Raw genomic sequence first — 72089 nt, 5'->3', positions numbered from 1 at the left:
GTATATGTAATTTTTCATAAATAATGTCTGACATTAAAAGAAAAATCACCAGACATAAGAGAATGAAAAGAGAATAAAAGGAAAAAAATATCCAAACTCAAGTACGGAAGACAAAAAGGTGGAAAATACATTTTAAAAAAGTGTAAGAAACATGGGACATAGCAAAATGGTCTATCACTTATAAAATTCGAGATCCAAATAAATAAAAAAAAAAAAAATAAAAAATAAAATAAAATAAAATTCGAGATCCAGACAGGGAGGAAAGAGACAATGGGACAACAGCAATATTTGAAGAAATAACACCTACAATTTTTTCCAAAACTTGTTCTCACAATGAAAAGCTGAGAAAAATCTCTTTTGGCTCTGAAAGCGGAAGGAAAGACTATTCATTGTGAGAAACACCCAGAGCATTCTCCATACCAAGAGCTACTCTCTAAGGGAAAATCTTTTTTTTTTTTTTTTTTTTTTTTTAAGACTTTATTTTTTTGAGAGAGAGAGAGCATACGGGGGTGGGGGTGGTGTGGAGGGACAAGGAGAAGCAGACTCCCTGCTAAGCAGGGAGCTTTATGGAGGACTTGATTCCAAGACTCTGAGATCATGACCCGAGGCCAGGGCAGATCCTTAACCAACTGAGCCAACCAGCACCCCTAAAGGAAAATCTTTAACAGAGCCTTATCTCAAGTGGTAGAAGAGCATTTCACTTGTAGCCTCTAACTTTTCTGTTTCATGTAAAAGAGAAAACACTGGGAAGGTGGTAGTCCAAGGTCTTAGGTCCACTAAATGACAGATTTAATCATAAGATTATAGACTGCTTCCCCTCCCCCACACCTTACCACATGCCAACAGTGCTCTAGTATAAGAGCAGTGGGTCACTGCTGAAAGGGCAGTAAGGTACAAACTCTTTCTAAGGAGGGGTACTTAGGGAAGTCTAAAGTGCACAGGGCAGAAAAAAAGAGGACATTTGAGAAACTGGAAGCATCCAGTACATACAACTACAGAGACATTAAACATAGTGGAGTTCCTTTTCGGCTTTTGCCAAATGTATTGCAAGATGAAAACAATGATGGTCTAATTAAATCTTATGAAGGTGAGCAAAACTGTTAAAAACTATCAAGGACACTCTTTGAAATATGCTTTCACATCTGCTATTATTCATTATTTAATTTATCTTAAATGTATAATGTATACTACTTATATTATGGTTTGCAATGTCTCTTTTTCAGGTAGCACAGTAATTAAAATCAAGTGTTACTATAATTGTAATTGGCTGTAAAAACAGTGAAAAAATGTGAATGGTGACTGGATATATGATACTATTAAGTTCTTTTTTTTGGTTTTCCTTTGTTAATACTGTTGCATTTTATTTAAAAATATCTTCAAGAAATACATATTGAAATATTTACAGATGAATTGTTTGCTATCTGGAATTTTTTTCAAAAATAATCTAAGGTAGTGGTCAGGGTGAATATACATACACCAAGATTCCTATGAACTGATGATGACAGAAATGAATGAAGAATATAGAGGAGTTTATGTTAGTATTCATGCTACTTTTTGTATTAAAAATTTCCGGGGTGCCTGGGTGGCTCAGTGGGTTAAAGCCTCTGCCTTCGGCTCAGGTCATGATCCCAGGGTCCTGGGATCGAGCCCCACGTCAGGCTCTCTGCTCAGCAGGGAGCCTGCTTCCTCCTCTCTCTCTGCCTCTCTCTCTGCCTGTCTCTCTGCCTGTCTCTCTGCCTCCTTATCTCTGTCTGTCAAATAAATAAAATCTTAAAAAAAAAAAATTCCTTATTTAAAAGGTAAAAAAACAGTTAATTTAGAACTTCATCTTTAATTTGTTGTATCACATAATAACGACACAATACTTTCAAATAATAAAGCATATTTAAGAGCATTGTACTCACTAAGTTATTAAAACTGATATGTATTTGATAAAAGTAGAACATTGTGCCATTAATTTAAAAGTTTACATTGTTTTAAAATTTGAATTATTTAATAGTATGCTTTATTTTATCTAAAGTTTTATTTAAAATTCATCGTTTTCTAATTTCTATTCTAATGACCTTAATATTTAATGTAGTATAAGCATATGATTTGGTTTGCAAGTAAATGAATATATGTATTTGGGGGCATATACTCCCAAATCATTTTCTTTTTTTTTTTTTTTTAATATTTTATTTATTTTTTTGACAGAGAGAGAAATCACAAGTACAGAGAGGCAAGCAGACAAAGAGGGGGAAGCAGGCTCCCCGCTGAACAGAGAGCCCGATGCGGGGCTTGATCCCAGGATCCTGAGATCTTGACCTGAGCCAAAGGCAGAGGCTTAACCCACTGAGCCACCCAGGTGCCCCCCAAATCATTTTCTAATGATGTGCTGTATTATAAATATTTACAATTTTCTGTATATTACGATGTTTTAATATCTTAAAAACAAAAAAAGCCAAACTTGTCTGCCTGGGGAGAGAGTGCCCTTCCAGGAGCTAGTCAATTCTTAGCAGTAGCAGAGGGCCTAATCAGAAACATGTCTTTGATACGCAAACCAACCAATCCGGAACCAGATCTTCTCTATCTGGTTCATTATACCCTGGAGGCAATATGTTTTTCTACCTTAATAATTCCATGGCCAGGTGCCAGGCAACTAGACATCCCTCCTGTAGGCCCAAATCTGCCAAAATTATTCAAATTAACCAAATATGATCTGCGCACACAATGTCCTCCTTGTCTTCCCCCTGGAAACCCCAATAAAGACTGTGGCCCAAACCTTCCGGTCACTCCTGCTCCTCCCTCCTGACCACCCCAGTGGTGGCTTTCCCACGTGGTCTGTGTGACATGCTGCACCTCCTGTCAGCAGAGCCTGTGAGTATAATAAACTTTGCTGTTTCCTCAGCCTGTCCTCTGTGTCTTCCTATAGTGCACCTGTCTGACCATCTCAAAAAAATTCAAAATTGGTGCACATACAGAAAAAAAATTTGAAGATCACTACCCTAGAAGTCATCACATTCAAGCACAATGTAAGACTTTGAAATATTACAGTATGAATTTAAACTCGTCACCCCCCAAAGAAGCTGACTACATTGTTGGTTTATGCTGTTTGTGATAAACAAAGAATCTAAATTGGTACTTCAAATGTCAGGGAAGATTAGATAGAGGTAGTAGGGTCACTGCCTTCACCTTGGGGTATGATGCAGAAGTGCTAAAAAGTGAATTAATCACTCCCTTAGAAGCACTGAAATGCTCTTGCCTACCTCCCTCAGCACACCAGAGTGGCTTTGGCAAAAACACTTCAGGACCTTTTAGGCAAAAGCACCCTTTCTTCACTCCGCCTTTCAAATTCACTTTTCCCAATGCAGTAAATAGTCTAGTGATTGCCATTGTCATTTAATTCAAGGAATTGAGCAAGAATGACTTCGACATATTTTTAAATTTGAAATCTAGAGGAAAATAAAAATATTTCCTGTAAGAACTTTTGTCAGTCATTAGTAAATATCAACAAGGTGTGTGAAAACAATTTTCTCTGCTCTCACAGACAAACCACAAAACATCTGTTTTTACTGCTTCTTTCCCAAACTGGAAATGATGATATCTGTAACATTCTAACTGGCTGGTGCATGAAACTGTTCAACTATTGACTGACCTCGGTTTAGCTTTCACATTGCTTTACAAAAAAGAAAATATTTTTTCTTGGAAGAGTAAAATCAATTTTAGTAACTTCAAGATTGCATTATAGGCAACAAAGAAAATACTTAACATTGGCCTATAAACTGAAATTTAGAAAAAGAGGAATGTAAGCCCTGGCTTCAGACAGAACTAAAAATACACAAAAATGAAACGAAAGGAATTTTTCAAGTGTATCACCTTCACATCCACCTTGGGTTACAGCTGTTCCAAAAATACAGTTTTCTTTTCTTATTTTTTTTAAAATTTCAGCTTTATTTAGGTCTAATTGACATATAAAATTGACTCAGAGTTTATTGATGTCATCTTCTTCTCTTATACCCCTGTGCCTGCTCTTCCCCTTACTTGATTCAGATCCTGCCCTTTGTTAAACAACAAAAATTCAATTGAGTAAATTTGAACATCTAATTGGCTTTATTCAATGATTCAAGAATCAAGCAGCATCCCATCTAGCAATTAGAAAGGAGCTCTGAAAAGCTGTATAAGATAGAAGACTGTTACAGGCAGAAGGGGGAAGGAGGAAGGAAAGAACTGATTGCTTGTCTTCCTTTTGGAGATAGAAAGAATCTATATGGCATTAGTGCCGACCAGAATATTCCAGACTGACCAGTTAAGACTATATTCCTGGGGAAGGCTGAAATTGCGATTAGGTTATGTATTAAGTCTTGATTGGTGATGTGAGCTTAGCACAGGTGTCTCCATTTTGGGCCACTTTTTCCTTTTTAACAACTCACCCCTTGTGATCAGACTCTCAACTTAACCTAGGGATGCGATCAAATTTTGAGGCATTGGCATCATTTTCAGCTACTGCTTGAAGCTTTTTTTGGTTCTTTGTGCACTATCCATAGGTCATGATGCTCTTGCTTAATCCCTGTAATGTTCATATGTCATAGCAGTCTCACAATGTTTAAGCTGATCATTCTCTTTGTTCCTTTTCTGATATTCCAGTCTTAAGGAGATCATTTGCTTGCTGGTTAGTGGCTACAAACATGCATGAAAAGGTTTTGAGAGGATATAACACATTAGAGACATTATCATGATTATTATAAGTGGGATAATTCCCAGTGTTTGAAATGCAGTTCAGAGGCATAGTCTCCAAGACACAAACCAATCAAAATTAAGTAAGTCAAAGGCCTGCTAAAAAAGTTATTTTTTTAAGCTGGGTGGCCTGCTCAGTGATTGTATGTTACTGAGTTTCAACTTTCCCAGAAGTGTGAATCCAGGTGTAGCAGGTGGTTTTGGCCACAGCACAGACACTGCTTTGCTCAGCTAAGAGATATTCAAGGGCTGTTCTTTTGATAAGAACAACATTGGAAGCAAAATCAGACCTATAAATACAGAGAGCAAACTGATAATTGCCAGAGGTAAGGCTTTGGGGTAATGAGCAAAATGGGGGGAAATGGAATGAGAGTATAGGCTTCCAGTTACAGAATGAAAAGTTATGGGAATAAAAGGTAGAGTATAGGGAATATATTCAATGATATCGTAATAATTTTATATGGTAACAGATGATAGCTACATTTGTGATGATCATAGCATATCATATAGAGTTGTTCAATTATAATGTAGATGTAAAACTGATGTAACATTGTGTGTCAATCGTACTCAAATAGAAATAAGAGAAAATAAAATGTTAACATTTGCTTTAAAAAACAAACAAACAGGGGCACCTGGGTGGCTCAGTGGGTTAAGCCACTGCCTTCGGCTCAGGTCATGATCTCAGGGTCCTGGGATGGAGCCCCGCATCGGGCTCTCTTCTCAGCAGGGAGCCTGCTTCCTCCTCTCTCTCTGCCTGCCTCTCTGCCTGCTTGTCATCTCTCTCTGTCAAATAAATAAATAAAATCTTTAAAAAAAATTAAAACAAACAAACAAACTTTGGCCACAGAATCTATTTGTTGGGCAGCTATCACCTTAGCAGTGGATTCTGCAATACTTTCAAGAGTTAAGGAGAGATTTCTAATCATGGGTCATTTATAGTTATTCCTAACCAGGGACATAGAACCGTGCCAAAGGAAGTGAATCCTGAATCATGAATGCCTCTTCCTGGTAATTCTTGTCTGAATTTGTCTCAAGACTGGAAGTGACAGTTATGCAGGTCAGTAAAATTTAAAAGACTGTAGACCGCACAAGCAGTTTCATTCTGCTTACCCTTGCCTTGTACCCTTTCTTTGCATTGAGCCTGGAAGCAAAGTTCCCTAGCTTTGGAGTGATTAACTAGAAACATGGAAATAGACCAGGGATGTCTCTGGCACCATGGACAGATCAGTTTTTCAATGACAATCCAGCAGTCTGAAAAGTTACTCCCTTAATAATAGCCTGGGATGTGTGGATGATGACTATCTTTCCAGACCATGTAAAGGAAAGAAAGAGAAAAAGAAAGGGTTTCGTATTTAGCTGAATTTTGAAGTCTTGATCTGATGTCCTGGGAGAAAGTAGTCTACAATCACGTTGACTACGTCTCTTCCTTGTTAATTTGGGCTGTAAAATCTGTACCTAAAGCTTGAGTTCCTAATGTTCAGCTGTCATCTGGGTAGTGAGGAGAACTTGGTATAGTCCCTTCCAAGGAGAAGCAAGGTCAGTCTTGTACTTAGTGATTTCAAATCAGAAATGTGGGAGAAAATTGGAAATGTTAGTTTGGAGAGTCATAAGCAGGTATTTGAGGAAACTAGAAGAATTTAAGATCCAGCCCAATATATAAATATATAATAAATCCTCAAAGACAATTAATAGGACTAGAATTTGATTATCTACAAAGGTTCAAACCTAATTTTTCTATATATAATTATCCCCATTTTTTTACCAAAGATAATCATGGTAAAACTAATTTGCTTGCATACAACTTGGCCAAATTATTTATTTAAATACAGCAAGAATAGTGATTAACTATATAGGCATTTTTAAAGACTGCTTTGCTGGAACCTTTTAAGCACGGTACCAGGTCAATTTTTCTGTGGGACTTTATTGGTTTCATATATAATCAGCCTTAGGGTCATCTAGGTGGCTCAGTCCATTGAGCATCTGACTCTTAGTTTCAGCTCATGTCATGATCTCATGGGTCCTGAGATGGAGCCCCAAGACAGGCTCTGTGCTTAATGGAGAATCTACTTGAGATTTCTGCCCTCTGCCTCTCCCCCAACTCATAGGCTCTCTCACACACTCTGTCTCATATAAATAAATAAATAAATGAATGAATGAATGAATGAATAAATAAATAAATAAATAAATCTTTAAAAAAATAAATCAACCTTAGCTTCTTAAAACTGTCTGGTCATATTTGAGTGTATTATGCTCACCTCTCTTAAATATGACATTATAGCCAAAGCCTTAGTAATATAACCAATGTGTCTAATTGTGTCCTCTTATGGGAAAACTGATTCTTACTGAACTTATATAAATAACTGTTTTGCTATGAAAAGAACACTTGAGTTTCTGAATTCTGGAGGAATTGGATAGGGAGAAAAAGTAAATGATTCATATTCACTTACAAAGGTATGCTTTCATTGAATTGTTACATGTCATCTAAAGCTTAACAGAGGTTTTCTTAAGTCTAGAAAAACAAAATATTAAAGAATCAGCAATGTTTTAAGCAAAAAGTCATAAAAAGTTATAATCATCCTCCTCAGTTCATGTAGTTCCATATAATTAATATTTATTCTGCTTGAATCCAATTTTTTCCCTTAGTTATGAAAATTCTCATCCAGTTCAGTTTTATGATCTCAAAGGTATTAGAGACCTGTATTCTAGAATAGTTATCAGAGTCCTTTCCATGAGTCTCCTTGAAGATGAAGTAATTGGTAGGAACACTTCTACAAAAGCATCAGGGTAAAATAACTTTCTGTAAAAAAGACAAAGACTTAAAAATAGTTATGCTTAAGAATCTAATGAGAATTCATTGTAATGCAACTGGCAAAGAAATTTGGTTATTTCTTTGACACATGACATTTCAAGATGATCACTAGAATTACAAGCGATGACATACCAGGACATGTCAGTTTCACACAATTTCTGCAATATTTCTATTAATAACATGTATTCACACAAATATAAGAAAATTTAGCCTATTTTACAACTATTTTAACCACCTATTTTACAATGCTTCTCATGTAATTTAAGATACCAAATAAACCTGATTAGTGTAATACCTGTTTTTTTTGTTTTGTTTTGTTTTTTATAAGGATAGAAAACAGATCTTTTGAGGTGTTCCAAGGACCCTTTGGAAAGTCCCTAAGTTTGAGGTCAAAAGACTTTAAAAGTTGATTTGGGGGAAGTTTGTAGAAAACATCAATATGTCTTAAAACACTTAGTCAAATAGAATTATAAGTTATTGTAAGACAATGCTTATTATCCATTTACCCATAGTGACATTTCACATGCAGGGGCATATGGGTGATTCAGTCAGTTAATCATCTGCGTTTGACTTTGGTAATGATCTCAGTGTTCTGAGACTGAGCCCCACGTCAAGCCCCCCACAAAACCCCCCACAGAGCCCCATATCTGGCTCCCTGCTCAGCAGGAGTCTGCTTCTCCTTCTGCCTCTCCTCCCACCCCTCTTGTGCTCATTCTCTCTCTCAAATAAATAAATTCTTTAAAAACATAAAGGAGCCAACATTAAATACTTGGCTCCTTTAATAGAAAAGACTCAGCTTGGTTCAGTATTCAAAGATTTGATAAAGATAGCAGAAATTATTTGGACAAGACACAGAATCTTTCTTTGTTAGGCAGATTACTTAAAAGATAAAGAAAACCTATTTACAGTCGCTTGTGAAGAGCAGACCACTAGTTCAAGAAAAAGTTGTCCTTTGTCCTTTTTTTTTTAAAGATTTTATTTATTTATTAGACAGACAGCGATCACAAGTAGGCAGAGAGGCAGGCAGAGAGAGAGAGGAGGAAGCAGGCTCCCTCGTAAGCAGAGAGCCCGATGTGGGGCTCGATCCCAGGATCCTGGGATCATGACCTGAGCCAAAGGCAGAGGCCTTAACCCACTGAGCCACCCAGGCACCCCAAATGTTGTCCTTTTAACAGAAGGAAAGCCAAATTCTAATTTGCACCAGCTTACCTTTGATATAAAATTTATAACTTAATTAAATTCATCCCAATCTTAGCAAGTGCTGACCACTCATAAAATCCCTTTTTGAAGATTCCAATTCCATAAACCTTCTACATTTTTTTTCTCTCAACATAAATTGCATTTACACTTCTCATGCCTTTTTTACCAAAAATGTGCACCCTATTTTTCTCACATATGAAGATGTTTCTCTTCTTACTTTTTAGTAGTTTTAATTGTATATTAGAATTTTTAACCTAAAATCCTTTATTTCTAGTGACAATAAAGAAGAAAACAATTATGAACCGCTTTTTATATTAGCATTCTGTAGCTTGGCAGATTTATAAATACTTTTTATAACTTCTAAAAACATGTTTTTATGTAAAAACTTTTGCTATGGCACAGGACTGTTAATTAATAAGCCCAAATATCTTTAATTTCTCTGTAAAAGGAAGTTTATGTTTAATAATTAATGTTCTGATATTTTATCTTGTTTTGAAATGATCTAGATGTTTAAAGATCATCCATCATTAAATTTAGCAAAACCTAAAGGTTTCCGGTTATCAAAAATATTTGGAAAGCTCACTTAAACCGTTTTAGCCTACTTACATGTATTTAGTACACAGCTTCTTAACAATTGTGTTTAGATTACCTACTGTCAGGGGCACACTATGAAGACAAACACAAAAGTTTTGTCTTTCCACAATGACAGCTTTATTCAATCATAAAGTCAAGTTAAGTCACAGTTATAAAGCAGGTTCAGGATTCTAGAGTCAATGACAATTCACCATGTGATTAAGCCTCCCTTCTCTTACACAGCACACAGAGCAGGACAGAAAACGAGCCACACAGAAAGATAACGGAAGGGTGTAGGACGTTAACGAACCAAATTGGAAGTCAGTCTGTGGGCGTGCAGTTGAGATAAAACCTCCATTTGGTCTGGGTCAGCTCTCAGCGCTTGCTGTTTCTGATGTTCAAGCAGGGAGGGATCTCGGTTCTATTGGGCGATCAACCAGGCAGAGCCTCGGGTGGCAGTTGCCCTTTTTAAGTAGTCAGACAGAGGGGTCATGTCTGAAGAGTCTGACAGTTTGCTCCCCAGATCCTCCCCTTTTGATGTGATTGTTCTCGGGTCCCCACAGTCCTCCTCTGGTCCTGTCTGTTATCTGTTCTGAGGTGTCAGCTGACGCTGGTCCCGGCGGTATCTCGCAGCTGCCAGACCTTAACTGTTTGCGTCACCGCCTGCACCCACCCACCCCTGCTTGACAGGAGACGCTGCATTTTGCTCTCTGCACCTACATACAAGGTCTTTTTGAGACTTTAGACAAAGCCAAGCATCATCCCAAGCTATTCTTTTTTTTTTCCTTTTTCTGAGAAAATTTATAAGAGATAACATGAACTTATTTGACTCGCAAACCTAGGTAGATGTTGTACGTCCTCATTACAGTTAATGGTGGTGACTCTGAAGACATGCCTATTTTAATTAAATCAAACTTAAACTATCTTTTATTTGCCAAAGATTATCCCAGATTGTGTGAACATGAAAAATAGTTGAGTTAGTTTTTATCATTTTTGAGGGTTTTTTTGAGTACTTAATTTATATAAGTAAGGTTCTGATTTTTTAAACTAACTAAATAGAGGGGCGCCTGGCTGGCTCAGTTGGCTGAACCACGACTGTTTGTTTTAGTTCAGGTTATGATCATGGGTTGTGAGATAGAGCCCCATGTCAGTCTATCAGCCCCGAGTCCCCTGGAGAATATCTCCCTCTGCCCGTCCCCCCTCCCGCTCTTTCTCTAGCTCTCTCGAATAAATAAATAAATAAATCTTGAATATCTATCTATAAATAGATAGATATTAATATCAATATATGTATTGTATATATAATTTTATATATATGTATAATGAAATAGAATGCTTTTACAAATTAATTTTGACAATACCATTCAGAGGTAGAAAGTACCACACACCTACAACACATGCACATATGATAGATAGAGGGGTAGATAGATAATAGATATTTAGAGACATACACAGAGACCTTACAACTTCCATACACTTAAGATTTCCCATTAGCCTGAATTCCAAATGACTTCTCCACCCGCCAAGAATTAGTTCCCTGGAGTTTGTATTTTAACATTTACATCTCAGAGACACCAGGAAGAATGAAAGTTACCAGCCTTTTAAGATAAATAGGGGAAGATTTGCCCTTGGTAAAATAACAATAGATAAATTCTGAACTGCCTCTAGAGTTGCACCTCTAGTTTTGTAAGTATTTGTAATATAAAGACTGTTCCTCTCATTTCCTCAAGGAATGGGGTTGCAACTTAAATGACCTCCTAAGTTGATCCACTCATAAATCTTTTAACAACGGCTTAGAAAGTTTTTCTTTTCCTCTCAGTTTATAGTTTTATTTTACCTTGGGGAGAAGGCCTAAAAAATAAATTTCCTATCAGGCTCTGTAATAGACCAATTTTCTGACCACAGAGTTACTTTGTAGTTTTTAGCCAGAACAAATGAAAAGCGTTTCTGACAGTATTGAACAACCCCTTGGACTGAAAAGGTGTTCTCAAAGAGGGTGAAAAAGATATTTTATTTTTCTCTTTCTACTGGGTACTATAGCAGAGATCCAGGAGAGCTGACTCTGGTAAGAATTCTCATACTTAACCTGCTTCTGCCAATTTTGCTAGGATCCCATCTGTAGCTCCAGTATTTACCAGAGTTTGGCAAGGTTTTTCATCACTTTTAATTTTAGTTTTCCCTTCTAAGAGAATAACACAGCAGTTTATCAGAAAATCCCTCTGAGTCAGGTCAGCTTTGGGAGGGACCCATATAAGGGCCCAGCTTTAAGAATATATCTGAAGTCATTTGAATTGCTATTGAAAAATTTGCGTAAGCCTTTTGAGCACAATCTTTTTTCCAACTGATTACAACTGAGACATGGATTCCTGGGCCAACATTTTAAGGATGGATCCCTAGGAGACTGGGATGCGGGGGTTGGAGAGGCAGGTGTTATTTTATTTTAGGTGTCTAGCCTTGAAGCTGTTGTAGCTGTAAAACTAATAGTTGGGCAGGCTTTTGTTTATGATTTTGTGTCTTTAAATTTCCATTAGTCTTTTGTAATGAATTTCTTTTTTCTTTGCAAATGAATTTTTTTAATTAAGCTATTTTGGAATCTTGAAGCCTTTGGAAGCATATATATACCAATTAAAACAGGAATCCTATTCTGTTTGTTTGCTATGGGAGCTCTTACTTTTTAGTGTACTTCTTAAGTAAACAATCCTATCTAATAGGAATATTCCCCATAATGGCCATTCAATTCTAGATTGTCGTTAGTAAAATTTTGCCATTTTTGTGGATATTAGTAGCTTCCAGGAACACAGTTCTTAGACCTAAACTAAGCAGGTATGCTAGAAGATGGTGGGCACAACTTGTTGAATTTTGAGAATACTATTATTGTTGTTGTTGTCATTTTAGCTAAGCCTTTGGGTCTCTTAAGCCAAACTGATACCTAAGAAGATGTGTCACCCAGTTGCGGTTATGTGGTGTTTCACAGTGTACCTCATTCGACACAAATTATCTTGAGGTTGGTGGGTGGCCTAGTGTCAATCTAACCCATTCTGTGACCAACTAATCTTCACATGGGAGTCTTGGAGTTAGCTGGGAAGCACTCTAAGACCACCTTTAAGTGTTCAACTTTTGCCTGCTAAAGATTCCCATTAGCAACTAGCCTTTATCAACACAAAACAGGGCAAACAAACGTGTAAATCCCAATTAGACAAGCAGTAACTGAGAGATGTTATCATTTCCTGGCCAAGAGAATAAATAGCCTATGTATACCAATAGCAAATTCCAGCATAGATTAAACTAGCAGACTTCAGTAAATGGAGATTATGGACCAGAACTGGAAAAAAGAGATTCCAAACAACCCTTGGACGGAACCAAGGGTTAGGGATGCAGATTCCAGATGGAATCATCTGACAGCTCAAACTCTATCCTAAGCCCTGAACCAGAACACCAATGAGGTCAGGAGCTCACTGTATAGACAATGGAGCTCAGAACCAAGTGGACTTGCCCATAGCCTTCAAAAATAGCGAGAAAGACTGTGAACTCGAAAGGGTTCACAGAGTACTATGCTTGTTTTTCATTGTCCCTGAATGCCATCAGAAGTTCATTTTAGATCCAGCTGACATCAGCAAATCCATTCAACCAAGTTCAACCAAGTAAATCTGAAGATCTAACTGGCTTTATTCAATGATTCATGAATCATGCGTCATCACATCGAGCAAGCCGAAGGAACTCTGAGGAGCTGTACAAGATGGAAGGCTGTTACAGGCTGAGGGGGAAGGGATTAGGAAAGAGAAGTTTCATTTACCTTCTTTTGGGGAATGGAAAGGTTTTATGTGGCAGATTACCTCATCACTGCTGACCAGAAAATTCTGGACTGACTGGTTAACACTACATTCCCAGGAGAAGGTTGAAAGTAAAATTAGGTTAGATATTAAGCATTGGTTTGGTGACATGGGCTTAGCATAAGTGACTCCATTTGGGGCCTATCATTTCTTCTTAACAACTTGATGCACAGATGAACCAAATTGGTGGCAGCACTGCTCAATGAATGTGTCCCTGGGTTAGAGGTCATTTGAGGTTAAGTAGAGATTCTGAAGCAATATTAGCCCAGGTGGCTGTGAGCTGTGTTGATAGAATAAAGAGACGACATTTAAAAGGTTCAAAAGTGTAAATAGGTATATAATAACGAAAGCTAAGTCTGATGAGCCCGGACTACAAAAAAAATTATATCTAGTTCACCAGCAGAATATAGGGTTAAACAATAGATTTTTAGTATAGTTTGGGTTTGAGTATGGTTTGTGTTGAGCAGTTCAACATGTTTCAGACACCACTCCCTTTTTGGGAAAACTTCTTTAAGCCTTTATTTCTAATTTTTGTTTTTAAAATTATACTGATATATAGTTAGATTTTGTATTTTTTTGGAACAATTTCAGAGTAGCTTTAAGAATAGTATGAAGATCTCCCATTGACTGTTTATCCAGCTTACCTAAAATTAACATCACTATAATGGCAAAATTCAAACGTGTGTGTCTTCTGATGTAATTCGCTGATAGAAACATAGCATTGCCTTTGTGATATCCTTGCAAAATAAATATATTACATGAAACAAATAATGAGAAAACATCAGAGAAACCCTAGTTAAGGGACAATCTTCAAAATAACTGCCCTGTTCACTAAATAAATAATTGATTATTGTGTACAATTGATAAAATGTTCTCTTTATAGGAACTATGCACTGAAATATTTAAGGGTATAGAGGCATCATGTCTGCTGCTAACTTTCAAATGGGCTGTGATCACATAGACACATGCATAGACACATATATATATGTAGACACATGAGGTGAAACTGATAATATATAGTAAAATGTTAACCTTCTGAGACTCTTCTAACCTAAAGCCATGAGCTTTTTGTGGAAATTGCCTTGCCAGGAGTGGTATAATCTCTCACTCCTATCCCTTCCCTTTTCTGCTGTAAACACAGAATTGCCTAGGTTGGACTGTGCTTTTGGGGGCTTGGGGCCCTAGTTATGCCCCCTCAGGTCCATAATCTACCCGGTGACCAAAGCTGAATGTCAGGACTGGTTTGAGACAGAGGAATAAGACCATATGGAAATGTAAAACATAATAAAGAATGAAGAAAAATAGTATTTATAGACAAAGTGAGGGATTTTAAGCAAGAAAGTGATGAGATTAATAACACTTGTTCTCTGTTATGGACCAAGAACCTGGTCACTCACTTTGCAGCAGTTTGTGGCTTTCTTTGACTTACCTTCAGCTCTCAGCAGAGCATGTCTTTCTGGGAGGTTTTGGAGGTATTTGGCCTTAGCTATAAAAGAGTGTGGTACAGTAGGGGAGCTCTTTTAGGTTTGGAAGGGCAAGTGGCTGGGAAAGTCTAGGGTCAAGGCTATATAACTGTTAATTTGAACACAATGGACTCAAGCAGTATAATCCAGAAAACAAACCTTACTTCTTCCATTGTCCCATTAAATCTGCCCAATGGGAGCAATCCTTCTGTTTGTGTGAATACTCAATTCCTCTGACTTTCCTGGTAACTGCTATAAAAGAAAGTCCTATGACCTTTTTTTTTTTTTTTAAATATTATTTGTCAGAGAGAGAGAGAGCACAAGGGGAGCAGCAGGCAGAGGGAGAAGCAGGCTTCCCGCTGAGCAAGGAGCCTGATGTGGAACCCCAACCCAGGACTATGGGATCATGACCTAAGCTGAAGGCAGTCGCTTAACTGACTGAGCCACCCAGGTATCCCTGATCTTTTAATGTGGCAAACAGAAATAACAATGTCTCTTACATAAAAACCAAACCTCTAAATTTGATTTCAACATCAAATCTTCACACTTCCCTGACGATGAAGCCTTTTTGAGCTGATTGCTGACAGTAGGAAGGGGGACATGGTATTCCTTTTCTCTTTTATTCTGCCCTACTATTTCTCCTCCTTTTCCAGCTTGCTATCACTCTAGTTTCTCTGGTCTTTCCTGTGTTGCTGGGAAAAAGCAGAGAGAAGAAGGAAGGCAGATTGAGGGTAGGGTGGGAATCACAATCCCCAACTTTCCATCCATCAACTTTCTCCATCAAAACCACTTCCTAAAATCCCCTGCCCATCTTTCTACTTTTTCATATTTCTGATGTGAGTAAGGAGAATTTAAGGTATTTGTAAACGAATGTTGGCTGTTTCCTTTGAAATCCCGCCTTCAAGGGAGTCTAGCACGTTCTTGAATGCAGCGCCACCTATATTCTGCTGCTTCATCCAAAAATTCCAATTTAATATCCTGTTAGAAGTATGCCATGGAGTATTGGTATCTTAGTTTGGACTGCTAGAATGAACTACTGTGGGCTTATTAAAAACAAAAAAAAAAAAAATTATTTCTCACAGTTTGGAGGCTTGAAGTGTGAGATCAGGGTGCCAACATGCTCTGGTTCCAATGAGAGCTACCTTCCTTTTTTTTTTTTTTTTTAAGGTTTTTATTTTTTATTTTATTTTATTTTTATTTTTATTTTTTTTTTTAAAGATTTTATTTTATTTATTTGAGAGAGAGAGACAGTGAGAGAGAGAATGAGCGAGGAGAAGGTCAGAGAGCGAAGCAGACTCCCCATGGAGCTGGGAGCCCGATGTGGGACTCGATCCCGGGACTCCAGGATCACGCCCTGAGCCGGAGGCAGTCGTCCAACCAACTGCGCCACCCAAGCGTCCCTATTGTAAGGGCCTATTTAGCCAGAGCGGCCCCACTTCGGTTGAACAGCCATTTTGTTGTTCATGCAGTAAAACTTAAATTGACCTTTTTTTAAGGTTTTTAAAATTTATTTGACAGAGACCGAGATCACAAGTTGGCAGAGAGGCAGGTAGGAAGACAGGGGGAATCAGGCTCCCTGCTGAACGGAGACCCTGAGATCATCACCTAAGCCAAAGGCAGAAGCTTAACCCACTGAGTCACCCAGGCGCCCCAAGAGCTCCCTTCCTAATTGCAGAATGCTCACTGCTTTTTTAAAATCTCAGGTGGCTAGAAAAGCAGAGGTGTACTCTCCGGTCTTTAATCCAAGCCCTCATGATTTAATCATCTCCCAAGGGCTCCACTTCCTAATTCCATCACATCAAGGATTAGGTTTCAACTATGAGTTTTGGGGGCACACAAACATTTAGTCTACAGCAACAGGTATACATGAATTCTGTCTCCAGGGAAAGAGGTAATCCTATAATCATGTCTAAAGGATTTGTTTCCCTGGAGACATTTTTCAAGGACCTGTTATACAGTCCATCTAGTTGTTCTAGTAGCAGTGGGCAATGGGAGTGTCTGTTTGTCTTAAGAGAGCTTTGAGGAGTCCCTGAAAAGACTGACATCAACTGGAATTTTTAAATGCAGTGTGGTTTGGAGGGCTTAAAAATAACAGCCAGGAAAACGGGTGAGAGGATGATCTAATGCAATCAACAGGGGATTATTTTCAAGTGTCAAGAATAAGATAAAAACAGCGAGGGAGGCAAACCATAAGGGACTGTTTAGTTAAGGGAACAAACAGGGTTGCTGAAGGGGAGGTGGTGGGGGCATGGGCTAAATGGGTGATGGGGATTAAGAGTACACTTGTGATGAGCACTGTGTGTTATATGTAAGTGATGAATCACTAAATTTTACCCCTGAAACAAACAAACAAACAAACAGACAAAATATGTGAGTTCTGAAGGTGGTCTACGATAAAGTCTATGGTTCCAAATCTCAAGGGCACTCAAGTATTAGAAAATCACATTCTGTATATTTTATCATATCTGAGAACAGTACGTTGAATGTAGAAATCACAAAATTTCCCGTTCAAGAGAAGGGAAACCAGCCCAACTTTTATTTCCTTGTCTCCACGCTTTGCTCAAAATAGTTTCTGACAACATCTTCTTCATTTTCATCATCACTTCTTGGGGTGACTGATTTACAATTTTATGTTTTCAAGGCATATTTAAGAGTTTTCATTTATCTTAATACAATGGTGAATTATTGAAAGATTTAAACCAGAAAAATTAAATGATCATATTTGCCTGTCAGATATCTTATTCTGGCACGAGTAGAGGATAGGTTATAGACAGGTGAGACTAACCAGTACATCAACAGTTAAGAGAGAATGGAGAAAAAGCCAAAAGTAAAACTAAGAAAACGAAAATAACACAGAAAGGGGAGAAATATAAGAATGATATCACAAATGCCACAAGTGGAGGGAGTGATAAACAGTGCTTCTAATCATTATATTGCAAATATTAGGAAATCTATATCCATTTAACAAGGGCATTGTACACTTCTAACTATGCATGTGTATGTATATTCATGTCTTTTTAAACAAAAAAATAAACAGATCAATCACTGTGTCAGGATATTCTATAAAAATTCTTGAATTCAAAAAATTTTAAAATAAAAACCAATGACTATATAAAATCACATTTCTAGAAAAGGTCTTAAGTTTCAATTATTGGTGTTTTTTTTTCTTTTACCATTAAATCTTTTCTTCAAATGAAATCATACTTGAAACCCATCACATGTAAGCAATCTGGAATGTTCACTTCTGATTCCCTAACTCTCACTTTGGTTCCTGATACACTCTGAAAGGTCTGTTGAGCTATGTTCTTGTGATCACTCATCACTTAAAACTGAAATTTTATATTGTGAGTTTCATGAGCTCTAGGCCCTTTCCTGTTTTATCACTTTATTCCCAATACTTAGTGCAGCACCTGCCACAAACATGGTGTCTGGTGGATATTTATTGAATGAATGAGTAAATATTAGACAGAGAAAAATTAGGTGACTTGGATTAAGTCACACAGCAAATTAATGAGGGTCAGACTTAGTATATAGCGAGTGGCTGGGTAGATATCGGTGGCATTACCAGAATAGGAGATAAAGGAGAAGAAATATAGGGAAAAGGATGCTGTGATCAGTCTTGGATATTAGAGTTTGAGGTGCCTTTGGGGCATCCAAGTAGACATAATGACAACAAACTGCTCAGTCTGTTTATTTATTTATTAGAGGGGGATAGGCAGAAAGGAGAGAGAATCCAAAGCAGGCTCCACACCCAGTGCAGAGCCCTACATGGACCTTGATCTCAGGATTCTGAGATCATGACCTGAGCTGAAATCAAGAATCAGATACTTAATGGACTGAGCCACTCAGGTGTCCCTGATCATTTTTTTTAGCTTAGACTCAATGGTCTAGCACTTCAACTCTTCTTGCAAAAGGCTTTCATTCATTTTACTTTTAAGTACTATGTTTGTCCAGGAAGGTTTCCTACACTTATGTAGCCACCAGGGCAGTTTCCTAAACTTTATTGCGCCTGCAAATCACAGAAGGAATCTTGTTAAAATGCAGATTCTAACTCAGAAGGCGGAGCCTGAGCGTTGGCCATCTTTAACAAATTTTCACATGATGCCAAAGCTGCTTATTTACATTTTGAGAAGCAAGACACTGCAAATCAGTGAAAATGGCACTAAGAGCTGGTTATCAGTTTGTTTTTTGTTTTTGTAAAATTTCACAATCTTTATTATAAGTGGCGATGGGTGAGCTTGCAAAATTTTGAGTCAAATGAATTTCTTCTCATAAACCTTGTTTTGTACTTCAAAGAATATGTTTAGGTGTTTCACAAGTTCGCTTTGAAATATAATACGGCTTTTAATTCATAATTCAAACTTTCTTAATTTGAATAGTGATCCCATAAACTACTTATTCTTTCTAGGACTTTTTTTTTTTTTTTTTTTTAAGCGTTTAGCCTCAGGCTAAAGATTTCAGGCTGTTTAGAAGCTGTTGGAAGTAATGCAGTAAGAGGGGCAGGCTCTGAAAGTAGATAAAATTCAAGGTATTTTGAAACATTCAAGAGTTTAAAAAAAATCAATCACAAAATAATAACATATCTGAATCTAAGCAGAGGTGTGGCTATTCTTTTTTTTTTTTAATTTTATTTGACAGACAGAGATCACAAGTAGGCAGAGAGGCAGGCAGAGAGAGGGGGAAGCAGGTTCCCTGCTGAGCAGAGAGGCGGATGGGGGGCATGATTGGGGCTTGATGCAGGGCTCGATGTGGAGCTCAATTCGGGGCTCAATCCCAGGACCCTGTGATCATGACCTGAGCTGAAGGCAGAGGCTTTAACCCACTGAGCCACCCAGGTGCCCTGGTACGGCTATTCTTATCCCAAAACATGGAGAGCAGCCCAACTGGAAAACAAAAAAGAGATTTTTATTCGTAACCACTAGCCTTTCTTAGATATCATTAGATTCATTTAAATTGAATGAATAACTTAGGTATCTGTAAGTCATTTCTCTTTTTACTGTGATTGTTTCATAAAACTTCATTATTTGTTTTCTCTTTCATTCTTCCATTTAAAAAATATTTTTAGGATTTGTTATGCTTCTGGACACTGACAGCTGTGAGTTAGATAAATACCTTGAGTTCATCAGACTTAGTTTTGGAGGAAAACAGACAACGAAGAAATAAGTAAATGTGATAGTTTTTAATATGTACTATTAAAAAAAAAAGAGCAACCAAGTAGAGTAATTGGTAATAGGTGGTATTTTTAGACTGGGTGGTCAGGAAAACCCTATCTATGGTGTAATATCTTAGTAGAGAAATGAGGAAAATGAGGTAATAAACCATATTAATATGAAGAGAAAAATTAGAGCAGAGTGAAAATGCCATATATAAAGTATCAGCTTGGTGTGTGGAAAGGAGATTAAGACTAGTGAGATGAGTGGCATAAGGGAGGGGAAAGCAGTAGGAGATGGAAATAGGAGAGAGAAGCAGCAGCCAGATCAAGCAGGGTAAGGAGTCTGGCTGGATTTTATTCTGAGTGACTGCAAATATTCAGGGATGTAAACAGAAAATTACATGTGATTTATCTCTTTCATATTCCCATTTATACATTCCCTACTATAGTACATGTTTTTACTATAATACATTTCTGACTGAACAAATGGATATTTTAATTGCTCCCAAATTTATGCTTCTGAATGTAATCTTTCTACTGGATTCTAGTCTCATATTCTCAAATGCTTCCTGGCATTTTCAATTAACTATCCAATTTTTCTTCAAACTCAACACCACAAATTCATCATCTCATTCCAACTTCTCTGTATTTATTGGTAATACCAACTTCTTTCTGGTTTTCTTGGTTAGAAATTTTAGAGTACTTTGATTCTTCTGATGTTGGGGATTTCCTTTACTCTATTACAATGACTCTAACCCTGGTTCAGACTTTCCACACTTAATTCCTGGAAACATGCAACAGACATTTACCTAGAGGGAAAGATATTCTGACTTCAATTTCTTTTTTCTTCGCATTCATACGGCATATCTTTGCAAGATCATTGTTGCTGAAGTATCATTTTATTCATAAGGTCATTCATTGTTCTATTTATCAACCATTTCTCACACTAATTTGTGTATGTTAGGTGCCATTTTCTTCTATAAAACCTTAATTAGTGCTCGCATGAACTAAACGAGATAGTATTTTTTTTTTTTTTACATTCCATTTTTAAAAATTTTTAATTATTTGACAGAGAGAGAGCGCAGAAGCAGGCAGAGCAGCAGGTAGAGAGAGAAACAGGCTCTCCCTTAATCAGGGAACCCCATGTGGGGCACTGTCCCCAGACCCTGGGATCATAACCTGAGCTAAAGGCAGCCACTTAACCCACTGAGCCACCCAGGTGCCCACAACACAGTATTTTAATCTTCATTTTATAGGTAAGGAAAATGAGCATTAGGTATGTTAGTTTACCTGCTCAAAGTTACAATTAAACCAACAAGGAAATGGTAGGGCTGAAATTTGAACATAGGCCTGTTTAACTGGGAACACTGAGCTTTAGTTAATAACTGCATTAATGGGGGCGCCTGGGTGGCTCAGTGGGTTGGGCCGCTGCCTTCGGCTCAGGTCATGATCTCAGGGTCTTGGGATCGAGCCCCACATTGGGCTCTCTGCTCAGCAGGGAGCCGGCTTCCTCCTCTCTCTGCCTGCCTCGCTGCCTGCTTGTGATCTCTGTCTGTCAAAAAAATAAATGAAATCTTAAAAAAAAAAAAAACAAACCTGCATTAATGACTGGTATCTCGAGTTCAATTTCCTGTTTCTCTTTGGGGGCTTACAAAGACACAGCCCACCAGTTTTACTTAACTTCCTATGACGGCTGAACTTGCATCCCGTTTTCCACATTTCAAATATCTTTCTAGTTCTCTCCCCCACTTTTGACCTTTTTACTTCAGAGAAGAAGCTTCTTAAAATAAAAGACTATGCCTTACTCTTAAGTCTCTATGAAAGTCTGCTACTGTTATGTGAGCAGAATACATTCTCAGTGAATAACTGATAAAATCTTTAGTACTGCCCCTGGCACATATGCATGCTTACTAAATGGTAACTGCTGGAGGGGCTGATGCATCGAACTGAAGCTGTAAAAGGAAACGGTAGAATTCTGATCTCTGCCTCATTCCCAAGAATTTTTTGCTTACCAACCTTATGAACTAGAGTAATCGTTTTACTTCCATCCCACCACCCTTTCTATGAAGTGGCGTCAACTACCATATACACATTGTCATAACATCAACGAACGGCAACATTACGTCCGCTATTACTACTCTTTTTGAGAATGCTTTGGAAAAACACAAGGAATAGTTGTAATTTTTCTGAAATGAAAAGTTAATGTGCTTGCTATCTACCGATTTAACTTCATTTAACTTTAATGAAGTTTACTAGAAGTGTCTGTTGAAGATTTCCTGGCTCAAATTTCTTACGAAGAGACTCTCCCCGGTCTACAAACCCTCCTTCAAATCTCCGCTTCGAGTATAATTGGCCCACATTCAGCAAGAGAAACGCCTAACCACTTGACCCCACGACGCCAGCCGCAGCTCTAAGAGGTAATGAAATCGGCGGGTTTAGGGCCGCGCGAGATCTTGTTTCCAAAAGCCCTGCCCCCCCACTCCCAATGAGCGCAAGCGCGTTACGTCACGTAGTACGCTCCCCCGGAAGTGCCGCTGTGTCAGCGGCGGGGGCGTGTCTCCAGGCAGCTCAGCGTGCAGTTACCGGAGAAACGCGGGAAGTGGGGCCCAGGTGTGGTTACAACCCGCGCGTTTGTTCTATCTTTTCCCTAGCGAGCCCCGAGCCTGTCTGAGGGCCCTGTCCGTGAGCCTGACTGGGTCTGTGGAGCGACGCCATGGAAGTAGTGGAGGCCGCCGCCGCTCAGCTGGAAACTCTTAAATTTAATGGCACCGGTTTGGGGGATGGCCAAGGTCAGGCGGTGCAGTCCCCGGGCTCTGTACCTGTTCCAGAGCCACGGCCGTCACTGCAGTCGGATGAGGCGTCCCCGGACACCGGACAGGCCGCGGAGTCTCAGCCTGCGGAGGAGCAGCCGCGTGAATTCGCGCCGCAGTCAAGGCCAGAACCTCCACCCGGAGGGAACTGCGTCACCGCCCCGGGCGCAGCAGAGCAGGCGGGGACCCCAGACTCTATAGAGACTTCGGACTCGGATTCAGACTCGGACAGGTCGGGTGCCTGGGGGTCCTGGAGCTATGGGGGGGAACCGGGATCGGGGACTGAGAGCGTGCCCGCGTGGGCCTGGGAGAGAGGAGAGGTAGCTGGAGCTCGCTGCGCACGTGCTGACTAGTAGCTTGGACCGCCCCTTCCTCGCCTTCAGTCTGCAAATAGCGTTGCGAATCCGAGATAATCAGATTCCTCTTCTTTCCTCAGTTTGGTAGTCTGAAAAGTCTTACGTACAGATCGCAAAAACAAAAACAAACCCTGAGGATATTGGATTATTTCGATAACTACTCAGTTTGACGTGTCTTTTTGTGGTTATAACTTTGAATTTTGTGTCAGTTTTTTTTTTTTTTTTTTTAAAGGCAGGTTTAGAGTGTGGCCTTGTTTTTTAAACCAGATGAATTAAGGACCAGTTAAAGGATTTCAAACGTTTCCGGTTTGGCTCCTGATAATTTTTGTAGAATCCTTGCAGGGAGCATGTGTTCACGAAATTAGGGAAACATTGTTATTTCGCATAGCTGTATCATCTGGATAAGTTTTATAGACAGCAGCCCCACGCCGTCGTGTCTTTTGAATATGAATCCTATGGAGAGAGAGGACTTAAAATCGTAGGATGTTACTAAATCACACTGAACGTTGTCTACAAGTATTTGAGTGTTTTACGTGGGATACTGAATAGATGAACAAAATATCCCTGCCCTAGATACTCGTGAGAAGGATGAAAAATAAAACTAAATACATCAATGCATAGATTAGAGGTGGTGAAAATTATAATGAAGGAACAGACAAGGCGTGGAGAAAGTAATAGGAGAGCCCAGCCGTGTAAGACAGTGTAGCCATGTTAAAATTTTAATTCTGAGTGTTAGGGAAGCTATTGAATTTTAAGCAGAGAAATGGCATGCTCAGGTTAATGTTCTAATAAGCTTTGTTCTGTAGAGCTTTGTTCTGGGTTCAAGAGTGAAAGCAGAGAAGCATGAGTGTAACAAGGCTTAGTGTGGAGAGAGTTGGAGAGATGCTGCGTGAGTCCATCAGGTGAAAATGGTTGTCAGGGTTAAGTATTTTGAAGTCACCATAATAGATGGGGTAGTGGGCTTGATAGGGAGGCATCAACTGGGTGGATGACAGTACTGTTCAAGGAAATGGGGAGTAACATATCTGGGATGAGGGCTGGAGACTAACAGGAGAGTTTAATTTGGGCAGTTAATTTGAGATTTCTTTGACAGCTAATTGGAAATAATAGGATAATGAGTTTAAAGTTGAGAGGACAGTTCTAGACTGGAGATATAAATTTGTACAGATTACAGATAGGATTTACTTTAACTTCTTACTATGTACTTTTTCAAATTTGTTAAAAGTAGAGAGTAATATATACTTATAACGATGAATAATAAAATAAGTGTACTCATCACCACACTTAAATGGTTTCCAATATTTTCTAATCTTGTTTTATCTAGTATTTCTAACATTGTTTTTTAAAGATTTTATCTATTTATTTATTTGATAGAGATCACAAGTAGACAGAGAGGCAGGTGGAGGGGATTGGGGGGGTGGGGGGAGGAAGCAGACTCCCTGCCAAGCAGAAAGCCTGATGCAGGGCTTGATCCCAGGACCCTGAGATCATGACCTGAGCCAAAGGTAGAGGGTTAATCCACTGAGCCACTCAGGCACGCCTCTGACATTTTTTTAACCTGAGATTTTTAGTGCAAATCTCAAACGTATGTCACCTTCTCTATATGTTCTTTATATTTCTAACTGATAAAGTACTTATTACGTAACCACCATGTTATTAATCAAATGTAGTAAAATTAACCCTAATTTCTTAATACCACCTAGTAGTCAGCATTCACGTTTCTCTGGCTGTCTTTTAACAGTTGGTTTGTTCGAATTGGCATTCAAACAAGATTCTCAAACAGTGCATTTGGATGTTATGTTGATTTAGTCTCTTTTCAGTGAAGGTCATATTTAAAACGAGGGAAACAGGAGATGATACGTGAGGGTAGAATACCACGGTAGCATAGTGAATGCCAAAATAGGGAAGTTTATTGGGGAAGGAAGGGGGAATCATGTCAGATGTTGTTGAAAAGTTAAGATGACAGAAAGATGTCCACTTGATAACAATGGATATTGTTGGTGACCTTGTAAAAGAGTGGTGGTGATGGAAGCCAGTTTTGGGGTAAAGATTGAATGGGAAATAAAGGAGCAGAGATAGCATATGTGAACAACTCTGTCAAGAAACTTGAAGGAGAGAAACGAGACCATAGCTGGAGGAATTCAGCAGAGGTACTGTAGAATTTGCCAATAGGAATGATATGGGAAAGAGGAAAAGACTCATAATATAGTAATAATAGTAAGGAGTCCGACTGTGAATGGGATGCCCATTTACCCCGTAGTAGAAAAAGATCATACTTGCCAAAACTAGTGCCTTTGTTTCAAGCACTTCATAATCCATCTGAAAAGACATGTTTTCCATTGAATTATGGATAGTACAAGACAGGCTGTAGTAGGTAGTTTGAAAAAAATGCTCTGGGAGATACAGAAAGAAGTAAATATACTTTTGGTGGATAGGGGATGACTTCAGAGGAGATAATATTTGAGTTGAGCTTATAAAGAGGAATGGAATTTATCTGCCCTAGGGACATTCCATTCAGAGGAAATAGCACAAGTAGCAGCATGAGCTAGTGAAATTAAACAGAATTTGGGATATTTTATATGCTTCTTTGCTAGATGTGGCAGAAGATGGGATTGTGAAGGTTACCAGGAACCTGACTGCAAAGGGCTCTGAGTTAGCCTTTATCTTGGACGCAGTATACCTTTATGTAGAAATTTTTAAAGCTTTTCTCTGTGTTTAATGTTTTCTTAATAAAAAATGGAAAGAATGGTGTGAACATATAGCCATCTCCTTGAGTTAACACTTAATAACATTTTAGAACTTAGTTTCACATATATGTGTTATTGAGCCCTTTTAAAGTCATTTATAGATATTATGACACTTTCTCCCTAAATGTTTCAGCATGCATTCTCTAAGAGGACATTTTTTTTACGTAATCATAGTTATCACACATAACAAAATTGATAATTCCTTCATATCTAATGTCCAGTCATGGATTTTTTTTTAAAGCAAGTGTGTAAACTGATTAGGATGGAAGGTCATGAGAGGGTGAAGGAAGGTAACAGCAGTAGGAGGAAGGGTTGATTGTTGTGGGAAGAGACTACGAGTATTGATTTCTGTTATACAATTATTACCAAAAAGTAGGTGAGAAATAGGATCCTTCCCTAAATACGGTCATAATAACAGTGGAAATGGGATTGAGAAATGGAACTGGAGTGATGTTTGCCATTTGAAGGTAGGATTTTATCATTGACTGAGACAGCATTGGCTCAAAATGATTTCAGGTTTTTTACCTATAGTGACAGGATTGAAGACTAAGCAATAAAATAAAATAGAGGCAGGACAGAAGCGGGTTCAGTAAGGAGAATATTTTCTTTTTTTAAACTTGTTCTTAGAATGAGGTAAGTGTAGGTTATTCATACAGAGGCAGCCAGTGTGCATCTGGAGATTAGGGTGGAGCCTAGAGTTAATCAATATCAAGGCTGATGATTTAGAAGTTACCTCTACATGGTTGATGATTGAAATGATTTGAGTGAATGATGTTATCCATGGGAAGAGCATAGAGAGAAGAGAAAATGAGGGTGGGACTTTTTTAAAAACAGCACATAAAATGGGCTAAGGGAGAAAGCCAGCAAACAAAATTTAAACTAAGAGGATTACTGATAACAATTGCTGTGAAGCCAAGGGCTAAGGGAATTTTTAGAGTTGAGTGGTCAACATGGTTGGTAACTTTCAGGAGTTTCCAAGTTGTATGAAGACAGAACATTTTATTGGCAGTTAAGTGATCTGGTTCATTGATGACTAATAAGAAAGGGGTCTTGGCAGACCTCTCTTTTGTCAGTGATTTGTCACGTGCTTAACTATATTAAGACAACCGTGTGATGTATGAGACTTAAAATAATAGAATTTGGGTTATAGCAGGCATTTTGAAAATATTATCAATGGATTAAAGACTACTTTCAAATATAGTAAACTTCGAAATGCTAGCTTTTGAATTATATCAGCAACAATAACTACATATAGATACTTCCTAGTTGAAAAATTATAATTTAATACTTCAGTAATAATGTTACTAAGTTTTTGACTTTTTCTTCCCTATAGTGAAACAGATTCAGATAGTTCAAGCTCCTCCTCATCCTCATCATCTTCGTCATCATCTTCCTCTTGTATATCACTTCCTCCACTGCTGTCAGATGGAGAAGATGATTTACAAACTGAGAAGGAAAATAAGAATTTTCCTCTTAAAACAAAAGATGAGTTACTCCTTAATGTAAGTACTTAGAATTTGAATATTATAAAATATATGTTATGATACTAATATTGATGTAATTTGGCCTGTATCTGGCTCTGTAAATTTGAAGATTCCTCAGCTCAGCCTCTTATTGGGCATACTTTTTCTATGCTTTGTTTTTTTTTTTTTTTGTTTTGTTTTTTTTGTTTTAATAAAAGAGAAGATTGATCTGGTTGCTAAGGTTTCTAAGGTTGCTTCTAACTCTAATATTTGATAATTGTTCTTGATGGACATCAACTTTAGCTTGCTATTTTTTGTTTTTTATCGTTGCTACAAAGATTTCTCATGTAGATTTACAACCTCGGGGTTTTTTCTGTTTGTTTGTTTGTTTGTTTGGAGTTTTTTTGGTCCACAAGTCAGAAAATTTTGCTCAGTAGCAATTGAAATCTTTTTTAATTGATTGTGTTTAAGGGAAATAGGAAGTAAAATTAGATGGGTTGAGTTTCTTAGGACTCTTATTAACTTGAAGTTTTTGAAGCATTTTTGTTGCAGATGGAGAAAACTCTTTCATTATAGAATAGTATTTATTGGCACTTGATAGGGTTGGTTTGTAAAGTTGACTCTTACATGGTAATTTCCTCCTCTTATCCTAGAACAATGATGGTAGTTTGGTTGAAACCTCATGATCCAAAAGAAACGTCTCCTCAGGATTTCAGAATATAGACTGTATTGCCACATGTTTATTCTCCCTACACCACATGTACTTTAGTTACTACTAATGCTTTTTAAAAATTGAATGATCACTAATTACATCTATTATGTAATGTTTAAATCAATGAAACAGTTTAATGCAAGGTTTGAAAACATTTTAAAAATGTCGAGCAAATCGGCACCTTTTTGTGCCTGGATTCTACCAAAATTATTTCTTCTTCTTTACTTGTAATGAAAATTTCCTTATCTCACTCACACTTTATGTATTGAAAACCGTTTGAATTTTATGCAGCTTCATCAGTGGTTCTTGTTTTCATACTATAGACATTGCTGTCCCTTACTAGTCTTTTTATACAAAGGCTTTCCCAACTTTTGAATTATTGGGAGACTTCTTTGGTCTTTCTCTTGTATCTCGGTCATCTTTCTACTTAAGTTTTCTCAGACTATAAAAATCAACAAATACAGGACCACAGTACTTTTTTTGTCCCCCCATTTAAAATGCCCAAGATGTATGATGGTTTATCAGAATTCTTTTTTTTAATTAATTTTTAAATTTTTTTATAAACATATAACGTATTTTTATCCCAGGAGTACAAGTCTGTGAATCACCAGGTTTACACATTTCACAGCACTTATCATAAAAGCACATACCCTCCCCAATGTCCATAACCCCACCACCCTCTCCCTCCCCCCTCCCCCCAGCAACCCTCAGCCTGTTTTGTGAGATTGAGTCTTTTATGGTTTGTCTCCCTCCCGATCCCATCTTCTTTCATCTTTTTTCTTTTCCTACCCTCCAAACCCCCATGTTGCATCTCCACTTCCTCATATCAGGGAGATCATATGATAGTTGTTTTTTTCCGATTGACTTATTTCGCTAAGCATAATACCCTCTAGTTCCATCCACGTCATCGCAAATGGCAAGGTTTCATTTCTTTTGATGGCTGCATAGTATTCCATTGTATATATATACCACATCTTCTTTATCCATTCATCTGTTGATGGACATCTAGGTTCTTTCCATAGTTTGGCTGTTGTGGACATTGCTGCTATAAACATTTGGGTGCACATGCCCCTTTGGAGCACCATGTTTATATCTTTAGGGTATATACCCAGTAGTGCAATCGCTGGGTCATAGGGTAGCTCTATTTTCAGCTTTTTGAGGAACCTTCACTCTGTTTTTCAGAGAGGACCATAGTACTTTTTATATGTATCATTTTCTTATTTATCTTACTTGACTTAGAATTCATACCTTTTGAATCTCTTGAAACTTAATGCAAAATCTTAGTCTATATGTTTAAGTATTTTTCTTGGTAGAGTGATCATATTTTCCTCAGAAAACTAAAAGGGTCATTGTTTATGCAGAGGCCATTCTGGAGGGCTGAGTTTATATCTGATCTTTGTAGTTCCATAGTGTCTAGAAGAATGCTTGACAGATAATAGGTTGTCAGTCAGCAGTGATATATGATCTCAGGAGTGAGAGAAAAACAGGCATCTTACGTTCCTTTATTCTTAAACTGTTATAGCACACTGGCCATATACTAGGTGCTGTAAACAAGACCCTCAAGTTTCTACTCTCATAGTGCCCAGTGCAGAGAGGCAGACAGTAAATAAGCTAAAGACAGATACAATTTTGGAAGTGCTTTTGAATTTTGAGAGTGTATCTTGGGCTTATATCAGAAAATTACATTTTTGCTGCAAAGGTATGTTAGCTTTTGAAACTTGAACAGTGGGCCAATCTGTTCCTTTTTGTACCAGTACCTAGGGGTCTTTGGATTTTTGGGAAGGATGGAAGAAGCAATTATAGTCTCTGTTTTTCAACTTTGGATTCTTTTTTTTTTTTTTTTAAAAGATTTTATTTATTTATTTGACAGAGAAAGATCACAAGTAGGCAGAGAGGCAGGCAGAGAGGGGAGGGGGAAGCAGGCTCCCTGCCGAGCAGAGAGCCCGATGCGGGGCTCGATCCCAGGACCCTGAGACCGTGACCTGAGCCAAAGGCAGAGGTCTAACCCACTGAGCCACCCAGGTGTCCCAATTCTTGAGTAGCTGTTCACTTTCTTTTATATTTACATAATTAGGAAGTCAGTTGTTTCTTTTATATGCCTCTTAGATAGGGTCATGGTTTTCTGAGTGTCATTTTATTCTTTCTTTACTCCCTGACTTCTTCTGTTTAACTCTAGATTAATCTTTTAAATTCTAGCTTGCATGTAGATTGCTGTGACCCTGGCTCTAAATAGAGTGTCTTCTACTTTGATCTTCCCCTTAAGCCAGCCAGTTAGTGCTGTATTTCTTTGCTGACTTTTGGGACAATCCTTTTACTTAGTAGATTAGGTTTTTTGTGTGTTTGTTTTTTGTTTTTGTTTTGTTTGACTGTTATTTGAAAATGATAATCCACTTTTCTTGGGAATTGTCCTCTCCTGTTAAAATCAGCTCTAGCCAGGGCGCCTGGGTGGCTCAGTGGGTTACGCCGCTACCTTCGGCTCGGGTCATGATCTCAGGGTCCTGGGATCGAGTCCCACATCGGGCTCTCTGCTTGGCAGGGAGCCTGCTTCCCTTCTTCTCTCTCTGCCTGCCTCTCTGCCTACTTGTGATCTCTGTCTGTCAAATAAATACATAAAATCTTTAAAAAAAAAAAAAAAAATCAGCTCTAGCCAGTGTCAAATGTACTGTTTTGTGTAGGTCATACTGGTATATCTTCCTAGCAGGGATTGTGCTTGGAGCTGTTTGATCTATATATTCTATTTAATTTTCTAATGAAATGCTGAGGAAAATTAGTAAAACATTGTATCCATGTTGTCTTTGCAAAAAGGTATGCATAAATTAAAATGGGCCAAGCAGTTCTATCAATTTCAGAGTTTGCGCTGGTTCTTTAGAGATGTCTGGAACATAGGCATGTCCAGTTTAACCCAGTTTTATGTCCCAGCTCTTTATTAAAAAAGTGTCTTATATTCTGGGCTGTTTTCCTATTGCTGTTCAGGCATGCTGAGCTTAATTTTTACCTCCAGTTAGTCTGTTTGTCAAGCAAGAATAACCCCCCCCCCCCACACGCCCACCCTGGATCTAGCTTTTTAATGTTTCACATTGTTGGAAAGTTAGATTCTGGTGATCTAACCACTAACTATTGCAGATCTTTAATGGTAAGTATATGGGAGCCTCAGTGAAGTAATCTCAAGATTGTTCTTTTAGAATTAAACCTTAGAGAGTTGCAGTGGTTCCTTGGGATTACAAGATATGTTATATCTTGATTTAGAAAAAGGGTTGAGGAGAAGAGGGAAAAAAAGGGAATGGTTTGCTATAGAGGCATTGAAAAGGAGATTAGTCTTAGTTGGCTCTTTTTATAATGTCACAGTTATGTAATACATGCTGTTAAATTTAACCAAGTGGAATTATTCTTTTGATCATAAACTCCTCTTTAATGCTGAGAAGATTTATATATAACCTACACGGTAAATGTAAAGTAGCATATGTATTACAGCTTTGAAACTACATTAAACCACACAGGGTTTATTCAGTGTTTCAGTGAATTGGAAAATCAAGTCCTTTTTGAGAAATTTTCTCAGCAATTTATGCCCTGAACTGTTTATTGAAATAAATCAGGTGTAATTAAAAATCTAGAATCATAAAAACATTAATGGGATTGTGACATTTCAGAACCTTAATCAGAAATGAATTTTATAAATTAATGTCTATTATTTTCTATTCTGAAAACCTGAAAGGTTTTTCGTAACATTTAAAAGTTATGCTTATGGGGATAAAAATGGATAATACTGCAGTAGGCATATTAATGTGTATTTATACACATAATATAGCATCACTAAGAAAAAATATAAGGCTTGTAGGCAGTTCTTGGTACCTTTGTAATTTGGAGACTGCCTATATTATATTATAAAAGAAATGCATTTTGTAATTATACTTAGGTTGAGTACACTGTATTTTGTTCCTAATTTTGGCAATGCAGACCCATATCATAAAACATCTAACTTGGGTATATGGAAATACCTGGGCCACCTGAAGTGGTCAGAAGTTACAGCGGATTCTTTCATACTTTTTTATCTCCCACTGTCCATGAAATTACAACGTACCATGGTCTTCACTTAATAATTGCTGACTAAATATGTTGTTTCCAAGGCCTAGTACAAGTTTTGCCCTAAGTGCAGGCCTCTTTCATCTTCAGCATTTTATGACTCTAAGTGTATTTGAAATTACTGCATCGTATCATAGAATACTGGTGACGCTTTTTAACATTCTTTTCAAAATGTCATATTTAAGACATTATGGCTTATGTACTTGAGAGTAGATATTTTTAAATTAATAGTTGGTGATCTTTAAAAATAGTGCTCAGATATTTTTAAAAATTAGAATTTTGTGCTTCATTAAACAAAATTATTTTAGTAAAGCTTATAGCAAACAGAAATGATCCCTTAAACTTCAGATAGTGTTTTATTTATTTATTTATTAAAAAATATTTTACTTATTTATTTATTTGACAGAGATCACAAGTAGGCAGAGAGGCAGGCAGAGAGAGACAGGAGGAAGCAGGCTCCCTGCTGAGCAGAGAGCCTGGTGCAGGACTCAATCCCAGGATCCTGGGATCATGACCTGAGCTGAAGGCAGAGGCTTAACCCACTGAGCCAGCCAGGCTCCCTGGTGTTTGATTTAGTAAAGTAAGCATGTATGTTCTGTGTGTGTGTGTGATACATATATTATACATAAGCATTCCATTTATTAGAATCCTCCATTCCTCAGTAGATTTTAATAAGTTCTGTTTGCTTTAGAGGTTAAAGACAAATGTCTGTTAAAAGGAAATCTGGCTAGAGAGTGAGCATACACACCTTTGCTAATAGCAAAGTAACACCGGAAAGTTAATGATTGACTGCAAGATGAATGGTACTGGACATAAAAAATTGTGGGATTGAGTGGAAGAAGAGATAATTTGCAGTGCAGGGTCACGGAAGTTATCCTAGATTGCAAGATGGATAGCATAGGTATGGAAAGGTGACAAGTGAAGAGGATATGAACTTTCCCACTGATTAGCTAGAGTCTATTGCATGACAGTTGTATTCATAGTGTTGGTTACATAGTAGGGACTCAGGGAGGGTTTCTTTGTTCATACATCATCCATACACCTGATGTTGTACCTTCTAAAATTCGGAACTTGTAATTGTTAACATTTTACAGTTATTTGGCAATGCTTTTATCTTTGTGATAAAGTCACGGTCTTGGATTTGATGAAATATAGACTCCTCAGTTAACGTAAAAGATAATGCTTAGTATTATATCATTGTTTTTTTTCTTATTGAGATGGATTATAATTTTTCTGTGAGTCACCTTCTAAAGATAATCTTGTAAACTTTGTTTCTGACAGTAGCTTTAAGAGAAAAACAGGGTAAGAACATAATATTTATTAAAAAAGAAAAAATACAAAGACACTGCCAAGAAGTATTCATTTTTATTTTTTAGGTGAAAATATTTAATGGGCTAGTCTCAATCTTAAGTTTAGTGTCATACACCTTAGTATAATTAATAAGGGCAATTAAAGTGTATTGAGGTCCATGGGACATTATAAAAGTACTTTTGGATTGTTCAGTTGATGAAGTAGACTAAATGTTATATGTGGTCTTAGTTACCACACAGTGTACAGATCTAATCCATTCTTTTTTCCAATATGTTTTACCAGCTATAGGGGAAAAAAAAAAGTTTCCAATCATGGCTCTCAATACTCCAGGGATTGGATCCTTCTTTCCAACCATATCTGAAAAGTGAAGGCTCACCTAATAGGATCAGGTAATTGGCTGCCATATGCATGTCCTCTATTCTTGGGTAATGTAAGGAAAGTGGCCACATAATTTTATTCCACTTTCCTCACTTTTAAAAAATTTCCCCAGTCTAGCACCAGAAAGTGTTAGTTGCCATTTGCAGTATTTGATTCCTTTCCCATTACCCCCTGTTGTCCTTTTCGTAGATTTTTTTTTTTTTTTGATATTTTATTTATTTATTTCACAGAGATCACAAGTAGGCAGAGAGGCAGGCAGAGAAAGAGAGAGGAGGAAGCAGGCTCCCTGCCGAGCAAAGACCCCGATGTGGGGCTTGATCCCAGGACCCCGCGATCATGGCCTGAGCTTAAGGCAGAGGCCCAACCCACTGAGCCACCCAGGCGCCCCACCCCCCTTTTCATAGATTTGTGAGTGAAAACCTAAATCAAAGTTCTTTAGATAATTTTGCCTCAGAAAATCATAAATTACTGAGTTTTTTTTCTTGCCCAGTAATAAGTCTTCAAAGAGCTAGGAAATGCAAGGTAATTGTAATGTACAAATGTCATCTTTTCAGAGGGTCATTCTGACCCATTAGCTCCTTACATTTTTGCACTGGAAGTCTTAGGCATCCATTTTTTAACTAGTGTGTCTACAGTTTAATTTTTTAATAGGGAAGATTTTTAATATATGGTACTCAATATGGATGTTTTGCCTAACTGAACAACCTTGTAGGCCAGATGTTCAGATCTTCAGGAATCAGAATGTAATATTCTTGCAATACAATAATTGGTCTTTCATGGATAACTCAGAAATATAGGTAGGACTGTGCATTTCTTTAAAGCCATAGTTAGGAGTTATCTGTTATCCAGAATTATCGTAATTGTGTTTGAGGCTGGTACATAATTTTCTATCTTAATGTGCTATCTTTTTCATTACATGCAGTTAAATATTTTTAAAATTGTATTAGACATTTGCATGAAATATTCAGAACTTTTGCTCAGTTTTCTCCCTGTTTAGAGATGAGAAAACTGATTTCCAGAAAGAAAGTGATTTGCCCGAGGTAGTATTTGAGTAGGGGTGAGCAGATTGCAGTCTGCTGTATTTTTAGTACTTGCATAGACATGTGTACCTAGCAGCATTAGAATTTGAATTTGATCATTTGAACTTCCTAGATTATTTGGTTTCTGAATAATGTAGTGTATTTTGTCACGGTGACAGATGATTGTATCATAATGTAAGATTTCTTAAATTGCATGTTTGGACCATATTGTCTTTTAATAGAGCCTTTGACTTAGAACTGTAGGTTGTAGAAAATACGTGATTAAATTTCCTTAGTATGGTGAATTTTAGTAATTTATTGCCAGATGGTATTATGTATCTGAGGATTTTTATTTCCATGTGGTCTTTTCTTTTGCTAAAGAAGAGAATTAAGTATTTTTCCTTTCCTTGCCTGTTCTTTGTTATTGAGTCAGTAAGCATAGTATTAACTTTATTTAAATGATAGCATGGATGTTTATATCTAGTTGTATATACTCCACACCCAAGATAGGTTTTAGTTTCTTTTTAATTTGGGGGAAGTAACAGTGGTAAAAATAGAGATTTATCACAAATCTTCATTTCCCAGGTTAAGTTTTCAGGTTTTCATTAAGATTTTGTAGGACTATGGTGTATGATGTGGCCTTAGAATTATATTTGTATTAATGGCTGAAAATAGAGTGGTCTATTAATACCTGGGTGTATGTTTTGTAGTGGAGGGCTTTTTGGATGCATGAGAATGTAAAGCAGCGCTGTTCAATAGAGTTTCCTGCAATGGTGGAAATGTTCTATATCCACACTGTGTTAATACTGTAGCAGTTGAGCATTTGAAAAGTGGCTAATCTAACCAAACATTGCCTTTTAAATTTTACTTAATTTTAGTTAATGAAATTTAAGTAATCAAATGTAGTTAGTGTCTGGTATTGGATAAGCAGAATAAAAGGGGCCTTTCTTACCCACCATCCATCTTTCCATGAGGGTTGTAGGGTAATCCAGGCTCATACTTTAATCTTCCTTACCTGCAGTAAATAGCCTTCTTGTCTTTTATTTTCAGGACAGTTGGGATCTTGCTTATATGATAGAGAAGGTCTTTATATCCCAGGTTTCCCTTATCACCTCTGCCTCCAGTTTTTTAGTTGTCAGAGTGGCTTTTACTTCTAATTCTTTATATCCTGTGTGTCCTGTCAAGAGTGGTAATGTCCTTCAATATGTTTTCTGGGTATTCCTTTTTTTTTTTTTTTTATTGGCGTTTGTATGTTTTTCCTCTTTGCTGTGATCCTTTCCTTACTCATGGAAAAGTAAAGTGTTAGATTTTTATTTCTTGAAAGAGAGTATGCGACTGAGCAGATTTATTCATTACCTTACTGGGAACAGCTGTCAAACAGCTGCCATGTTATCAGGGAGCCAGGTGTTAATCTAATAATTCTAATAATGTTCGCCGCTGCAAACCTGAGGTATCTGTGCATTAGTCCTGGGCAATGAAGCTTCCTTAGAAGTCTGCCTTTTTAACTTAAATTCCTTGAGGATTCTTTTCAATTCTGGGAATTATAAATTCATTATCTGATTTTGTTCCAATTGAAAAAGACTGTGATTGCTTCTGAGAATTTTGCTTAACTCAGACTAATAAGTCATTTCATTTAATAAATATATGTTAAACAACTAGGATGTGCTAGTCGTTGTTGTGGGTGCTGTGCTAATGAGCAAGTCTGACCAAGTCCTGTTTATTGTTGAATTTATTGTCTAGTTAGGGAAATGGACTTTAGGCAAGAAAACACATGGGATGTTAGACAGTGATGTGTTTACAAAAAAGAAAGCAGGATAATTTAATAAAGAGTAACTAGGCTTGGTGGAGGTATAGTACTTCAGATTTCACAGTTAGGGAAGAGAAAGTAACCTTGACATCCAATACTAGCACAAGATCATATACTGACATGGTAGTCCCAGGAACTTTTCCTTTTAAACCTTCTTAAATTCTGCCTTTTCAAGCCTGACAAAAATCTTTATGGAAAGCATGCTTGCTTAAATGGGACAAATATATCTCTTCTGATCCAGCCCCCAAATGTCTGCCATTTTCAAAGCAAATACACTGCTTGACATAACTGCACTTTCAGAGGTAAATTCCATGATAGGCTTTTGATCTGGAATTGTACTAGGCTGATTTCATTTATTTCTTGTAAGTTTTATGTACAATATTTAGTTCTTTGTGTATCTTTTATATTCTGCAAAGTATTTGGGATGGAGATTTCATGCACACCACTCTTACAGGGTAGGTCTTTTACTATCAAGAGGCCGTTTAATGCCTTCATTGTTCTTTTTTTAGGAATGCTTAGAAAACTGTATATACATTCCAATGTTATAGGGTACTGGGATCACTGAACTAGGATTGGAGGTATGGTGGTGATCACAGATGTATCTCTCTGTTTTTTCTCTAAGTTTAGTTGTGTATGAGACAGAGGTCTTCCCCATTTGTAAGCAATTTTGTCCTGTTAATACATAGGTTGGAAACAGGATAACAGGATTTAAGGAATCCTGACAGACTCTGCTTTTGACCACAAAAGTGGGTCCCTATGTCACTACAAATATTTTGGCTTTGTATATCTTCCCCTATCTTCCTCATTGCTAGATGTGTCTCATAGACATCCTTAGGGCAGGAGAACATCAGGATTTCATCAGACCCTGCAGCTGACCTGTTTTGCTTGTGGTAAATTATGTAATAATTGATCTCAAAAGATGGTGAAAAGGTATTAGATGAAATTCAACAGTCTGATTTAAAAAAAAAAAACAGAAACAGGAACACAAGTAGGAATAGAAGTTCACTTTTTAAACCTTTAAAAAAAATTTCAATTAAGAAACATTGTTATGCTTAACATTTGAAACTCTTCTAATAAGTAGTCATACATCATGCCCTCTATCATTACAGTTTCTTGGCACTTGATATTGTGGACATACCAGTCAATACAATTTGAAAAGTCAAAAATATAATATTGAAAAAGAAGAGGAGAACTTATTTTTTTGGAATTACACAAGAAGATCATTAGATACAAGTTTCAGCATGATGCTTTCTTGTGTCCAAATGATACCGTATAAAGGATGCATTTATAATAGCAATAAAAGATATTAAATAATTACAAAATTATAGCAAATAAGGTATGAGATGGCTTCAAATAAACCTAAGGATTATTTAGGACCTAAGACAATCTAATTAAGTGTAATTTTAATCAATACTAACAAGACTAATATGATATGACAAAATGATTTTAAAGCTTGTCGAATAAAGTAAACATGAGAATAGTTAGAAAAATTCCATAGGGAAAAATATGGACGAAATGCATAGAGGAACTAGCCTTATTCCCAAATATTAAACATGTGACGAAAGGCACAGTTGTTGAAAGAGTTTAGTACTGACACTGAAATAGATTAGTAGAAATGAAAGGAGATTTCAGTAAAAAACCCAAATATATAAGTATACTTAGTATGTGTTAAAGTTTATTTTTCTTATCAGTAGGGGAAAAGATGGATTATTCTGCAATGTGGGAATAATTGGGTAGTAATATGGATAAAGATAAAGCCCATCTGTGTCTTGCTTTTATACAAGAATAAAATTACGAATGGTCCAAATATGCAGATATTAAAAATGAAATTGGAGAAGCAGTGAAAATAGAGTGAATTCAAAAAGCGATTTTGGAATAGTGAAGGTCTTTCTCTCTGTGTCATAAGTCTCAAAAGCAAAAAAAAAAAAGCTTGATATATTTGACTATATAAAAATATGCTATATAAAAAATGCTGAAGTTCATTAAGCAACTTAAATACTAAAAACCATTCTGGGAGGAAAGGGAGTGGATATTTTCTTCATATTTGATAAAGGTCAAATGTTCTTAACCCAAAGTTCCTTATAAAATATTAATAGAAGGATAAGCCCTCTTAAAGAAAAATATATATAATATACAAACAATTTATAAACATATTTGGATAGCCAGGAAACATGCAGGACTGCATAGTCTTCATGATTAATAAAGAAATTAAAATAAAAGCAAGATGCTGTTTTGTATCATAGACCTGTCACACTGGCAAAGGTTTACAGTTTCTCAGTGATGGCGAGAATGTGAGAAAATCTCTCATTTGTGGCATTATTAATTGACAACATTTTTGAAAAGAAACTTGTCAGTATCTGTCAAAGTTAAGAATGTTTTTATCTTTGGACCTAGTAGTTCCACTTATAGGGATTTATCACAGAAGTTACATGAAGATGTATGTAAAGGATAGTTCTTTTTATCATTGTGTGTAATGATAAAAATTAAAAAGAGGCAGATGTTTTATCAGGTGACTGGTGTTAACAGTCTATACAGTGATATACTGTAAGAAAGTTTAAAAAATTAGATGTTTATGTTTTGATGTAGAAAGATGTACAAAATATAAGTGAAAAGGGTAGCTTGCATTATAATGTGAATATAAATAAAACATTTTACCATTAGAAATGCAAAGTTTAGGGGCGCCTGGCTGTCTCAGTCGTATAGATCTGCCTTTGGCTCAGTCATGATCCTAGGGTCCTGGAATTAAGCCCTGTGTTGGGCTCCTTGCTCAGCAGGGAGCCTGCTTCCCTCTCCCTCTCCCTCTGCAGCTCCCCCTGCTTGTGTTCCCTCTCTTGTTAGGTCTCTCTCTCTCAAATAAATAAAATCTTAAAAAAAAAAAAAAAAGAAAGAAAGAAAGAACTGTAAAGTTTATATCTGCATGGTAAATATATTTGAAAGATAAACTGTTGACAGCTCTCTGTGGAGAGGTATTGTTTTGTGGGTATTCAGAATGGTTTGGTAGATATCTATCTAAATTAAGGGGACTGGTTGAAATAGTCCTCCACCATCTTTACCATTTCCACATCTTTTTCTAATATAGTTTAAAGTCAGTGTGATGACCCCAGCTTTGGTTTTCTTATTCAGCATTCCCCTGGAATGTTGGGAGGTTGAAAGTAATAAGATAGGGGAATTTTTGCTATCCTTTTTTTTTTTTTTTGAGTCCTTCTGTATTACTAATTTTTTTCCCTTTTTAAAAATCAGGAGCATATATTTTAATGTTAAAACAGTGTCAGGGTTGGGGCGCCTGGGTGGCTCAGTGGGTTAAGCCTCTGCCTTTGGCTCAGGTCATGATCTCAGGATCCTGGGATTGAGCCCCGAATCCGGCTCTCTGCTCAGCAGGGAGCCTGCTTCCCCCCCTCTCTTTGCCTGCCTCTCTGCCTACTTGTGATTTCTCTTTCTGTCAAAATAAATAAATAAAATCTTAAAAAAAAAACCCCAAACAGTATCAGGGTTTAGATCTATACCAAAACATAATTATATTGCATGGACCTTCATTCCTCTTGATAGAAAATATAGAACAGGAGCTTTTCATTCTGTGGCCAAGTAGCATTTATTTATTTGAGAGTAACATTGGTTTTGTGTTCTACATGTTAATGGTATTTGGTTTACCCTCCTCTTCAGTTTAGAGGTTTCCCAAAAGATCTAATGACACTTTCTTTTTGTAGACTTCCTTTTCCTTTGTTCTACGTACATGATTCTGACTGTTTAACCAGTGAGCTTAATCATAGTCCAAAAGTACAAGAAGTTTTTGCTCTGGATTTAACTGTGATTTGGTTGGTCAGTGGGGGAGATTTCAGATTTTATTACTAGACTTTTGCGTTAGAAAATGCCATTTGCTACTTCTGAGGGCTTCCTCTTCAAGAAGCAGAAGGCAGTGTGATTTGTTCTCTAAAGTGTCATGAAAGCTGTCCTGTCTGCAGTCTCCCAATATTAGAGTTCTCTATTCTTGTATTTAACTGAAAGTGGGGTTTTGTTGGGGATACTCAAGCAGCACAGGGAAATCTGGGAGAACACAGCCTTATTTTCACTGGTGGGCTCAGTGGGATCGTTCCCCAAAGACTGAGCACCCGGCAGGTTAGAGGTGAGTTTTTATGGTTGTGGGTGATGGAGGATGGTAACTACTTTTTTCAGGGTTTCTCAGGGCCATTGGCCCTGCGGAAGTATAATCTATATGGAAGCATAAGAGGAGAGATCTAAGTCATCCCTGGGAACTTGTTTTCTTTTCTTAACCAAGCGGGTCGACCATTTGGTCTTTTCTTCCACCTCAGCAGGAGCAGTGGAGAGCAGTGGACATGAAGGGGCTGAGGCCCAGGGGTCTCTGTCCGCCTCAGTTTCTTTTGCTAAGAACTTCTTAACAAGGCTGTTCCATGTCACGTGTTCTTTGCCAGTTCTAACAACTGTACTCCCTTGTCTGTGCTAATACACACATGGGCCACTTTCAAAACATGGTCTTGCCAAGAAAGAATTATCCATGTTTTATATGCAAAAATGACAAATGGTTGTCCTCTCCCTCTAAAAGTACTCAGAAAAATTCTGACATATAAAATATAATCATTTTCTTTAACACCATCCAAACTAACCGTGCAAAAGTTAAAGTCTTCTCCGTGGAGTTGGTTGAGACCATTAGTATGGTTGTTTGTAGGTAATTCTTGATCAGAAAGTAACATCTCCCAAAAGCAATTTCTTCTTTAACTCTGGGTATATGGTTTGTTAAAAACCTTGTCTGAGTCCCTGAAGAGGAAAATGATTACCCATGATCCATTCATCTGTAATAAACTGTATTGTTTCAGCTTTACCCATCTTTTTCAACATTCCTTCAAAAGTTGTCTCTTCCCAGACCAACTCTCAACATGCCAGTAATAGGATCTTCACACTTTCAAGCCTTCTTAAGGAAGAACTTCTTATAAAAGTTAATTGTGGTCTTTTGGCAAAGGTCAAAAATAGAAAGTTCCATTTGTTTAGCTTAAAGCCCAAGGTCAGTTTTATTCTTAGATACCTCTTCAACTTAATCTCTACTTCAACATCTAGTTTCTATGGGAACTGAGGTATAGTTAGTAGGTGGGTCAGAAAAGAGGAATTTTTAAATGTAAAGGAATTTAGTTTTTAACATAGAAAGAAGATACTAGGCGACACTTCACAGCTTTTCCAGGTGGAGCCTGTGTTTTGTTTCCCAGGAACTCTAGATTTTTTCCCTAAAGAAACCAGACATTTACTCTTTTTCACACAGCCCCAGAAAAGATTGCTCTTTCTCTTTTCAACTACTTAATCCCTATCGAGTGAATTAACCAAATTAAGATAGCTAAGAGAGAGATCTCTTCTTCTGTGGAGAAATTGTAGTGACCAATAGAACTATTTCTCTGGGAATCACTTAGTGAAATGTCTTTTTTTTGTTTGTTTACTTCGAATTCCTTAACAATAATAACTTTTTTGTTTTTTTTTTTTCTGTCTCATTCAAGTATGATTGGAAAAATCTAGGTACTTTTGTCCATGTGTTCTTAGTCTAGCTGGATTAAAGTATAGATGCTGTTGCATCACTCACATGGGGAGATACTGGAGGTGGAAGAAATACTGTCAGACACTAAAAGGAATAACATCAAAGAGATGGTATAAGTGCTTAATGTTACATCTTCAGAAATGTTTAGTCTTTAAATGGAAATGATGTCCTATTTTTTTTTAGTTGTTGAAGATTGAGAGGAAAATCAATGCTTTTTTTATATTATAGGAGCTACCTTCTGTTGAAGAACTCACTATTATTCTGCCTGAAGATATTGAATTAAAGCCCCTTGGGATGGTTTCAAGTATTATTGAGCAATTAGGTATGTAAATAATTTTATGAATAAAATTACTTCTATCCAGATATGCATTCATTAAATCAAAGATTTTATGACAAAGATTTTCTGTGACATATGTAAATAATACTTCATTTTATAGTCATTTAGTTTGAGTAGATGGAGTTATTTTTTACTTTTATATGTAACTCATAAATGCAGTGTCTTTTGAAATTCAATTTCTACTTTTACTGACATTTCTCCAGAGTTCTCTTTGATTTGGTATATTTGTTATTTAGTGCTATTAAGTTGCTACTTAGTGGCTTTAAACAACACAAATTTATTGTTTTATAGTTCTGTAGGCCAGAAGTCTGATGTGGGTATCACTGAGCTAAAATTAAAATCAGTGCTGAGTTCCTTTCTGAAGCCTCTAGGGGAGAATTCATTTTCTTGTCCCTTTCACCTTCTAGAAGATGCCTGTATTCCTTGACTTGTGGCCTCCTTCCTTCATCTTCAAAGCCAGTAATATACCTTCTCTGTGACCCTTTTCCCTTTATCACATCTCTCCCTGACCAAAGCCTGGAAAGATTTTCTGCTTTTAAGGACTCCTTAATTTGGGCCTGCATGCATAATCCAGGACAATCTCCCACAACTCAAGGTCCTTAACCTTATTAACATCTGCAGAATCCTTTTTTTTTTTAAATGTAAGGTAACATAGTTTCAGGGTTAGGGGGTGGGTGTCTTTTGGTGGGGGGAACATTGTTCTGCCTACTGCCTTTGATTTTATTTTAGAAACATGTAAATTAGAAAGTTCTGTGGTTTAATGTCATGAAATATAAAGCTGTTGGTTATAAGAGAACTAGATATTATAGCTTACTTTAGCCCCAGGTTTTGAAGTAGGTATACGGAAGGCTTTGAAGTTCATGTAGCTACCATTAGCTCTCATAGTAAGATACATCTGAAAGTAGAACTCAGAGTTGACAAAGTCAAAGGATATTTGAATTGGATAAAAGATTATCCACCAGCCCCCTTAGTTTACAGGATTTAAGGGACGCAGAAAAACCTGACTCACTTGCCCTTCTGATCAGTGGTAGAAATTGGATTTTGACCTTTTTCTCACAGTGTCCATAGCAATATTTTACAAAAGTTTATACTTATATAATTTTGTGCTTTTGCCATTTATTAATAAAAATTCTGATTAAGGTGAAACTTTTTTTAAAAAATTAATTACTTTATTTATTTGACAGACAGAGATCACAAGTAGACAGAGAGGCAGGCAGAGAGAGAGGAAGGGAAGCGGGCTCCCCGCTGAGCAGAGAGCCCGATGCGGGGCTAGATCCCAGGACCCTGGGATCATGACCTGAGCCGAGGGCAGAGGCTTCAACCCACTGAGCCACCCAGGTGCCCCTGAAACTTTTTTTTTTAAAACAAATCATTATTATTTATTTCTGTTATTTATTATTTATTTCTATTATTATTATTTATTATTATTTAAACTCTTCATGTGATTCTTTTATTAACAAACTCTTTGTTTTTTATGTTTATTAAGTTTTGTTTTTTAAGTTTATTAACATAAACTCTTATGTTAAACATTAACATAAACTCTTTATGTGATTTATTATTTATTTTTATTATTATTTAAACTCTTCATGTGATTCTTGCGTCATTACATTTATTGGTATTTACTGATATTTGAGTTCTCTTATAGCATTTAATCTGCATAAATAAGTAATCATTTGATTAGATAGTGTGAGTTGAGCATTTATTAGACTTCATGTATGTAGCAAGAATCTCATGTTTATCAAGAAAAAAATGTGAACCATACAATATGCATAGGATAATGCTTTTTAGAAAAATAGTTTTGACTAGCATACCCTATTAGACTAACAAAATTCTCAAGCTTCTGGGAATAAAGATTGACTGAAAATCAGCACATGCTACCCTGTTTTGAGACTCTAAAATAGTATGATTTGGACCAAATTACAAAAGAGAAAATATAGTAAGTATTAATATACAAAGCAAAAAATATGTGAGTTCAAGTAAGAACCCTAGGAGAGTAAGAGAGGATTTGGCTTTGTACTCTGTAGTTGTTCTCCAAGTTCTGTTGGCTTGTTTTTTTTTTTCTCTCTCTTATTTAATTTGGAAAATATAAGAGGCTAGTTAGGTATTATCCACTTAGGTAGAAGTAGAGAGATTTCATGAAGTTAAGGATTTTGTACTGCTAGATCCTTTGACTATTGATAGCCTTGGAAATTCTTATCAGTGTATGGTACAAACTTTAGGTTGATGTGTATGCAGATGCTGCCTAGAATAATTTAAAAAAATGGTTTTTTAAGACTATGGACACACAGTCAGTAGTTGTGTTGTTAAAGGAAGAGCATTGGAACAAGGGATCTAGGTTATTCTAGGTTCTGATGATGACTTGGTTTGGAATTGGCCATGTGATAAGGTTACTGTGTTAAGCCCTGTTTTCTCATCTTTCTATAAAATGAGGGAATTGGATTAGGTGATCTTTTATTTTCATGTAATCTGATCCTTGGGAATGGGATTATGGAGAAGAAATGATTGAAAATGAATGCTTTGTTAGTGCTCACTATCATTATCAATCCTTACTCATCATTTTTATCCCAGAAACTTATCTAACTCAAAAGATGTTGACCTGTGATCTGTTATTCCACATGTATGTTCAGAATTTAGAAGCACTAACTATTGTAATTAATTGGATATACTTGAAATTTTTAAAATGAATTTTAATAACCTAAACTAACATTTTATTTCTCAAGTGGACATGGCTTTATCTGTGTAATGTGGCAAGTATTCTTGCTTTTGTTGCTCTAATTTTCTAAGCCTATTGTTTGTTTGTCTTCTCTATTTGCTATGGTAGCTTGGTTGTTTTTGCATATGTGGCCTTTATAGGAATTGGCAGTTATAATAGACTAGTGGGATGCTTCTGTTGCATTTTGGGGCAAATTACCATGAGTTCTATCATTCTTCATCTCTTCAGAGGAAGATATTTTTGGGAATTTCTAGAGTGAGGGGCGCCTGGGTGGCTCAGTGGGTTAAGCTGCTGCCTTCGGCTCAGGTCATGATCTCGGGGTCCTGGGATCGAGTCCCATGTCGGGCTCTCTGCTCAGCAGGGAGCCTGCTTCTCCCTCTCTCTGCCTGCCTCTCTGTCTACTTGTGATCTCTCTGTCAAATAAATAAATAAATAAATCTAAAAAAAAAAAAAAGAATTTCTAGAGTGAGAAAGAAGACTAATTTTTCCTAAAACAAGGGTTTGTGACTAAATGTGATTTTACTTTTTTGGGTGAAAATTACTTGGGAAAATGTTCATGACTTAAATTTTGGCTTTTTAGTGAGTGATACCAACTTCCTGTGAAAATTTTTACTTTAGTTTCTGTTTCTTAGAGTTGTAGCTTTTTCTATTAAAGATATGTAGAATCTATTTCCTTGTGCCACTTGATAATAAATAGACTGTTGTTTTAAGAAGAATAGTTACTGAGGTGTATTATCTCATCTTAAATTTCATTTTAAATTATGTTAAAAATTCCCACTCAAATTTTATATGATCTTCTGATTAAATCTTGAAGTAATCTCCTTTGTTTCATTTTTCAGTAATAATTGAATCTATGACTAACCTACCTCCGGTTAATGAGGAGACTGTGCTGTTTAAAAGTGATCGACAGGCAGCAGGAAAGGTTTGTAAAAAAAAAAAAAGCAAATCTGTTTCTTTGTTGATTGGTTTTTCTGATTTTCCCTATCTATCCTAAAAAAAAGTTATTAATTTTAATAGATGAGCAGTCTAGAGCTCTGGTTTTAGTTTATTCTTGATTTTTTCAGTACTTCATATCTGTTGGTATGCAGTTTTTTCCTTTTTGTCAGGTACCTTGTGAAGTAGTAGGTCTACATATTGGATACTTCCGGGTCCTCAAAGTTGAGTGTAGTAAGCTTTCTACAATGTAGTAGTTCTTAGTCTTTTTTAGGTTTGTGAGTTCCTTTTAGTGGGGCCTCTCAATACTTTTTAGACTTTGGTTTCCTCAGATAGAATCTGTAGAGTGGAAAAAAGTAAAAGGGGGAAAAGGTTTCTGTAATAACTGAAGTGTCACTGTAAGCACATTCTGGGGAATTAGGAATATGTATACTTCAGTACTCACCAAAAAGTCACGTCCTTAATAACATCCTTTGGTTGTTATTAATAATTCTGCATGTCCATCTTTAATAGGGAAGACTACACAATTTACCCAGTAAATATGCAATTTTGAGCCGTCAGCAGAGGATCTAAAACCTCTAAGATCAAGACTATAAATACCAACTAAGTATTCTTTTTTGGCATTAGGGGTAGTTCTAATTTACCTTACATTCTCCACTCCGTAAAGAATAATGCTTTGTAAATTATAAGTGCTAAGTAAATATATACTGTGTTGAAAACAATAAAAATAATAAACCAGCTGCTATCTTTGGGGAAGTCACTTTTTGGGTTTTACTTTTTCCCAGATAACTAACAGTTGGTTTCCTTTTTGTTCTAAAGAGATAGTTAATTTACATCTAGTCAGGAAAAAAAGCATATCTTTTTAATTATATTATTGGGTCATTCATACAATTTTCCCTTTTACATGCTATTTCCTACTGTCCCATTCTAATACAGATTAGAAAGAGGTCAGATTTTTATCAGGGTCCTGCCTACCTTGTACTGCCTACATACTTCTTTGGTTTTGTTTCTGTTTTTGTTTAGATTGACAGGCTAATTTACCAAAGAGAAATGAGTGACTTAGGATTGCAAAGCAATCAGTAAGAGAATTAATTGGAGTCTAGAGCTAATATATTTTGGCAATTTTTGAGAAAGTTGGTGAGGGGAAGAAAGACTTTAATGCCTGAAACATGGCATCATACATTTTTCTTTTACAGATACCTAAGTTCAGTCTTTCTGTTTCAAGGATGAGGTCTGCTGGTGTCTTTGTAAGTGGTTAGAGATTCACTGGGGGGCTTAATCTCAGAGAAGGTTTAGAGAGAGAAGAGGGATGGGAAATGAGTCAGTGGCTGTGCCATGAATGTAGCTCTCCATGCCCACTTACTGGTATGTATTCTTTAGAAATACCAGTATTCTGCTCTGGTACAAAGAAAGGCAATGCATTTTTTGCTCTCCTCCAGAAAGTAGTAAAAGATGGGAGGGGATGAAGAGGGAATGGAAACTTACTTGGTTTTCTAACTCATTTGAAACTGATTATTTCCATGATTCCTTTATTTATGATTTTCATGACAGTTGTCTTTTTAAGTCGCTAGCTGAGACAATTTTAATTTCAAAATACCCAACACTTTGCTAATTAAAAACCTCTAAATTCAGATTTCTTATATCCCTCAGTACATTTGAATTTTTAGTTTAATTGTGACTAATAATAATAATAATAATAATGTTAATATTCAGCTCTTTTGTCACTTGACTTTGAAAGGAGTCAGATGAAAATGTTACATTTATGCCTCTAACTTTAGTTATGTGACATAAGTCTAGAGGGAAAAATCAAATCTATTTCTAAATTTTACATGGGAGCTTTGTAAATACAAGAAGTGACAGGCCTTTAAAATATATTTGATTAGACATCTAAGTTCCTTGACATGATTTCCCAAAATAATGGTGCAGGGATAGGGAGGTTTGGAACTATCAGTTAAACAAATGAGTGACCAGAAAGTGAAATTGAATCTGTTTTAGATCTTATCTATGTACTAAATTAGTTTACCTTCAGTGTCGAGCCTTTGTACATCCTTTCTTTTCCCTCTACTCTGAACAGTAGTAATGAGCCACAGTGATACATATTTTGTATATATTTTTAAATTCATTGGAACTCTAAGCAAGTGGAATTATCCTCATTTACTCAAAAAATCACAAAGCTTTGAAAAAGGAACAAAATTGAGTTTATAACCTAGTCAATCTGTCTGACGCATTTCCCTTCCACCTTCCTCCCCCTTACCCACTGAATTAAGGGAGGTGACCTTGAATTTGTGTTCTACCTTTTGCCCTTCAATCCTGATGATGAAGAGTTACTCATGACAAGTGATGAATGAAATTTTATTTTTAATGTTTAACATTTAAAAATTGACCAACCTATACAGTTTATTATCCCTGTATTCCATGAATTACTTATTGTTTTGCATTTAATTTTCAGTGTTTGTTAGAGTTGGGCTGGAATTTTTACTGATCTTTTTTTAAAAGAATATATTACAGTTTTGGTTGGTAGGATGTGTTGATTTTCTGAAAGTCTCTATATTATTTTGATACAGTGGTTTATTTTCTCTTCCCTCAGCACCTTGTGAAATAATAGTAGCACATAGTGATTAGTGTAAAGTGATTGATAAGAGATAATTCTGAATGGCTGTGAGGGGTTCATTTTCCCCTTTGCCCTTTTGGTACATTAGCCAAAAAGAGGCTAAGCTGGAACAACAACCATGAGGCCTTTGTCAGTGGCATTCTTTGAAAGCTGTTCTCAGAGTAGAAGTATGCAGATCTTGGTTCCATTTGCACAGTGTTCCAGCGTTACTCCTGGGCCTGGAGATTCTTTGATCTGTTTATTGTTACCTATAGGAACTAGGATTACCTAGTCCCTCTGAGGCTAACCAATAAGTATATAACATATGTGTGGAGAGGGCAGTATGCAGCTTATTCTCTCTCTCGGAGTGCTCTCTCTCTGCATGTCTTGCCAGCTGACTCAGGCTCGCCCCCAACCACTAGAACTTTTGCTGTGGAGCATACAGAATACCTAAGCCTAGACTATGCTGTGGAATGAGAATTTGGGGGGATGAATTTACTTGTGTGCTTGTCATTTTTTTCCCAACAGACCTTAAACTGTGTCTATATAAGGTGGTAGTGGTGTATGTTTGTGATATGTGTGTGACGAGAATCCTTTAAGGTCCTTTAGCAGAAAGACACTGCTTTTGAATAAGAGATGGTAAGCTCTGTAAACTAGAGCCAAGTTTGTAGACCCTGAAAACTACCTTCTAAGGACAGGGCAAGTATAAAACATTAGTTGGATTAAATTTTTGAGTGTTTCTATGGAATAGAAACACTATTATTTAAAGTATATTATTTAAAGTCTATTATTTAAAGTATAAGGAAAGCTTCTTGCCTACCTTAAAGTAAGTATCTTAGACATTATTATCCTGAGTTTCCTTTCTCACGCTGTTGTCTCAGCCATTCCTTCCTTTTCCTTTTATCTGTAGTTAGGTGGTTTGGAACTTGCAGAATCCTCAAAGCAGGTCTGAGGAGTGAGCCAGGATACAAGGTTTAATGAAACTATGAGATGTGGTGGGCTGGCCTGACCCCTGCTTTGTCTGAGGTTGTTCTTCAGAGTTAGCTCTCAGGTATTAGCCAATCTAAAATCTGTACTTTTAGCTGATAGTTGTTTAAAATATTGTTAACCCCCTTTTTTTTTCCTGTAACTCTGGATTAGCTAAACTGCTTATGTCAACTCTGTCAAGTGTTTCATGGCTATTTGAGGTAGGAGCATAAATACTTCTCAGTTTTAGTATAAGCCATGCATGGATTCTCTAAAGTAGCTTCCTATTACCTGTTATATGTGTAGTTATTTTACTTAAAACCTTTTAATGATTTTATCATAGGTATGGCTCATTAACACTTGAGCTCTTAAGAACAGTCAACCAGGTATACTTTGATTTTAACTACGTGTTTTGAATTCCGGCTTATATTTTAGTTCAAACCAGTTTCTGCATAAGCTTGGAGCTCTTCAGGCATTTCTTTCGTGAAGTCATTTCTCAGTTAGGAAACAGAATTGTTTTGTCTAGGAAACCAATCTTTGGGAAACAGCTTTATGTACCAAGTTGCAAACAGTGATTATTATACATGAATTTTTTTAAACAAATTTTTATCCCTATCCAAACTTGAGGAATAAGATTTATTGATATTTATCAAAGGAATTGAAAAATGAATTGTTTTTAAGACTTTTTAAATTAAAAACAATTTTTTAAATAAACCATTCAACAAACTTTAATTAAACTCCTGCCTTAATACTGTTGGAGCTTCAGTGGGTGACCCCACTATTCCAGGATTAATGTGGGTGCTCAGATATTAAACTTGCAGTGCTAAAAGCAGACAACCCAGGAGTCAGACAGACCTGGCCTCAAGTTTCCTTTTCCACCACCATATGACCTTCAGCATGTTACTCTGCCACCATGAGTCTCACTTTCTTTATCTTTGAATGGGTATTAATATAGGTACCTAATTCTTAAGATTGCAGTGAAGATTAAGCAAGATGAAGTGTACAGAGCTCACACACCTGGCATATAAACACTTGATCAGTAAATGCCATGTGTTATAATTGTCAACATCCCTGTTTGTCAGCTGGCTTACCAGCTTCTTCTCAGTATCTGTCTAGGGAACACCAGTCTGGGGGAAGGGTTAGACAAAGACTGCTGAGTTCCTCAGTAGAGGTCGTCATCTAACCTAGTTCTGGCCACTGAGAAAAAAGAGGATGTTTTTGGTTGAGACTTTAAGAAGGCTTAAAATAATATGAATGTATGGGGCGAGTGGGAGGTTGTGGGGGGACATGTTGGTATATACATTTCGTTCTTCCTTCTTCCACTTCTTCCTGCCTGGAACACAGGTGGTATTTCCACCACTTCCTACCTAGAATCAAAGCAGCTATCCTGTGATGCTAGGGGTGAACAAGAATGTGCTGAGGATGGCTGGTGGAAAGACACAGGGAGTCCATCTCGCCCCTGCTATCATGGAGCCACTGTACCCAACTTAGATTTCTGTCTTTTGGACTGAGAAAAAATAGAAGTTCCAATTTGCTTCAGTTGCTGTTTCCAGGTTTCTGTTATTCACAGTCAAACAGAATTTTCAGCCAGTAATAGGCACGCACAAATAGAAATAGAGGCATTGGATGCAAACAGGCAATTTAACAAAAAGGCAAATGTCATGTAAGTCTGTGACAAAACTTACTACATCATCATTATTAGATAAATATAAGCATGACACCATGTTTAACTGTCATGTTGACTATAAAGTACAAATAATCCTATTTATTTATTTAAAATATTTTATTTATCTATTTGACAGAGAGAAAGAGAATGAGAGAGGGAACACAAGCAGGGGGAGTGGGAGAGAGAGAAGCAGGCTTCCCGCTAAAGAGGGAGCCTGATGTGGGTCTCGATCCAGGACCCTGGGATGTCATGACCTGAGCCAAAAGCAGGTGCTTAACATCCGAGCCACCCAGGCACCCCCAGAGAATATTTCAAACACCATATTTAACAATTTATAAAATGTAACAATTGTTTTTATTATGCTATGTATTCTTCTGACTTCTCTGAAAGAAATAAAATACAGTACATGAACTGGAAGCTCTGTTTTCCTTTCTTCTTAATCCATTCACTTCGCTTCATCCCCATATTTAGCCAGTATTCTGAAGATACTGTGTATCCTCTTTATCTAGATTTTTATACTTCCAGTACATAAGTACATATATGCAAAAAAAATACTATAGAACAAGTTACCTATTAATGTATTTTTAAAATTCACGTTATAATTTCATTCATATCTTTTTATGAAATTCTTTAACTCAGTAGTATAATTTTGAGGTGTACCCAAATGTATACATATGTCTAGTTTATTCATTTTAAAAATTCTACTGTCTTCCACTGCACAATATACTATCTGTTTATTTATATTTATTAATTTATAAATTTATATTATATAAATTATAATTATAAATTATATCATTTATTATATATGTTATATATAATATATATCATAAGTTATATCTATATAAATTATAAATTATATAAATTAATAATAATTTATTATGTTTATATTTACCAATTCTTTGTTAAACATACATATTTTTCTAGCTTTTGCCATTAACATGACTTTTTAAAAAGTGACAAGTAAGATAATCCATTACTTTATGTAATGTGAACCAGTAAGAATTGTGTTGCAGTATTTCCCTCTGTCCTTTGCAATTCTGGTTGGAAGAGGACTACTCTTTGTTTCTAAATCCTTTCAAAACAAATTTGCTATTTCCTTTTAGAATTTAAAAAAAAATTAAATTTTTTATGCTATTAGTGTTGCTTCAGAATACTTTGGCATTTTAATTTTATTGAGTGTTACGAGTTCTTTTTGGGTTACTCAAACTTTCAGAATATTGGTAGCATTATGGGTGAGCTATTTTATGCCTCACTGAAAATTAATAACATCCCAAATGGTGTACTTTAAGAGAACAAAATGAGAATATTTACCATCAAAAATGAAGAACTGACAGTGTGCTAAAACAGGCACTTTCAGTGCACTGGGTTTAAAATGGTCCAGGCTATTTGAAACGTTACTTAGTAATTTATATCCAGAGTTTTGGTGATAATCATACTCTTGGCTCCAATAATTCTGCCCCTTACAAATAAATTTTTGGGAAACCTTAAGTATAGAAATATACATAAAAGGATGTTTATCAGGGCATCATTTATTACATATTGCACAAATTGAAGCTCCCTAAATGTCCTATTAGGCAAGTCAAATAGTGCCAGATCTATAAAAGGTGGTGATACAGCCACTGAAATTATACTTACAGAGAATATGTGTAAGATGGAAAAACTTAATGCAACTTTAGGTCTTATTTATTTATTTATTTATTTATTTTTCCAATTTATTTATTTTCAGAAAAACAGTATTCATTATTTTTTCACCACACCCAGTGCTCCATGCAAGCCGTGCCCTCTATAATACCCACCACCTGGTACCCCAACCTCCCCCCCCCCGCACCACCTGGTACCCCAACCTCCCCCCCGCCCCCCGCCACTTCAAATCCCTCAGATTGTTTTTCAGAGTCCATGGTCTCTCATGGTTCACCTCCCCTTCCAATTTACCCAAAAGCACATACCCTCCCCAATGTCCATAACCCTACCTCCCTTCTCCCAACCCCCCTCCCCCCAGCAACCCACAGTTTGTTTCATGAGATTAAGAATCACTTATAGTTTGTCTCCCTCCCTATCCCATCTTGTTTCATGGATTCTTCTCCTACCCACTTAAGCCCCCATGTTGCATCACCACTTCCTCATATCAGGGAGATCATATGCAACTTTAGGTTTTAAAAGGGAACAGTGTACAAAGCTACAGTGTGATCTCAGAAGAAAAAAATCGTTAATAGAAAAAAGCCTAGAAAGGTTGACACTGACAGTGATCATTGTCTAGTTTCTATAACATACATATATTTATTATTAGAAACATTATTTTTTTAAAACTTAGATATTTCTTCTGAGAAGAGTTTGAAAACAAGAGGCTTCCTGTAATCGTTCATAGAACATTTTCAGAAATAAAATATGGCTGTACTAAAAACAGTTCCTTTACATAAAAGTTCAAGGCTGTATAAGCTTCTCTGGTTTTTGAGAAATAAATAATTTCAAGTTCAAATCTACTCTTCTGAGTTTTGAATTAGAAACAGTTGTGGTTTAACTTTATGAAAAATGTTAACTACTGTATAGGAACAACAGAAATATTGAATACCCACTAAAGCAGAAGCTTGTCAAGTTTTGTGTTCCAAGATTCCAGGTGGCTGCATTTTATTTCTCAAAAGTTACACATTATAATTCTTCTCTTTATCCTTTACAACTTAAATGATTAATGATTAAAAAAAAACTTCATAATATGTATCTAGTTAGTATACCACTGAGATGATTTGAATTTATCAAGGAACAAATTTGTTACACTTGTTTCAGATTCATAAAGGAAATCTGGAATGAGTTGATGCAATTATAATCAAAATATGAAGACTTTGAGTATGCAAAAATGACTTCAATATAAGTATAATTTTATTGTTCTGACATGACAGATTTACCTTATTTTAACAATTACCAGTTTTTAAAAAAATATGACTGACTTTCTGAGTTAGTTCACATATTAAAGGTATTTATGTTTCTTCTATTTTATAGATATTTGAGATATTTGGACCTGTTGCACATCCATTTTATGTGTTACGGTTTAATTCTTCAGAGCACATTGAGAGTAAAGGTATTAAAATAAAGGACACTATGTATTTTGCTCCATCAATGAAAGACTTCACCCAGTACATATTTACAGAAAAACTTAAACAGTAAGTATGTCACTGACAACATTAGTTATTGTTTGCTTATCTAATGTTTATATTTTATGAATAATTTTCAGTGAAGGTAGTTTCTTGTTAAAGATCTGTGTTCCAGAGCATTGATTTATTTTCCCAGTAATATCTCTGAAAGCTATAATTTCTTACCAGATTTTACAGGTTGAGATGATTTGTATCTTTTACCCAAAATCACATAATCAAGTAGTAGGACTACATTTGGGCCATAGAAAGTTTCTGAATTCATATTTTTTTCTATGGCATACTTTTTTTTATAAACATGCTACTTCAGCATTAGTAACCATGCTTTTCCATTTTAAATAGAATTATTCCTTGGATTACATTGTAGGCTTAACTATTTAGTAAAACTTGGTAATTCTCAAGGGGAAAAAAATGAGTAAATTTTACATTGCTTATAGATAACAAACTTATAAACAGGACAACAAAAATGTGTCCCTAAGAAGTTGTGTATCAAGTTGATAAACAGCGTTTATTTATTTATTTTTTAATTTTTATTTCTTTTGAGAGTAGGGGGAGAGCATGCACACAAGCGGGGGAGAGGGAAGGGGCAGAGGGAGAAGCTGACTAACTGCAGAGCAGGGAGCCCAGTGCAGGGCTCCGTCCCAGGACCCTGGGATCATGACCTAAGCCAAAGGCAGGTGCTTAACGGACTGAGCCACCCGTGTGCCCCAAACAGGGTTGATTTAACCAACAAACTACTGCTTTCCCTTTTGTAGATGCTAAACGATGCCTGTGGCATACGATAGTAATATTTCTGCATGTTTATGCTACTTATTTATTGTACATTTTCCATGTGTTATTTGTGTTGCTAAGTGTTAGCTATAGGGCTGCTTATATCAGTTGAACTTGTTACTATAATTATATAATTTGTTTATAGTAAATCAGTGATACATGGTTCCAGTAGAATAGTTTTTTTCAGAAATAAAGAAAGTTGAATGCTTTGGAAAGATGTAATGAATATGAGCCACTAAAAATATTGTAAAATTTAGTAAGAGTGGAAGAAACCCTACAAAAGATTGGGGGAGGGATGGGTATCCAAAAAAGACTTTGCACTCAGTTTGACAAACAGGTCTCTTTTAGGTCTAGCTCTCTTTTGATGGGAAACTTGAAGTGTAGTTGAAGTGTTAGGAATGTGGTTTTTTTAGAACATAGAGGGGAACTTCAGTCAGTGAGTAACCTTAGTGCTACCTCAAAAATACTAGTCCCCATTGCATGGTGTAAAACCTCTAAAGTGCTTACACATTAAATCAAGTCTCTGAATTTCATTTATCATAATTCATTAAACTCATGTTTAAGAATCCATCTAATTATCTGAGGAACATTTTGCCTAAGTTATTCTCAGGTCGGTAAGGTTTATTTTTCTAAACAACCACTGAAAAGAAAGGTAAATTAAATAGAAAAGTCCTGTTTTAAAATCATGCCTTAAATAGGTAGCATTTCATTCTGCTTTACTAGGATGTTGCTGCGGATATGCCTTTTTTGTTTGTTTTTAACAAAATATTTTAGCTAATAACAGATAAATTTAAAAAGCTTCTCTAAAGACATTTATTAAATAGATTTTAAACAAGAGAAGTCTTTGTTTTTGATTTGCAAGAATAAGAATTTTTTCTTGGAAAGAGACAATTATGAATTGGGAAATTAGGCCCACGTGGCAGAAGCCCCACCTGACAAAGGTTATTTTATTCTAGACTGCAGTATGGTGTCTGCAGGGGCACTCAGTGGAGTACTTTGCCTTTGAGGTAGAGAAGGTCATCTCTCTAGTTTATCCTCTGTAAGGCTTATAAGGCTGTTTTAATTTTAGCCTCCCATGAGCTTACTCTTGTTGAAAGTGTGTTTTGAAATGTTGCTAGATCTTTTCTTTAGTAGATTATGATTTTCTGTAGTAAATGCACTAATGGGGAACTTGCCCTGTTTATGTCTTTAAACCCCATGGCAAGGGCAGCATCGGCCATGAGATGGCATATATGCAAGAAAGAGTATTGGAGTTATGTTAAATGCATAGGTGTAAGCTTATCATTAGTGAGTAAAAGCTTTTTTTTTTAAATGATAGAAAAAATCATTGATAATGCCCCATATACAGTGTCAAAGTTCTGAATCAAAATTTTAGAGCAGACTTAATGATTTTCTTATTCTGCCAGCCCCCTGACATTTGCACATTCATTTTCATAGATTATGGTTTAATATAGTAATGATTTTTTTTTTTTTTATTTTTTTTTATTTTTTTTTTTTAAAGATTTTATTTATTTATTTGACAGAGAGAAATCACAAGTAGACAGAGAGGCAGGCAGAGAGAGAGAGAGGGAAGCAGGCTCCCTGCTGAGCAGAGAGCCCGATGCGGGACTCGATCCCAGGACTCTGAGATCATGACCTGAGCCGAAGGCAGCGGCTTAACCCACTGAGCCACCCAGGCGCCCCTAATATAGTAATGATTTTAATGAATGAATTTAATCTCATTTATTTTGGGGATCTATTTTAAAGCAATGAGGACCACATTTACTCCTAGTATTTTTTGTAGTATTTTAATGTAATTGAGTAACAAGACATTATTAAACTTAAAAAATAAAAATGATGAAAGAGATAAAGATGAACTTTCAGAAATCATAGTCATACTTAATAATATGTGTATTTTTGTTGGTTAAAAACTTTCCACTAAAATAGTTAGTGCTTGTGATTATACTGTCCTTCAAACTCTTCAGAATTCTTTCTCCTTACCAAATGAGATAGCTTTTATTCCACCCTCTCAGCTTTGAGAAATTCTGTTGGAATAAGCTTTGGTTCCTCATGGAATATTGTTGATATTCCTCAGCTAAATAGAGGAAGAAGAATTTCATGTTGTTATCTCTACCATTAAACTTGCAAAATTTTAGGGAATGCTTCATGGTCATTTTTGTATCCCTAGCACCTGAAACCGTGTCTGACCTATAGTTGGTGCAGAATACGCATTTGTTGACCTGAGTTTTATGGACCAAGCTCAGGTATCATGAAAGTATCAACCAAAGTCATAGCATCTGGAGATGGTCATGAACTGCAAAACCACTTTCCTCTGCAAACCATATAGCCTTGGCTTCTCATTTTGATTATCCCAGTCCTAATATTTGTGTGTGTCCAGATCTTGTGTTTTTCTTACGAGCTTTCTACATCTTCTGAAACAAGGTGAAGAACATATACATAGTCCTTTATTTTTTGCTCTTCTCGTGTATATTATAAAATTAAGGATTGAGCTCATGTCTTTTACTTCATTGTTTTCTATACTGTTAAGTTATAAACACAGAATCTTAAGTACTTTTTAAGTACTTCATGTTTTCTTTTGACTTTATTTTCTTTCTAGGGATAGGGGATCAGATGCGTCATGGAAGAATGATCAGGAACCCCCACCAGAAGTAAGTATAAGTCCCTTTACATAATCTTTTAGAAAGAGAGGCAGGATTTAATTTTTTTTTTTTTAAGATTATTTATTTATTTATTTGAGGAGAGTGTGCACGCATGGAAGAGGGGTTGGGGACAGAGGAAGGGGGGCTCGATCCAGGACCCTGAGACATGACCTGAGCTGAAGGCATAAGTGAAACTCACAGCCACCCAGGCACCTCACAACTTAATTTTATAAATTCGTCTTGACCTTAAGGAGATCCTTAATGCTGTTTGGCAGTCATATTGCCATCTGTGGGAGCATGTACTTTCCCCTCCTCACCAAAATGACTATTTTATACCCCTCAATAAGAGTTTTTAATTGATCATTTTAGGAAAAAAATATTTTCTGTTGTATCTTAATGATTACCAGTTTATCATTTTCCTTGTAACTTCCTATTTTTTTTTAAATCAATTTTGTTGACAGCTGATAAAAACAGAATTGTCATTATTTAAAAAAAATTTGTTTTTAAATTTAGTATATTAACCATATGGGACATGAATACATTCAGTGGTGCTTATAATGAGCTGCTTTCTCTTGGAGGTACAAAATCATTAGAATCTACGTGCCTCTCCATTTTTTATAATATAATTACATTCCTAAGAAGAGGATTTTCTTTCTTGAATCCATGTCAGCAAGATTAATTTTATGTTTAAAGTAGCTTGATGCTCAATTTTTCTAGAGATGTGGGATAGCCAAGAATAATCAGGAATAATAGTTGGGAATTATTTAACGTTCCATGGAGATTTTCTCTTTTTTTAATTAAAATATAAAAATTGTAGCAATGAGTATATACATTTCTTAAAATAGTATGAATTTATACACTGTAGGGGAAAATATAATTATTATAACTGAGAGTTTTTAAAGATACTCAGGAATTCTGGTGAAGTTTCACAATATATAAATTCTTGGGTTTGTAGATTTAACTTTGTTCATTTTAGATGTTCTCAAGCAGTGCTGAAGATTCATGTTATTTTCTAGTTTTGCTGAGGTGTGAATCAGGTAACACTAACTGAGAGGGTCGCTTAACCAGTGACTGATCCTAGTTTAGTATCCACATTGTCAGGGGATTATGTTTTCTAATTTATATTATGTATACACATGATTTCTGTTAAGGCTCTGAAGATTCACTTAATATTTAGTTATGTTTAGGTCATCTTATTATTGAAGTTATGTGTTTTTAAAGTATTTGGGAAAATTCACAAAGGTCTTAAAACTTACTTCTTGGAAAATGAAAATATTCTAATACATCCCTGTTGTTTTAGACCTAAGCTTTGAAGTTGCTAATTATAATAATGTTAATTGTTTATAAAATTGGTGTGATTAGGTTAATTTTAAAATTAAATCCCAGCATACTTCATGGTTTTGTTTTGTTTTTATTTTGTTTTTTTGAAGTAGTTGACTGAATGTCCCTTAATTCTGTAATAGGGGAAAACTTTTGAAAATTTTAAAGTTTATTTTATTATGAAATTTTGTAGTACAGAATTATTGCCTGATGTTAATCATAGATTATGTATAAGGCATGAGTCTTCTTCATTTTGGTATTCATTTCAAATATATGAATATGTAATTTGTAATTGAATAAGTGTATTTGAGTGCAGATTTATTATGTATACAAGAAGCATGTGGATTTTTTTCTTGACTTAAGGGAGTGATAGCAAAATATTGCCAAAGCAATCTCTCTAAAATAAAAAAGCCAACTAAAATCCTTTAATACCTTCCTCCTACTCTTAGGACATGCCCGATGACTGGGCTATAGAGTTCTTTATTCTCCAATTTCATCATCTCTGATTTCACTATATAGGAAGCTTTTGCTTTGCTTTATAGAACCAGTTTTATGTCTCAAATATACCATTCCTTTGCACATATTCCCACTCCTTGAATTTTTTCTTTCCTTTGTGCCTTGCTAATTCATAATTAGGGATTTATCTGAATTTTTGTCTTCTAAAGATACAATGATGAAGATATCTAAGCCTTTCCCTGCAGTCCAGTCTAAATCACATCCACAGTGATTTTATCTTCCCTTACTTTGCTTCATTATTTATTTATAGCCCTTACTCTACTTGACATTATATTATTAAAAGAATTAGTAACTGTAAAGTGTTTAGAACACTGCCTGGCATATAATGGGCATGTATAAATTTTGAGTGAATGTAATAGTTTCTTCTATTTTTATATTAGATCTGATCATTTATGTTATTTGCATATTCCTCACTGTCCCTTCCCTTTAGCATTGTTTGGTAGCTGCTGCTATGATGAATCTTGATTCTTAAGCGTAAGGCAGTCTTCTGGCTATGGAATACCTATATCTGAAGGTTGTTAAAGATTGGCATTTTAAAGTTACCATCTGTGTATAGACAATTCCCTATCTGAAACTTTCTAAGGAAAAATAAAAAAAGCCTCGAGTACTCTGGCCTGTGTTAATTAAGAGTCATATATAGTTAATTCAGATATTTACTAGAAAATATTACACATCAAAAAGTAATATTCTTTCAGGGTCATTGTTAAATAATAGATCTGTTCTTCTCACATCCAAGTATGTAACAATGAATTGGTAAATCCATTTGACATAATCTGTATGTTTTTCCTCTTGAGGCCTTAGATTTCAGTGATGATGAAAAGGAAAAAGAAGCCAAACAGAGGAAAAAATCTCAGATTCAAGGCCGGAAAAAATTCAAGTCTGAATCTAATGAATCAAGTGAGTAAATGCAATATATAGTAATTCCTTATCTTCACTTAACATTTATATAAGTTGATAACTAATAAAATTGAAGGAAACATGTGGGATCTCTTTTACCTCCTGGCATCCATCTAACATAGGAGGCATTAACAAAGTACAAGATGTAGTAAGAAGAGAGTCATGAGGAATATTCAACGTTAGTTTTTTAAGTTTAAGATGTAAAAATGGCATCTAGAGGTAAAACTAAGCCTCATTAGTCATTTGTGCATATGGGCACTTTTTTTGAAGAAACCTCTTTGCTTCCATGTTTAGAATTAAATGCTTTAATACTTAATACCCAACTCAAAGTATTTTATTTATTAAAGTATTTTTATAAATTTATAAATTTATAAATAAACTAAAATCAATAAATAAATTTATTAAAGTATTTTTAAAGTATTTTATTTCTTAACATGAATTTCCATTTATTATACCTTTCCTATTTTTTAAAAAATTAAACTTTTTATGGATTCCTATGCAGTTGTAAGAAATAATTGAGATTTTCTTGCATGTCCATTACCCACTTTCCTGAAATGGTAACATCTTGTAAAACTATAAAATACAATATCACAACCAGGATATTGACTTTGAGGCAGTCAAGGTACAGACTATTTCCACCACAGAAAAGGATTACTCATATTGCCTTTTTATAGTCACTCCCACTTCCCTCCCTCCCACCTCCTTAACTCTTGGCAATTACTAATCTGTTCTCCATTTCTATAATACATTTTGTCATGTCAAAAATGATTACATAAATAGAGCCATCCAGTATGTTACCTTTAGGGATTAGCTTTTGTCACTGAGCATAATTTCCTAGATAATTCATCCAGATTGTTTTATTTTTCATGTTTATTTCTTTTCACTTATGGGTATAGTATTCCATGGTATGAATATACTACAAGTTGTTTACCAGTCAGGCATTAACATCTGGATTGTTAACATTTTTTGGTTATAGGAACAAAGTCATATGTATTTTTGTACAGGTTTTTGTGTGAACACAACTTTTCATTTCTCTGGAATCAGTATCTAAGAATAATTGCTGGATTATACAGTAGTTGGATTCCCATCACCAATGTACTCAGTTTCTTTGCATTCTCACCAACATTTGGTTTTGTCACTATTTTTTATTTTAGTTATTCTTTTTTTTTTCCCCAATTTATTTATTTTCAGAAAAACAGTATTCATTATTTTTTCACCACACCCAGTGCTCCATGCAAGCCGTGCCCTCTATAATACCCACCACCTGGTACCCCAACCTCCCACCCCCCCCGCCACTTCAAACCCCTCAGACTGTTTTTCAGAGTCCATAGTCTCTCATGGTTCACCTCCCCTTCCAATTTACCCAAATTCCCTACTCCTCTCTAACGCCCCTTGTCCTCCATGCTATTGGTTATGCTCCACAAATAAGTGAAACCATATGATAATTGACTCTCTCTGCTTGACTTATTTCACTCAGCATTATCTCTTCCAGTCCCGTCCATGTTGCTACAGAAGTTGGGTATTCATCCTTTCTGATGGAGGCATAATACTCCATAGTGTATATGGACCACATCTTCCTTATCCATTCATCCATTGAAGGGCATCTTGGTTCTTTCCATAGTTTGGCAACTGTGGCCATTGCTGCTATAAACATTGGGGTACAGATGGCCCTTCTTTTCACGACATCTGTATCTTTGGTAAATACCCAGGAGTGCAATGGCAGGGTCGTAGGGAAGCTCTATTTTTAATTTCTTGAGGAATCTCCACACTGTTCTCCAAAGAGGCTGCACCAACTTGCATTCCCACCAACAGTGTAAGAGGGTTCCCCTTTCTCCACATCCTCTCCAACACATGTTGTTTCCTGTTTTGTTAATTTTGGCCATTCTAACTGGTGTAAGGTGATATCTCAATGTGATTTTAATTTGAATCTCCCTGAGGGCTAATGATGATGAGCATTTTTTCATGTGTCTGATAGCCATTTGTATTTCTTGATTGGAGAAGTGTCTGTTCATATCTTCTGCCCATTTTTTGATGTGTTTGTCTGTTTCGTGTGGGTTGAGTTTGAGGAGTTCATTATAGATCCTGGATATCAACCTTTTGTCTGTACTGTCATTTGCAAATATCTTCTCCCATTCCGTGGGTTGCCTCTTTGTTTTTTTGACTGTTTCCTTTGCTGTGCAGAAGCTTTTGATTTTGATGAAGTCCCAGAAGTTTATTTTCGCTTTTGTTTCCTTTGCCTTTGGAGACGTATCTTGAAAGAAGTTGCTGTGGCTGATATCGAAGAGATTACTGCCTATGTTCTCCTCTAAGATTCTGATAGATTCCTGTCTCACGTTGAGGTCTTTTATCCATTTTGAGTTGATCTTTGTGTACGGTGTAAGAGAATGGTTGAGTTTCATTCTTCTACATATAGCTGTCCAGTTTTCCCAGCACCATTTATTGAAGAGACTCTCTTTTTTCCACTGTATATTTTTTCCTGTTTTGTCGAAGATTAATTGACCATAGAGTTGAGGGTCCATATCAGGGCTCTCTACTCTGTTCCACTGGTCTATGTGTCTGTTTTTATGCCAGTACCATGCTGTCTTGGTGATCACAGCTTTGTAATAAAGCTTGAAATCAGGTAAGGTGATGCCGCCAGCTTTATTTTTGTTTTTCAGCATTTCCTTAGCGATTCGGGGTCTCTTCTGATTCCATACAAATTTTAGGATTATTTGCTCCAGCTCTTTGAAGAATGCTGGTGGAATTTTGATCGGAATGGCATTAAAAGTATAGATTGCTCTAGGCAGTATAGACATTTTAACAATGTTTATTCTTCCGATCCAAGAGCATGGAATGGTCTTCCATCTTTTTGTGTCTTCTTCAATTTCTTTCATGAGTGTTCTCTAGTTCCTCAAGTACAGATCCTTTACCTCTTTAGTTAGGTTTATTCCCAGGTATCTTATGGTTCTTCTTGCTATAGTAAATGGAATCGATTCTCTAATTTCCCTTTCTGTATTTTCATTGTTAGTGTATAAGAAAGCCACTGATTTCTGCACATTGACTTTGTATCCTGCCACGCTGCTGAATTGCTGTATGAGTTCTCGTAGTTTGGGGGTGGAGTCTTTTGGGTTTTCCATATAAAGAATCATGTCATCTGCGAAGAGAGACAGTTTGACTTCTTCATTACCAATTTGGATACCTTTTATTTCTCTCTGTTGTCTGATTGCTGTTGCTAGGACTTCTAATACTATGTTGAACAAGAGTGGTGAAAGTGGGCATCCTTGTCTTGTTCCTGATCTCAATGGGAAGGCTGCAAGCTTTTTCCCATTGAGGATGATATTTGCTGTGGGTCTTTCATAGATGGATTTGATGAGGTTCAGGAATGTTCCCTCTATCCCTATACTTTGAAGCGTTTTAATCAGGAACGGATGTTGGATTTTGTCAAATGCTTTTTCTGCATCAATTGAGAGGACCATGTGGTTCTTCTCTCTTCTCATATTAATTTGTTGTATCACATTGATTGATTTGCGAATGTTGAACCATCCTTGTAGCCCAGGGATGAATCCCACCTGATCATGGTGGATAATCTTTTTAATGTGCTGTTGGATCCTGTTGGCTAGGATCTTGTTGAGAATCTTAGCATCCATATTCATCAGTGATATTGGTCTGAAATTCTCCTTTTTGGTAGGGTCCTTGCCTGGTTTGGGGATCAGGGTAATGCTGGCTTCATAGAAAGAGTCTGGAAGTTTTCCTTCTGCTTCAATTTTTTGAAACAGCTTCAGGAGAATAGGTGTTATTTCTTCTTTGAAGGTTTGGTAGAATTCCCCAGGGAATCCGTCAGGTCCTGGGCTCTTGTTTTTTGGGAGGTTTTTGATCACTGCTTCAATCTCGTTATTAGATATCGGTCTATTCAGGTTGTCGATTTCTTCCTGGTTCAATTTTGGTAGTTTATATTTTTCCAGGAATGCATCCATTTCATCTAGGTTGCTAAGCTTATTGGCATATAACTGTTCGTAGTAACTTCTGATGATTGTTTCTACTTCCTTGGCGTTAGTTGTGATCTCTCCCTTTTCATTCATAATTTTATGAATTTGGGATTTCTCTCTTTTCTTTTGGATTAGTGTAGCCAGTGGCTTATCGATCTTATTGATTCTTTCAAAAAACCAGCTTCTAGTTTCATTGATACGTTCTACTGTATCTCTGTTTTCTCCCTCATTGATCTCAGCTCTAATCTTGATGATTTCCCTTCTTATGTGTGGAGTTGGTTTGATTTGTTGTTGATCCTCCAGTTCTTTAAGGTGTAGAGACAGCTGGTGTGTTCTGGATTTTTCAAATTTTTTGAGCAAGGCTTGGATGGCTATATATTTTCCCCTTAGGACGGCCTTTGCTGTATCCCATAGGTTTTGGACCGAAGTGTCTTCATTCTCATTGGTTTCCATGAATTGTTTCAGTTCTTCTTTGATCTCCTGGTTGATCCAAGCATTCTTAAGCAAGGTGGTCTTTAGCTTCCAGGTGTTTGAGTTCCTTCGGAACTTTTCCTTGTGATTGAGCTCCAGTTTCATAGCATTGTGATCTGAGAATATGCAGGGAATAATCTCAGTCTTTTGGTATCGGTTGAGTCCTGATTTGTGACCCAGTATGTGGTCTATTCTGGAGAAGGTTCCATGTGCACTTGAGAAGAATGAGTATTCTGCTGTTTTAGGGTGGAATGTTCTGTATATATCTATGAGGTCCATCTGGTCCAATGTGTCATTCAATGCTCTTGTTTCTTTATTGATTTTCTGCTTCGATGATCTGTCTAATTCTGAAAGAGGCGTGTTAAGATCTCCTACGATTAGTGTATTCATATCAATATGACTCTTTATCTTGATTAACAGTTTTCTTAAGTAATTGGCTGCTCCCATATTGGGAGCATAGATATTTACAATTGTTAGATCATCTTGGTGGATAGTCCCTTTAAGGATTATGTAGTGTCCTTCTGTATCTCTGACTACAGTCTTTAGTTTGAAGTCTAATTTATCTGATATGAGAATCGCTACCCCAGCCTTCTTTTGAGTCCCATTGGCATGAAAGATGCTTCTCCACCCCTTCACTTTCAGTCTGCGTGTATCTTTAGGTTCAAAATGGGTCTCTTGTAGACAGCATATGGATGGGTCCTGTCATTTTATCCAATCTGCAACCCTGTGCCGTTTTATGGGTGCATTTAGGCCATTCACATTGAGAGTGATTATTGATAGATACGTTTTTATTGACATCGAGTTACCTTTGAAGTCTTTCTTTCTGTAGACTGTCTCTATATTTCTGTTCAATGCTATTCTTGGGATTTTTCCTCTTTTATAGAACCCCCCTTAATATTTCCTGCAGTATCGGCTTGGTGGTTGCATAGTCTTTTAAGCCTTGCCGGTCTTGGAAACTCTTTATCTCTCCATCCATTTTGAATGTCAGTCTTGCTGGATAAAGTATTCTTGGCTGCATGTTCTTTTCATTTAGTGCCCTGAATATATCTTGCCAGCCTCTTCTGGCTTGCCAGGTCTCTGTGGACAGGTCTGACGTTATTCTGATGGGCTTCCCTCTGTAAGTAAGGAGCCTCTTTGCCCTGGCGGCTTTCAAGAGATTATACCTACAATTATAATTTCTCAATTTGACTATCAGGTGTCGTGATGTTTTTTTGGAGTGTATAATCTTGGGTGGAGACCGTTCAGCCTCTAGTACATGAACGCTGGTTTCATTCGCGAGATTCGGAAAATTTTCATGAAGGACTTGTTCCACGATATCTTCTAGACTTCTTTCTTTCTCCTCCCCTTCAGGAATTCCAATAATTCTGACATTGGAACGCTTCATGGCATCATTTATTTCCCTGATTCTGCTTTCGTGGGATCTAAGCTGTTTGTTCCAGGCTTCCTCCTGATCCTTTCTCTTTTTGTCTTCCAGATCACTAATTCTATCTTCTGTCTCAGTTACCCTAACTTTGAGAGAGTTTAGATTGGATTGGAACTCATTGAGAGCATTGTGGACCTCCTCCCTGGTAGCTTTAAGCTCCGCCCTAACATTGTGAACATCCTGTCTGGTCGCTTTCAGTTCGGCCCTAATCAATTCTGTTTGGTCATCCATGGCTTTCTCCAACCTAGCTATTGCCTGGATAATTGTTAGCCTGAATTCTCTTTCCGACATATTGTCTATGTTGATAGCCGTGAGCTCTGTTGCAGAAGGTCCATCCTCTGTATTTTTCTTCTGTTGGGCATTCCTCCTCCTAGTCATTTTGGTGGGAGAAGACTGAACAGATGTAGCTGGATGTATCAACTCTGGTGCAGTCAAGGTGCACCCTGGAACACTTCCTGATCTCCGTCTCAGAGAGAAGCCTCAGTCTGGGCGCAGAAGCTGAATAAATTCCCCCTTGGACGCTGGCAGTGCAGGTTCCAAGTTAAAGACCCTGGGGGCGCAGGATCTTTTTCTCGTCCCCAAGGCCAAGGCAGTGGCGGCTGTCTGGGAGCTCCTGATCGCCAGAGAGGTTCCAAGCAGCGATCGCACACTCAGATTTTGCCGCCGGCCCGGTCTGTGAGTGCCTGGCTTGCGCGCACCTCTTTTCAGAGGCGGCTGTGGGTCGGGCGCGCGTCTGGGGCACTGAGAATGGGGCGCTGGTCCGTAAGCCGCAGGCTGGGCTTTTGCGCGCGTGCGGCTTAGACTTTGAAACAATGGCGGGGGTCAAGAAGCGCCCCCGGGCCTTAGAAACCCAGGAGAGCTGGCGGGACGTGCGCGCGCATCTCAAGCTTTGTGGTAGGGCTAGTGCGCGTTCTGCAGACCGGCGCAGCTCCCATCCCCTCACAGGAGCCGGAACCCCCGCACTCTGGGGTGCGCTGGCAGCTTAGGGACCAGGGGCCGGTTTCTCCGCCGCACTCTCTCTGCCTCCGCGCCAGGGAGGCCGTCTGGGACCGGGGACTTAAGCCCCTGTCCCTAGCCGCCCCGATTCCCAAGATTTCCCCCCCGCAATCCTTTGCTCTTTTGGAGTGCTTTCAACCAGTTTCCAAGTTAATGCTGGTTCCCAGACGCAGGGCACTCTCGCTTGTATTGGGGTATTACTTTTGCACCGGTCGCCTCTGGTGGCTCCCTCCCCCTTTTATTTATCTTCTGATATCAGTCCGCTGTTCCCATTCCACTTTACCTGCTCACTGGCGTCTTCTGCCCCTATAGAGATCCAGACGTGTATAATTCTGATCTCAGGCTGATTTCATGGGTGATCGGAGTTCTTTGGTAGGTAATCAGCTCACTTTGGGGTACCAGCTGAAAAGACGCCTCTTCCTAGTACCCCGCCATCTTGTCCCCCCCCCCCATTTTAGTTATTCTGATTTTAGTCATTCTGATAGGTGTGTAGTGATAATTGTGATTTTATCTTGCATTTTCTTAATGGCTAAGGATTTTGAACATATTTCCATGTCCTGATTTGCTATCTCTGTATCTTCTTCAGTGATATATTTATTCATGTCTCTTGCCCGTTTTCTAACTATATTTCTGCTTTTTTGTTCTTGAGTTATGAGATAATTTGTTCCAGCCTAGAACTTGTATTTTTATCCTCTCAAGAAGGCCATTTGTAGGACAAAAGATTTTAAATTTGTTAAGCCTAGTTTATTGTTTTCCTTTTGTGGAGTCTGAGAATTTCTTATCTAGACCTACATTCTGTAATTTTTTTCCTAGTTTTTTTTTTTTTCCCTAAAAGTTTTCAAAGTTATTTTAGCTGTTCTAGTTCCCTTGCTTTTCCATATGCATTGTGTAATAATCTTCTCTATATTGGCAAAAGTCTTTCTGGGATTTTTTTTTTTTTTAACTTGCTGGGATTTTGGTAGGAATTATATTAAACCTGCGTATTGGTTTGGAGAGAATTGGTAATTAACTGTATTGAGTCTTCCATTGCACAATAATGCTGTACATCTCTATTAATTTAGATCTTTGGTTCTTTTCAGTAGCATTTTGCATGTTTAGAATACTAATCTGTATTTTTTTGTTATTATACACCTAAGTATTTCATTTTTCAAATCATTGTAAGTGGCTTTACATTTTAATTTCAATGTCCATGTGTTTGTTGCTAGAGTACAGAAATAAGTTAATGTTTGGTTAGCTTCTATCTTGTGACCTTCCTGAACTCACTAGTTCTAGGAGTTTTTTTCTTTGACATTTTCTGCTTAGCCAACTGAGTCAGTTGCAAATAGAAACGGTATTCTTTGTTGTTCAAACCATATATATATACATATATATATATATATTTTTTAGTCTCTCTTTTACTAGGTCTAGTCTCTTGCACTATGTTGAATAAATGTGCTTTGTTCTTGATTAGAGGAGGAAACCTTGTCTTTCATCGTTAAGTATAATTTAGGTATCAGGGTTTTGTAGATGCAGTCAAGTAAAGAAAGTTTCCATCTATTCCTATTTTTTTGGAGCTTTTTAAAAAAATTTATAAGTATTAAATTTTGACAGTACTTTGATAAGATGACATTTTTTGTCAGTAGCCTGTTAATGAGGAGATTACACTGGTTTTGGAATATTGAACCAGTCTTTGCATCCCTGGAATAGACCAGATGTGGACATAATGTATAATTCTTCATATGTATGTTGTTGAATTCTCTTGTCTCTGTCTTTCCCTGATGATTTTCTTTGTTCTGAAATCTATTTTATCTGATATTAATGTAGCTGCTCTTTTTTTTTCCCAAGATTTATTTGCTAGGAGAGGGAGAAGAGCAGGGGGAGGGGTAGAGAGAGGGAGAAGCAGACTCCCTGCTGAGCAGCTGAGCTGGGAGCCCAACAAGGGGCTTAATCCCAGGACTCTGGGATCATGACCTGAGCTGAAGGTAGATGCTTAACCAGTTGAACCACCCAGGCACCCTGCTACTCCTTTCTTCTGATTAATGTTTGCATGTCGTGTCTTTTGCTCTCCTTTTACTTTCAACCTGACTATATCCTTTGAAATGAGTATTTTGTTTTTTAATCTACTCTACCAGTCATTCCCTGTGTCTTATTAATTGATGTATTTAGACCATTTGTATTTAATGTAATTATTGATGTTAAGGCTTAAGTCTGCCCTTTTCTGTTCATTCTCTCTGTATTTCGTATCTCTGTTTTCTTATATCCACCTGCCTGTCAGTACTATAACATTCTTTAGAATTCCATTTTGATTTATCTGTAGTGTATTTGAATGTATCTCTGTATAATTTTTTCAGTGGTTGTCCTAGGTATTAAATTGTGTATATGTTACTTATCGCAATCTACTGGTGTCATTGTTTTGCCAGTTTGTGTGCAGTGTAGAAACCTTACCTCTTAGAAGCTTTACCTCTTTATGTCCCTTGTTTTCTTTTGTTTATAACATAAATTGGCTTAAATAGTTCATATATAGAATTAGAATCATATTACTTACTATAATATTTGTTTTAACCACCAAACATAATTTAGAAAACTCAGAGAAGGACATTTTATTGTATTTACTCATATTTTTGCTGTGTTCTCTCTTCCTTCCTGGTGTTTCAGGTTTCTTTATTGTTTCTATTTAGAGAACTTGCTTTAGTCATTATATCAGTGTAGGTCTGCTGGAGATAAATTACAGTTTTTCTTCATTGTAGATGTCTTTAGTTTCCCTTTTTTTCCTGAGGATATTTTCATTACCTTTAGAATTGTAGATTGAGTTTTCTTTCAGCACTTGAAAATGTTGTATCACTTTCTTCTGTTCTCTCTGGTTTCTGATGAGAGGGATTCATTTTTAATTGATAATTTTAAGGCTTTTGCTTTTTTAGTTACCATAAGACAATACTGAAGGTTAAAGAAAAGACATTATTGAAATTTTCCGCAGTGTTTTTTGATGTACTAAAATTAATTTTAATTTTGTTTTTATGCTTTTTTTCTCACTCAAAGGTGAAAATTTTTCAGAAGTACATCAGAACTGGAATGTTCATAGCTCCGCTTCAGAGCATTCAAAAGGATATCGTAACAGAGAATTCACACGAGGATTTTCCCGGGGTAGATATCCTCGACCTTGCCACGGCAGGCCTCAGTCGCCACAGTTTCATAACTCAGAGCATATGGTGTTTCAGGACACTTCCGGATTTCCACCTCAGAGACCCGATAATCCTGTCATGCCACAGTATCCCTTTCCTCCTCCAGTGTTTGACATGCACGGCTTTTCACTCCCTCCTCCTCTACCGGCACTCCCTCCACCACCACCACCTGCATCTGTAAACCTGGGGTGGGCTGCACCTAACATGGCACCTCATCCATTAATTCCCTTACCATACTCTATACCCCCACCCCCTCCACCATTGCCTCCACCCCCCTCTTCTGGGGATAGTAATTCTTCCCATTTTGGATCCTACTACTAGATGACTAACTGTATGTTTCTGGAGAAATCTGGACTTTTTATATTGTATGAGAAGGATTTTTTAAAAAGAAAGCAATTATGGAGCTAGATTTTTTTGTAAAATACTAAATATTTCCTTCAGTTGTAAGTTGATATATATTTGTAACCTTTGTGAAATTGTATCCATATGAAAATTATACTTTTGTGGAGGAGAAAATCCAACTGTGTAATATTTAATTAAAACTGAATCCCTGTTTTCCTTATCCCTGCTCAATTAAACAATGTATATAGGTCTAATAGATCTGGAGCAACTGTCATCATGGGTTAAAATTATTGAACACACTGATTGTCTTCTTAGTATATCTGAAAATAAGATGTTGAAGTCCTACTGAGAGTCTTTAAAATAAACTATTTTTACAAATGTATACTTTGAAAAGTGATTTTGATTGTTAATGCAAAAACATAAACTTAAGTGTCTTATTTTTTAAAAAAGTTTTATTTATTTTAAAGAGGGAAAGTGAGAGAGAGTGAGTGTGAGGTGGAGGGGTAGAGGGAGAGGTATTCCCAAGCAGACTGCACTGAGTGCACAGCCTGAAACGGGGCTTGATTCCGCGACTTCAGGTCACAACTTAAGTTGAAACCAAGAGTTGGACATCAACCCACTGTGCCGCCCAGGTGCTCAGACCTTTTTTTTTTTTTTTTTTTTTTTTAAATAACTGAAGGGTACAGAGAAGAAAAGCCTTCAATATTGGTAGATGTTCTGACTCTAATTAAAGTTCACATTGATTACGCATAGCAAGCTTTATTATCTATGGAGGTTTCTAGAACTTAGCATTCTTCAGTAGACTTTTACTATTTATTTAAAGGGACACAGTGGTTATTCATAATAAAATATGTTACTTATTCCCAATAAAGTATATATAACTCCATATTAGGACACTGTATTCTATATCTGTTTTCCAGATTCTCACATTGCCTGGCACAGATTAGGTGCTTAGTTAAGTATTTATTGAATTACTGACTGAATTTAGAGCTTTTAATTAAATTACCATGGAGTGTTATTTTACATCATGAAGTGTAAATACAAGGGAGATTATGGAATCTTAGAAGAGGCCTTAGAAGTAGTTTAAACTATTCCTCATTTAACAAGTAATGAGGAACCTAACTAAGGGTTCCAAGTTAAGTAATTTAAGATTACTCAGTGGGATGACAAGGAGTTGAACCTGGTTTTCTTGATTATCACATCAGTACCTCCTACTACATTGTTGCTTCCTAATCTTTAATTCCTTGACGCTCTTAGAAAATAATACTTGTATGCACATCATTGGGG

The 72089-nt window shown here is 36.6% G+C and overlaps 1 protein-coding gene across 1 annotated transcript; it reads left to right on the top strand.

The window, feature by feature from the left end:
- Nucleotides 1-22292: 22292 nt before the first annotated feature.
- NAF1 (nuclear assembly factor 1 ribonucleoprotein) lies at nt 22293-71184 on the top strand. The gene is made up of 8 exons (XM_044224777.1): nt 22293-22782; nt 26987-27155; nt 42185-42278; nt 45846-45928; nt 54156-54316; nt 57672-57723; nt 60345-60447; nt 70318-71184. Exons 1-8 carry the CDS (start codon nt 22454-22456, stop codon nt 70779-70781), a joined length of 1455 nt encoding a protein of 484 aa, XP_044080712.1. The 5' UTR covers nt 22293-22453; the 3' UTR covers nt 70782-71184.
- Nucleotides 71185-72089: the final 905 nt, after the last annotated feature.

The sequence above is a fragment of the Neovison vison genome, chromosome 11 (genome assembly GCF_020171115.1).
Source record: "Neovison vison isolate M4711 chromosome 11, ASM_NN_V1, whole genome shotgun sequence".
Taxonomy (NCBI): Eukaryota; Metazoa; Chordata; class Mammalia; order Carnivora; family Mustelidae; genus Neogale; species Neogale vison.
This window is presented reverse-complemented; position numbering and strand designations above follow the sequence as displayed.

What these genes read in the sequence shown, in the direction of transcription:
- NAF1 (XM_044224777.1), top strand. Translation starts at nt 22,454, where the DNA reads ATGGAAGTAGTGGAGGCCGCCGCCGCTCAGCTGGAAACTCTTAAATTT. An exon ending in ATCGACAGGCAGCAGGAAAG is followed by an intron (nt 45,929 to 54,155) that starts GTTTGTAAAAAA and finishes TCTATTTTATAG; the next exon opens with ATATTTGAGATATTTGGACC. An exon ending in TTTACAGAAAAACTTAAACA is followed by an intron (nt 54,317 to 57,671) that starts GTAAGTATGTCA and finishes TTTTCTTTCTAG; the next exon opens with GGATAGGGGATCAGATGCGT.